A 72,089-nucleotide genomic window follows, 5' to 3' on the forward strand; every position below is an offset into this window, starting at 1 on the left:
ATTTTTAAACCATAGTACAAATAATGCTTGATGCATTTGTCTTTTCTCCAGGAACAGTTATCCCTTGGTTATTGCCCCTGCCCTTCATACCCATAATCATTTACATAGGAATATCTTAGCTAAAAGGAAGCAAGCAGTGGCCTTACCTATAATTCTGAAGTAGTCCTAAGTCTAGACATTTTCTTAATTGTATTTTTGTGAAATAAGTTTGCTGTAAATTGGGTGGCACAATTAGTTTCGGTTCATATACATGCTAAGTGTCAGTTGCAACTCTAATTTTAATGACAACCTAAGCAGAGGTTTCTAAGCATTTTGGGAAGATGCACCCCATCAGCAAAAAGTTTTCAATAAAAATAGCCAAAGACATTAATATTTATTGATTTGTAAGTTACAGATACATAACGGGGTGCTGAGCTGAAGGTCCTCCCAAATGGAGAAAACCCCTACAGCTTTGACGTGGGCAATGAGGGAAGTGGAGCAGGGTCATCGAGAGCTACTTTGCATATATGAAGAACTTGGCCAGAGTTTTAGTAATGTTAAACTCTGTGCCTGGCTCCGAGACAGGGAGGTGGGCATGACTCTGACTTGTGATACATAGCCGGAGGGGCTTTTGGTGCCTGCAACAGCAACTTGGAGACTTGGAGGACGCTTTTGTGTTATAGGGCCATGCTTGCTCGGACTAACAATGGCAGTCAAGAAAGGCGGAATAAACCAGACTATTGGCAGGTGTAACCCAGTGTGGGAGGAGTTGGAAATGGTTACAGAGGAAGATCTGCACCAGGATTTAAATCCAGGCACAGCAGCGATGTGGGGGCTTAGCCTCATGGTTTGGGAGTGAAGAGGGGGCTTTCTTGACCATGTGGCTTAAAAAGCAGGAAAGCAGGATGTAGCAGCCATGTGGAGCTCTCTCTCTTGGCCACACCATTTGAAAGGATGCAGGATTCCCAGGTGCACCATGAGGAAGTGCCACACAGTTCTGGATTAAGAACAGGAGCCGACTTCTATTTTCTTTTACTGAGATACGGTACCCCTGACTGGCCTACTTTGTCAAGGAGAGGCAGCACTGTGTGTGTGCGTGTGTGTTTCTTTATTTCTAAAGTGAGTGAGATTTAACAGCAGAATTCTGCCATTATTCTAAACCTGTGTAACTTTTAACTAAATAGTTCCTTTCCTTTTTACCAAACTCTGGCATTGAGAGCCACAGTTCCTATTGGTGGCAGGCAAAAAGAACCATAAAGTAACAAGACCCCAGAGGTTGGGGTGTTTTTCTGTAACAGATATGGAAGTTTTCTGTTATTTTGAGCATTATAAAATATACATGGAACATAACATGAATCGGATTAGAAAACATGGAAGTAGAAGTTCTAACAGTCATCGTTTGTGTGTTAGTGTATCATTTCATGCAGACTTTGTGATATGTACACTCCACACTTGAGACTCCAAGTTAGTATGAGACCCGAGGGCTTCAGTGAAGTCCTCAGGGAGAGAATGAAGTGTCCCTTTCCTATTTATGACCCCTGTTAAGTGAGGATGTTTTCGTCCCCTGAGTAAAGCTGTGCTAGGTAATGGTAATTTTTGGATATTTATTAATATGTTTCTTTTTAATATGCATTGCTTTGTGATCACAAAGAATGAGTTCTTTCTTCTGGTTGGAGCACAGCTACAAGAAGATGTTTGTCATCATAACAAAGAGGGGATGTAATGAACTTTATCTTAGGGCACATAAACTGAGATCGTGGACCCATGCTCGTGCATAAATCTGCTGTGTTAGGACAGATAGAAACTAGGAATAAGGTTTATTGATTATCTGTCATGTGCCAAGCACAGTTCTAGGTGAGTTAAATATAGATTATGGCCCTAAAGCCTTTATCTGATGTTTGGTATATAGGAAATACTATTATGATTTTACTCATGTAACCATCAAAATTACCCAGACAACTAAGAATCAATCCTTTTATTATATTTGTTAGAAGTAAGTCACCAAGTCTGGCCCACACTCAAGGGGGACAGACGTGTCCTTATGAGAAAAGTTTTGTCAAAGGATTTGTAAGTGTATTTTCAAACCACCACACAATGTATGTGAGAGGATTCTGACTGTAGAATCTTTGACATTTCCTTTTTATCCTCACCCAAGGATGTGCTTGTCGATTTTAGAGAGAGGGGAAGGGAGGGGGAGAGAGAGTAAGGAAACATTGATGTGAGAGAGAAACATTGATTGGCTGCCTCCTTTCAGTATACTGGACCACTGAGCCACAATGGCCCAGGTGAATCTTTGAAGTGTTTTATATAAACCACATCAGAACTGGAAGGGTTTGATATTTTACCCTATTTATAACCTGCCAGAATGGCTGGCCACAGCCTCATGGATGCTGAGAAATGCAGGCGTACTTCAGGTCAGAGAACAAGGTCTCTATGATTTAAGCAATATCAGTAGCAAGAGAGTAAGCAATTTCAGTTCCCTTGCTGCCAAAGATGGGACACAGAGGGGGTCAGGTGCACTCCCACATGCACTACATTGCATTTCAGGAGAGGCACCTGAACTCACAGAGCAGGAGTTAGGCTTTTATAATGGGGAGTAAGTTCCTCTGCTTTGCTGCAAGGGACCCACTGGATGCACTGTTATCCAGGGCTGCACACCCCTGAAATCTCTCTGGAGAGTCCAGAACAAGGCATCAATGCTGCTACTTACCCACAGAGAGCTATCTTCAACAAAAAGTGTTCTCTTTTTTGGAAAAAAAGTTATGGTAAAGGTGGTTGTATTAGGGCTCCGGAAAGACACGAATAGGATGTATGTGGGTATATATACTGTATATTATATATTATTGTATATGTTGCATAATATATGTTGTATACTGTATATATTATATGTCATATATCACATATCATATATTTTAGCCTCCAGGATGAGGAGAAAAAAATGTTGCTGTTCAAGTCCCCTGGTATTTGGTCATAGCAGCCTGAACTAATGCAGTATTTTGTGCATAAAGCTCTCCCTGCATCTATCTCCCATCCTGTATCTGCTATGCTGTTGCTCACACTCCATTAGCTCATCAGACTTCACTTAAAAACACAAGTTCAATGATAACACAATTAAGAATTCAGGACTGTAGAGCAGCAAGCAGGAGCCATCCTGACCACGGTGAAATTACAGGGTCCCCTTGCCCACGTTGCTGCCCTTCCTCTCCATACATCCTGGGAGTGCATGGCGTGATCACACGGCCTTGCTCACTGTTGTGTGTCCCTGCCAAAAAGCGCTCTCGGCACAGGGTAGATTTTCAATAGAGGCCTCATGTCATTCAGTGTGTTCTGATATGTAACCTACCCTTAGTTCTACGTCAAAGAGGTTCCAAAGGTCTCCTGGTTAAGAACACTTTCTTAGGGATTATTTCATAATTTGATATTCACTGAAAAGTAACCAGAGAATCACAGAAATATGAAGCTGGAAGGAATTTCTTGTCTGGTGGTGTTCAAAGATGCTTTTACTAATTTTTATTTTTTTGTAAGTGGTGGAACCAATTTTTCAAGAAAAATTTGGAAGTAGGCCATTTCTTAGGGAGCTGGAGCCTCTCTGAGGGGGTTGGGAGGTGAGGCATGCAACCCGTACCCCTCCACCTCCCTAAAACATTATTTAAAACCCAATATTCTGTTACAGACTCTTCATTTAAAATGTTTATTTATGTGTTGCCCTCTTAAGGGATCTTCAAAAATGGCAGAATTACACATTTTTAAGAAAGTATTAGCCCAGAATTTAAATAAAATGCCAGGATATGTAGTAGTGTTTTCACACAAACTATTCACTTGCCAGGGTCTCCTTAAGAGTCAGGAGCTGAAGGTAAGGAGCAATCAAGGCACTTGGCTCCACATGCTTCTGTGTCGCTCTCTCTCCACCCTTTCATAATTGGGAGACACGTCAGATAATGAAATCTCAGGCAGGCCCAGAAATAGTCCCGGAACTTTTTACCTGCTTTTCATGGCCACGCTCCAGCTTCCTTCCCTTTCTAGACGTTGCTTCACTCCTTTCCCAGTGTTTGTGTTCTCCTCCTCACTTGCCTTCTACAGCGAGAATGAGGTCAGTGTTCTCATGCTGAAGTCACGTAATCGTTGCTATTCTGCTGTTTAGTGCATCATATTATTTTATTACAGTCCCTTGCTTATGTGACTTTATGTGTCCATTTGTCCCACAGTGTGTGAATATTTCCTGGTCCTGTAACAGTCTAGTTGACACGAAGGGAACGTCAGAGGTAAATAAGACATGACCATTACCTTTCGGGCCAATAGGTCTTAGCCAGGGCATCGGAGCTACAAATCCGCAAAAAATAATGTGTATTCCAGTTACGGTTTCCAATGATCATAACATTAAATAAATAAAACTAGTTTTCTTTTAATAGTTCTACTTAAAATGGTGCTTGGTAAATACTATATGCAGGGGTTTAAAAAGTATAATTTTGCAACTTCAAAATGTAGTAAGTTAAACATATGCTTTAAACATATTTCTTTCTATTTCAGCATTTTTAAGAAAAATAATTTGTCTTATAAAACACAATTAAGATAAAATTAAGTGAAAAACATCTTTCAATAATTTTTTTCATTAAGTAGGTTACAAAAAATAAACTAGATTACAATTTGGAGAGTTAATAAGAAGAGAGAAACTAACAGAATATTATAAAGTACATAATCAAGATTTTGAAAACAGCTTAAAAGTCTTATCAGGAGACAAAAATACATATAGTTATGCTTCTTTTACAAAAAATATAATCCCCCCTCCCCACCTCCTTGGTCTTTATTCTCGTTCTTAGAATTTGTGTGCTAAGTTTGCATGGTTCCTCCTTTCAGTATCATTATTTACAGCACTGTCACTGTTTCCATAGTTATGCAGTATTTCTGTTTCCATAGCAACACTCTTGGTTTCCTAAACAAATAATATCAGAGTGTTAATCTTGTTTCAGTGTTATTGTACTATGTTATTAGATACAAAATTCAAAAAATAATTTAGGCAGGGTTTGAAACTAGGTGGGTTGGTTTTATTGCTTGGTGCTTGTGATATTAAATTTCAATTTCATATTAAAACACATATCCATTTGAAAAATAGTGGGAGTTTGCATAGTAAACATGATACCAATTTTATTCACTAGTTATAAAACACTATAATTTAATAAGAGTGTTCCAGTACATAGCAATATACAGGGAGAGGTTTACTGTCTTCAGATTAAAATGACTGTTTTTCAGTTGGCCTGGATGATTTAGCTCCCCCAAATCTCTGAAGTCATTTATAACCTATCCACAGCAGTATTTCCCTTTGCCATTTCTGCATTTTAAGTAATTTCTGCCCGTTTTGCCTTTTATTTTATAGCCCCCACAGGAGCAGCTATGAAGTAGACTTCCAGGGAACTTTACAACTTCTATTTTCTTGAAAATAAAAAATAATTTCTGTCTTTAAATTTGCTTATCATCACCCTGAATTTCTTCTCTTAACAACACATCCTGTGGACTTTCTAAGAAGTGGATCTATGTCTCACCCCTCAGCTTCCAGCACACAGTTCTATGTCATTGATCACATTGACTCCTTCCTACAGGACAGCGTTAGGGCACGTAGGGGGAGAATGTTGCAGTTGTGCTGAGTAGAGGAAGTGAATATTAATTACCCTTGTTTAACAGAAGTGGGAGGAGCCCTACTGACAGTCTCACAGCCCTGCTCTTCCTGTCAGAGGTCTGCAAAAGGCCTACTCAGCTGTGTCAATTTGCACTCTGTCCCATTTACCGATACACTTCAGAAGCCAGCTTTTCCACTTTTCTTTAGTATGCCTTCCCTTAAGAACACGTTTAAATATTCCCTCTCCCAATTTTAGCACAAAAAGAGACTACATGGGGGTGTAATATGATAATTTGTAAAGGTGAAATAGTTTGTTCTGCTTCAGAGAGAGGAGTCAATAATGGACAAAGTTGATGTCAAACTTTGGACTTACCACACTTTAGATCTGAAGCTTGGGAGTGGTTGGACGACTGAGAGAACTGAGGAATTGACTTTGGAACAGGTGTTTCTACCCGTATTACTCCTGTGAAATTCAGTTTCCTCATCTGGAACACTAGGAAAATACCACCTACCTGCAGTGTTGTGGGGAGATTTGAAACATAAACAACCAGCATGGTAACATTTGCTAAGCAGTAGCCACTGGGAAGGTTACTGAATTTTTCTTCTTTTCTTAGGTAATTCTTGGTGGGGTAGGGGGTCAGAAAGAGGCTGATTGATTCTTCTGCAGTCCTGTAAGGATCTGTATCTATACAGAGATCGTTAGCCATAGAGCGTCTCAGTTTCTTCCCCTTCACCCTCCTGTCTACCAGCTGCTTGCACAGGCAGCTTTAGTTTTTCAGTTCAGAGGAAGTAAATGAATATGCAGTCTTCACAAAGTCACCTCACCTGTGTGTGGGCCCTTAATGGGCAGCAGATCGGTAGTATGGGAAGCCCCAGAGAAAAAGGTCCTTTCCCGATCTCTATCCCTTTCCCAAAATTCACCAGAGTTTCTCAGTCTTCCCTGTGCACGGTAGACAATCATTTGGGAACCTGCCGAAATGCAGATTTGGGTTTAACAGGTCTGGGTGGGGACTGAGTTTCTATCTGGCTGTCTAGCTCTCAGGTGATGCCAAAGTTGCCAGTCCAGAGACCGCACCTTGAATGGGAAGGATCTAAAGTCCTCAAATATAAGATTTTCTCAAATTTGTTAGGACCCTAATTGGGGGCCAGTTCCTATTACATTGAGTCCCCAAACTTCTTTTACAGGGGCCCATTTGGGGTTCTTGTTCTAGAACAAGATCCAAACCACCCAGTTTTGCTGAACTTGGCTTTCTTATAAGATGGAGAGATTGGACCCGCTGGAATGACTTGGGTCCTTTTCAACAACAAATCTGGCACACTTCCTTCTTTTAGACAGAGGGCAACTCAGGAAGATGTAACTTTTCACCACTTAAATCATCATTAATCAAATTCTGTTTAGCAGATTTGAATCTCTTACGAGCTTTAGGATCAACATGACTCCATTGTTTTAGGGAAAATGTGTAACAGGATCAGAATTGATTATCAGAATTAGGTTAATACCTCAATTAGTAACTCAGTGGCCCATCTGTGAATGAGTTTAGAAGCTGGTTGAATTTTGAATCATTAAAAATTGCAGTATAATGAATGTTTCAGAATGCTTTAAGAAAGTGTGTTCTCTCTCTGTCTCTTTTTGTTATGTTGACAGTATAACAAATCCAGTTAAGTTTTCTTAGGTAATATTGTGTTTGGTGTCTTGTACCTGTTGGCATTTTAATTGTTGTATCTTAATTGCAACATTTCTTACATGAAAACCTTTTCATAGCAATGTACTCATTTCTAAAAGAGTGAAATATTTAAAAAAAATTATACTTAAAAGGTCTAAAAAAAATCCAGGGCTTTCTAGGGGATTTTGTCAGTCAGGTTTTCCTCATTTATGAAATCATGGTCCAGGATTGTATAAGCGTCTAAGAATCAAAAGATTGTGGTTTCTAATAAATATATACAAACACAGTATTATGTTCATTTTTATTCATGTGCTAAATATATTCAACTGGCATTGACTTCATAATGAATCATGATGAGCCTGTTTGCCCTTCTCAAAAGTAATGATAAAATTGTAACAAAATCAATTCCCTTTGGAAAAGGAGGCAGCCAGTTTCCTACTAGTGGCTTGTTTGCCATGGAAAATACCCCAATTGTCAATGAAAAATGCTCATAAATAAACATAAAAGTGTGGATAAAAATAGGATCATCTTCACATAGGAAAAAGCACAAGCACTCATGAAAATTAAACATTTAGAACAGTAGTTGGAACATACCAGATGTTCAGTAAATATTCTGTATTGCTATTATTCCCGATTCCCATCTCGTTGTATAAAATCTTATCTCAGTATTTGGAACAAGCAAAAATGCAGTAGCATAACCTCTCTCAACTCTGCATGTGTTAATATTACATATGTATATAGGTATATAGGTACAAGTATAATAAGTATATATTTGAATGCACCCTTTCATAAGTGATGACACTTCATAAAGTAGTGTTTTCACAGAACAAAGAAAAGGGGAACCTTAGCAAAGGGTAGGTTTAGAGGAGTCAATCTACCATTCCAAACCACCAAAGCCAAATAGTTTCCCTTGTTGAGATGATGAAACCACTCTTAGGTTCATTCTGTGCAAACATGAGGGGATGCACAAGGAAATTCCCATTATTTTGTGGGGCTTTTACACAGTCTATTCATACAAGGGGAAGCTCATAGTGTTTTTCTTGTATAAAAATACTTTATGATATATATCAGGTTTCCTAAAAATACACAATAGCAGCAGAAAAATAACCTAGGGTGGCTCGTTGTAGGGCAGCAGCTAGAGGCGTGCCAGGGAAGTGATTGAGGACACTGACTCAACTGTCAGATACCCAGGTTCCAATTTAGGCTCAACCCTTTGCAAATTGTTTGACTTTGAGGAGGTTCCCTAACTTCTCTGTGCCTCAGATTATTTACTCATCTTTGTAATTGGAATGTAATAGCACCTAATTAATGTCAAAAGGCTATTGTAAGAATAAAGGAGCATATAATGTAAACAAAGTGATTACAGCAGTGCCTTATACATAATAATCAATGCATGTTAGTGATCATCAGACAATGACTAAAGTTTCCCATAACTGCCATAAGATCATTGGCCATATATTACAGTTTCATGATTTGCTTCCTATTTTGCCAAAGCTGATTATAAATTTGTTACAGCCGATTCTGTAATGTTGAAAACATTTAGCTACCCTCAAGCTTCTAAGTCATGTGAAGATCACAGATTCCAGAGAGAACTTAGTAATCAGTCAGGTACCATCAGTTCAGAAAGGGCTCTGAAGATGAGGAATTTTATGATAAAGACCAGATGGTTTAGATCAAGGGTGTCCTACCTGCAGCCCGTAGGCTGCATGCAGCCCAGGATGGCTGTGAATGTGGCCCAACACAAAAATTTTTTGTGTGATTTTTTTTGTGATTATGTGTCACAATGTATTTAATGTGTGGCCCAAGACAACTCTTCTTCTCATGTGGCCCAGAGACATCAAAAGGTTGGACACCTCTAATTAGATATTAAATAATTCTTAAACTCTGGATTTAACTCTGTCAGCAGAATTTTCACAGTAACAATTTAACGAATTGTTTTAGTTAGCACTGGCCATCATAACAAAATATCACAGACTCATGGCTTGAACAATAGATTTCCTTTCTCACATTTCTGGAGGCTGGAAGTCCAAGATCAAGGTGCTGGCAGATTCAGTGTCTGATGAGGCTCCTGCTTCCTGGCTTGTAGATGGCTGTCTTCTAGCTGTGTCCTCATATGGCCTTTTTTCTTCTGTATATGCTCAGAGAGAATGAGTTAGCTCATCTATTTTCCTCTTATAAGGATACTAACCCTATTTGTTCAGAGCTTCACATGATTTAGATATATAATTACTTCCTGAAAGACCCTGTCTCCAAATACCATCATACTGAAGGGCTGGGGCTTTAACGTTCAGTCCATTGCACCAATGCTTAGTTGTTTTTTTTTTTTTTCCTTTCATCGGCATCCTGTAAATCCAGAATAACACTAACAGCATCTCTGTTCCAATGTCGCTACTCAAGTCCTGCCCTCGGTCACTTTGTGTCCTTAGGGAGAGTCTCTCCAGTCTGGGATCCTACCTTATGACAGATGGAGCCTCTGGATAGACCGTCAGAGACTTGTGTCTGATCTTCTGTCAGATAACTTTTAATGTCAAACATCTATAATTTTATTTGATTTCTTTTGATTTACTATTAAGCCACATTTGGCTTGTGTGAGTCTTTGTGACGATTAAAGTGGAGAGATTCTACTAGCTCAGGTTTGTGTGTTGCTTTCTTTCTTGATTTTGATGACTCCACTCATCCTCTCTTCTCAGAGCCAATGCAAACTCCTAACTGTTCCTGTCTTTACCTGCATTCGTCCTGTCCCCACAAGATGAGAAACAAGATGATACAGTGACTATCTACACTCTGGTTGTCACTCTCCTTCCTCCTACAGCTGGAGCCCATCATGCCCACATTTTCCCTTGTCAAGGTAAACAGTTCTCTTCCATGTTACCTACAGGGGCTGTGCCCCACCCCGCCACGTCCCCGGCCCCACTTCACCTAGCAAATCCCTGCAGGACTGCTCAGGATTCGTAACCCCCTAACTAAGGACAGAGCCTGAACCAGCTCCCCCTCCAGGGGGCTGACTTTAAGTCTTACTCATTTAGCATTAATTTTTCTCTGTAGTGGAAGAAGAATGAGATCTGCTTTTGCTGTGGGGAGAGAAGGAAGACAGAGTGACTCTACTGCCACAGTGGAGGGGAACTGTGCTTCCAGGTTACCTGGGACCCCTGCGCAACCCACAGGAGAACCTGGTCCCTCCTTGTACTAGAAATGGAAGCTCAATTGTTTTCATCCTTTTAAACATCATCTCTGAGGGAAAGCCTTAGACTTTCTTTTTTTTTTCTTTTTTTATAGAAATACTTTTCTTTTTTATATGAAATACTTACTGATCCCCCCAAACCCCCTGAATTTATGTCCATATAATGTGGAACTTGTATTTTTCTAAAATTGTAGTTCCACTTACTTTTCAGAAATTTCAGTGAATTGCTGAGATTCCTTTCTCTTACTGCTTAAGACAGTGACGCCTTGAGCTGCCTGCCCTCAGGAGGGGAGAGTGATCACATCAGTAATTGCCGTGAAACTGAGAAAATTCCAGAAACCAAGAAAAAGGATGGGACCTCTGAGTGGACATGGTTAATGAGAGTTCTTTGCAGATGAGGTAATGTCTTGGTTAGCTGGTCAGTGGAAAGGAACCTGGTGCTCTTAGGTGACTTGCTGGGGAGGTTTGAAAAGGCAGGTTCCTGTCAGCTCAGAGATTACAAGCAGAGACACTGATCTGGTTTTAAAGAAGGAATTTTTAAACTTTCCTAGGGTTTTCTCCTTACACTCAGGGATCACAGAGGAGTTCCCCCATCTCTCTCTCCCTCTGGGTTTTCCCTCTTAGTAATTGTGCACGCACTAAGGTAATGATTTCTGATGTCCTTCTTATAAAATCTCCACTTTCAGATCAGCAGCTGAGGGCATAGATAAATAGGTCAGTTATTACTGACATCACAGTGAACTCCAAGCCACAGATAAACTGGGCACAGTTTAAAATGCAAGAGAGAGAACTGTCTGATTGAAAATGTGAGGTTAACTCATTTTAATGACCAGTTCCAGCAACAGATGAGGAATACGAATAGATCATGAAAGTTGCTCTTAGAGCCGCAGAATTAGGGAATGAAATGACTCTTTTTGGCTAGTTAATGTGTCGAGATTTATTTGAGGTGGGAGGACTCAGCACCCTCTGCTTATTGGCACAGTCTGAGATGTCAGACCTCATTATGGCGTGTTCTCATCTTCAAACCTACCTGGGTAAGCCAGACAGATATAAAACACTTTACATGCTTACTGATAGCCATTACTACCGGCTGATGATCACATTCTCAAAGAGGTCTTCTGTGTTTCCCATTTTATTTTATCTATTGTCTCAAATTTCCAGACATTTCCTCACACTCCTGTAAATTTAAGGCAGATGGGAAAAGTAGTAAAACAAATCCATCTTTCTCATAAAGGACACTTTCTTGGCAAAACCAAGTCCGGCAGGTTAATGTCTGGTGTCAGTTATTACCATAGCAGTTCCGGGGTTGGGTTGGATGAACCTCCAAGGCTTAAGGTTGCCCCAGACACAAATGTGTCTCCCCAAACTCTTCAAAATGTTTCCAGCTCTCTTCCACTATGTTTACGATGCTCCTACCTCACTTACTTATCAAATATGCATGGTGAACACAGGTATCTGCTAGTCACGGAGGAGGCGACCATAAAAATCACCATCCTTGACTTCAGGGTCAATCTCAAGGAACTAACAAAATAAGCACCTTCTTACAGACAGTCAGGTGGCCAGGTTGGGGGCCAGATCCCTGCAGGCAAGGTCATGGATGCCCTGCCTTGCAGGCTCTGTGCTTATCATTGCCCCTGGCACATTGACCTCTGTGAATACGTGACTTAAATCAGTGAAGGAACTGGAGCAACAGGATAAGGAGCTATTTTCCAGGGCATTTATCTCCTGGCATGGGTCCCCTGATAGGAAACCAAAGGTATTAAGATATGCTTCAGTGCACTATGACATCCATAAATCAAGCAGCACAGTGGTTATGAGTTGTGGATGGACAAAGGGATGAATTCTACAAAAATGTGGGTGGGAAAAAAGCATACATACCTTACAATTATATCTTTATGTTATTTTTTAAATTGTAAATATATGTTGGTCACGTGGAATATGAGGTTTCTTTTGACATCAGTAGTAAATATTCAAATTTCATTTTTACTGTTACATATACAGCTGATCTCACAAAAGCTGTTGAAGAAGATCATCAGCACCTTACTAGTGGTCTCAATTAGCTATTTTGAACCAATCAAAATGTATATTTTTTATTGGAAAACAAAAAAATTCCAATAATTCTGCAGTTAAAAAATTTGGAATAACAGCTCCTAATTGGTTGTTAACACCATCTCCAACACACACACACACACACACACACACACACACACACACACCAGTTCTATGTACAATTTTAAATAAAAACAGGTTGATAAATTCAACTTTCTGGCATTTTATTTGCCTCTAAATTCCTCAGTTGTTTCAGAGCTACTGGCTTAAAGAATTAGATTATCATCAAGTAAACAAACTAATGAGAATTTCTTTCCAATAGCAAAGCCATTTTTGTTTCCAGGAGGGTGCTTTTTATTCAAAAGCTGGTGTTTATTATTTTTGTACACATGGTTCTTTTTGTTTGTTATCTAGGATATCATAAAAATATGGCTGTGACAACTATAGTAGGACTAAGTTACACTATTTTTGTTTCACATTTCTCTAGAAGTCTGTTCTGACTGGCAGTGTAATTTTCTGGGCTCAGCTAATCCTGTTGGGATAAGCTTCTACCACCAATACATCTTGTCTCTGGGCCATGGTCATGCCACTCCTTTCATTATCAAGGGGTCTTGGCCAGGGGGGGATGACTTGGTTTCTTCTCCATGAGCACTGGCCTCAGGAATGTTTAGCTCAAGAGGAAAAAAAAGAGAAAAGGTCAGTTTCACATGAGGCCAACATTCTCAGCAGTCACTTCCCACAAATGACCTGTTTGACTTCAGCTTTCGCTTTTCTTATGACTGCCTTCTTTGATAGCATCCACATTCCACATTAGCCAATCAACAATTGTAGTGACTCTTGACATCAGTAAGATATCTACTCAGCTTCTAACCCCTCCACTTTCTGTTTCTTATCTTCTCACTTCAAAGTGTACACACTTGCAAATAGACCCAATGGAATGAGTTTCCTGGGCCCTGTTTTTGTTCTATGTGGTGTTTTAGGGGGAAAGTTATGAGACAACATCTAAAAAGGAATGATTTTATGTGTACATCTAGATTCCCATCTTCTCTTAAAAATATTGGCAATCTGTCAAAATGGGATCCAAATTTTCCTGATGCCCCAATTGGCTAGAGTTGAGGATCTGCTATCTTATTTAGAGGCTACCTGAGCTCTTCACTTTCCTGCAATCTCCAGCACTCCCTACAGTTGTCTCTTGATAAGACAGTGTTTTATTTCCTATTTATAGGAATTTATTTTTTTCCTTTTCCTTGCTTTTACATATTTCTGAAATTTTATTTTCACTTTATTTCTTTTTCACAATCATTTTAAGCATTTCTTATTTATAAGATCAAAAACTTCATTGCTATATTTATTTATCAGATTATCATAATTTACTTCAATGTGATAAGGTACTTCTGAGAAGAGTAAAGATTGTTGGGTGATAAAACTGTTTTTAAATTTCTACAGAAGAAAGAATAGAGAGGAATAGAGGTATTTAGGTGCATAACTCCAAAGAAAAACTGAATGAAAATAAATTTGGGATGTATGTTATATGGGAAGGAACATTCTATGTTAACACCTTATTTACACTGATCTTTGTATACTTACAGATGTTTTATTTTAACTCCTGCTACCATTATTGTTACCAGTATTTTTTAGAGGCAGGAAAATTACTCTCCAGCCTGTCTGGCTTCTATCCTCATTGTATGGTTTACTGTCACATGACAATGGGCAAATTATCCGATAAATCTGTTATTTAATAAATTCTGCTGCTTTTCCTATAAGGTTTTCAACTATTAATGTCCCTCTCCTGCCCTTGCACACTGTTCTTTGACTATCTCAGCCTTATTTATCTGTTAGCACAGTCCTCAGACACCTCAGTGTTGAGTGACTGTCCTGGGGGTGGGACCTTTCTCCGAGGGCCCCACTTCTCCATGACTTGTGCTGTGCTCACTTCTCTAAGCACCTATTTGGACATATTGTTGTCCAATATTGGCTCTCCTGTCACCCTGGCTAGAGTATGACCCTTAGGGAAGAGAGCATGTCCTGTATTTGTTTCCATCTGCCAGAATCTAGTGCCTAATACAGAATGAAAAAAAAAAAGGGGTGAATCAGTTAACAAGTGAATTATGCATTTGCTTTAAACCACCAATAATGCAAATTTGGAAAGAGTTGGAGGCAAGATGCTTCTCAAACTACTTGTATGTCATGTAAATGATTCTTTTCTGATGAATAATGTGGCAGATCTGCCTGATTTGCCATGGGTTTAGAAAAGAATCTGTAAGGGTCTGGTATTTTATTGGAAAGTTTTGTGGCATTTTCTGGCCTTCTTCATCACTAGGCACCAGAATTCAATAATCATTATTTAAATTTTCCTGTGTTTTGTGAAAGGCAGCTTATGCAGAGGTAGATTTTCCATGCAGCTAGAGGAACTTTGGGCCTCTCAATGAGTTCATGTGGCCGTACACTGGGAATATTTTTCAAAAGGGGCATAATCACACTGGTTAAGATGTCTGTCAGTTCTGTGGTGTCAGCTGGTGGTGGGACCTTCCAGGGGAAGTTAAGTTGGGAATATGCCATTTTAATAGCAACGTGGAGAGACATTTTTGAATGTTTCAATAAAGTAAAAAGTTCCAGACTTCTGATTTTGTGAATTTAAAGGGTACCTTTTGTAGTCATCTTTAAACTTTTTTGCAAAAGAACTGGGAAGGAAAATTCAGGTAAAAATCAATACAATGTGAAACAAAAGCAATAAATATAAGCAGAGACATCAACAGTGATTATTCTTATATTAAGAAGCTGGTTGTATAAAAATTTTCATATCATATTGAAACAGTAATTTACTAATTACTGTTAGTACTTTTCTAATAGAAGTATAGAATGATACTTTAGAATTAGTTACTCTACAGAGAAACATAAAGTGCCCTAAAATTTTTACAGTTTAAAGATGAAAGAAGTTGATAGAGTTTTCTCAAATTAGACAGGAAATCTAAAAAATTTACTAATATTATTAACAAGGAGTTGTGAAGCTGAAAGGAACTTTTCTGAGCTATAACTAATAAAAAATAGTTTTGTTGTACCAGAGGGAAGACTGAATTATCTTTCTACTGCCTATAGAAAAGTATGATATGAAATCATTGCCATAAAGAGGCAATCAAAGAATGGGTAAGTAAAAAAATGTGTGAAAGTAGTTAATCAAATATGATAGGCTTTTCTGGAATTTGTAATATTTGTGGTATTTGCTAGATTTATAACATTTGTCATTTATTTTGATTTCTCCTTCCCAATGCATCTTGACTTTTATATTTGAATTTAGTATTCCTGTTCATAAAGTGGAACCCGTAAACTATATAAGCATCAGGCCCCAGAAACTCTATATCTGTCCCTCAGGGAATTATTTTACTTGTATGCCCTGCTGCAGATCTCTCATGTCTGTATTCTCAGTGCGTTGTCTAATACCCACAAGCCTGAGAGACTTCACATCATTACATAGTCTCTGGTTAATTCATTATTAATTTTAATTGGAACCTGTGTGGCAAGTCTTTCATCTCTCTTCCAAGGGAGATTTCCATTTTTATTAATGTTGGCTAAATTTCTTTTAGTTGGTGATGAAGGAAGAAAGAAGCAAATGTAACACAGGGAAATTGGGTTGACATGTATTTAAAACGATGCATCTATTATGGGAACTTGAATATTAACTCAGCTGCACAATCAGTAGCACTAATGAAGAATTCAAGTCATGGGATATGCCATTTGCTCCACCTCTCTGCCTACTTAGCATTCATCTGTTTGGTGTCCTTGAAGCCATGAGCCCAGATTTCAGAAGCCTAGATTTTTTGTAAAGAGCAAATTTCCTCAGCAAGGAATTTAAAGTTAGGTAGAAAAAAAGTGTTAAGATTTGAACGTGTTAAGATTTTGTAGGCAGTCATCTCTTTGGTTAGGGTCAGGGTACAAGTTCATGAATAAGATTGTGGCTCTTGCTGTGTCTGCTAAGTGTTCATTTTGGATGGGAACTGACCAATGATCAACAGTTTCTGTATGATCAACAGTGTTCTAACAGTGAAACTAGTTTGTCTTGAGACCTTCAAACTGTTTTGGGGCATTTTATCAAGTACATTATGGAAAAAGAGGCTTAGTTGTCATTAGGGAATATAGACATTATTTATATCCAAAGAACAAGTAGAGCTAGATTGTTGCACAACATTTTTTTTCCCCATCGCCCTCAAAACCTAGCTGCTATAATAGTGACACAGGCCACCTTTTCTTGCTCTTAAATTGGTGTCTTCACTTATCTTCCAGGACAATCTTTTCACTCCGCCTATACTCTTCACTGTGCCAAATAACCTATAATATTGATAATATCTCATTTTTTGTCACTATCCAAGTCTCCCCTGGACTTCAGAGTTGTGTATCCAGCTACCTACTCAACTTAAGCTTCATATGTCAAAGACAAAATCCTGGTTCATCTCACCCAACTACTTTTCTCAAAGATGTTCCCCCTGATTTACTCACCTTTATTATTCCAGATGCTTAGGTAAGCAACTTGGATTCATCCTTGTTCTGTCACTTTCTTTCTATCCAATATCTACTTCATGAGTAAGCCCAGTTGACTTTACATTCAAACATATCCCTAATGTCATCACTGTCTCTGCTACCACCCTGTTTTAAGCCATAAGTATCATTGCCTGCCTTATCACAATAGCCTCCTACCCTTTCACTTCTATCCATCTTGTCCTGTGTTAGTTATCCATTGCTGTGTAACAAACTGCCCCAAACTTAGGACCACCAAGATTTACTGTGTTGTAGTTTCTACAGGACAGCAATCCAAGTTTGTATTACCTGAAGTCTGTGGTGCAGGGTCTCTCCTGAGTTCACAGTTGGGGGGCATCCACCAGGCTGAAATCTCATTTCACCATTCAACTGGGACAATTTGCTCCCAAGTTGACTCACATGATTGCTGGCAGCATTTAGATGCTCAAAGACTGGTGGACAAGGGCTTGTTTCTTGCTGGCTTTAGTACTATGTCAGCTGTTTTCCCTCAGAGCAAATGAGCAAGAGAATGAGAGAGCCCAGCATGGAAGTCACAGGTTTTGTGTGACCTATTTTCAGGAGTGGCCTTCCAAATCTTCTATTTGTTAAGAGCTGGTCAATAAATCTAGCCCATACTCAAGGAAAGAATATTGCACAAGGACACGAACACCAATAGATGAGGACCATTAATCTCAACAAATGTATTTTGAGATTTTGTTAGAATCTTAACAGTACGTTAGTTGTTGCATTGAGAACCAAAGAAATAGACATCATAGTTTCCTCCCTTAAGAAAGCTAACTGTGGACTCTTTGTTCAAAATAATTAAAAATTATATGAGAAAGCATATATTTTTCTCTTAATGTATTAACCCAGTCAACTTTTAATGCATGTTACAATCAACCTAGATTTCTAAAATGGGACTGTCAGCTCTCATGTGGGCTCTTGGATTTGCAGGCTGACTGCTACACTTGCAGTTTATTTTGCTGCTGGCTGCACTGAATTCAGGCATGCTGCTACCAAGTGGCACCTTGATTGGGACTTTTTGGCTTATTGGCTACTCTTGAATTGGATGGACATGTAAATCTTGAATAAAACAATCATTTGAAATCTAGCATTTTGGAATTAATTTATACCAATATATGCTGGTCTTATTTTCATTATTGTGTTGTTTCTTTGTTTTTAATTTGGGAATATATTAAGATAGTTCTAGGATATGTTGAGAATAGTGGAACCTTATCTCTAGGTTTAAGAATCTGTGTATTATAAGATCATTATTAGCTCAAGTCTATTCAATAAACCACAAGTGCCTTCAGTGGGGTTTCCACACACTTTTCAGCCAGTGTTGGTGAAGGTCAGGGTCTACTAAGAGTCATTAGGCAAGGAAGGAGGGCCAGTCTGAGCCTTTCCTAAAAACCCTCCTTATGGAAAGTCCCTTCTCCGCTTATTTCCCTTGACTACTCTTTGTCTTTTATTTTTCATAGCAAAACAGAAGTAGGAAGAAATATTTAAATGACAACAATGTGTCACTAGTTAACTTCTGAGTATTTAAAAGTTAGGACATGACTTCCTGTCAGTTTACTATAATTAATAACCCTTCACAGTAAATATTTTTCTCCTGGGTTTCTTAGCAATCTGATTCAGCTTTTATTAACAATTCAAGCTTAGCAGAAAATAATTTTTAAAGAACATTGAAGTTAAACAGCGCATGATTCTTGGGCAGAAATAAAGAAATTTTAATTAAGGGAGCAGATGTCAGAGAAGGAAGAAATCACCATGACAGGTGTTTTCTTATAGGGTAGAAGTGGAGGTGTGTCAGGATTCAGGGCAGAGAAATTAGATTTCCAGATAGAAGAGGAAAATTTTTACCCACCAGGTGAAAATGCACATGTATGCAAACTGTGCTGACAGGACAAGCTGCCAGGATTCATGGCTGGCCTGATGATAGGTGTGCCAGGGTTTGTGTTGCTGCTGGGAGCAGCTGAGATTGGTGGGTCACCAAAATGAACCCAGTTCAGAGGGAGTTACACATCCATTTATTAATTCAGTAAATATTTATTAAGTGATGACTGTGTGGCAGCTACTGGGAATGCAGTGGTAAGCAAATCAGATAAATTCCCTGTTGTCATATACAATATTGGAAGCAATAAAAGTTGCTGAAAACACACAAAACAGTAAATCTAAATAGGATACAGAGTGAGGCAGAGTGATCATGCTTAAGTAGGAAGGGCAGGAGGGCTTTTCTGAGGCAGTGGGATGCTCTGTTTGTATTTGAAGGGGCTCAGTGGCTGCTGAGCAATGAAGGGATTGTAGGAGCTTGAACAAAAGCAGGAAATACAGGTAGGGGCTGCTATTGCAGTGGACTAGGTAAGAGATGGTGGAGGCTTGTCCCCATAGTGGCAGAAGGGTGGTGAGAAGTGGTCAGATTCAGGATTCATTTGAAGACAGTTGACAGTTCTTCTAATGAATGGTCAAAAGTGATTTATTGTCTGCTCTGGGCAATTGGGTGAAGGTGTGATATTTGCTGAGATAGGGAAGACTAAAGAAGTAGCATTTGTGTAGATATCAAGACTTCAGTTATGGGCATGTGATATTTTAACTACTACTCGGTATTCAAGCAAAGATGACCTGCAGGCGTTTGGATACAAGTAAATAAAGCATGGTGGGTGATGGGTGAAAATTAGACACATGTGATAAATGGCCCAGAACTTAGATGAAAAACTGAAGTTAGGTTGATATAGTCAGAGTCATAAGATTAAATAAAGTATGGTTAACAAGTGTTTATTAGTTTTCTGCCACACCAGTATATTGTCCTAGGTACAATGGGAGTCAATTAGGCAGCCCTAGCAGACCAGCCTGGGAGAGGTGCGTATGAAAACAAGTCTGATACAGCTCTGATAGCATGATCCATTTTATAACAGTAGGTCAAGTTCTATTAGCATAGGGAAGAGATAGATTTCATGATTGGAAAAGGCCTCCTGAGGATTTGGACAAGCCTTTAGGACTGGGTTGAATTTTTACATGATTTTTAAAGAATAGGCTTTTTCAAATGAACAAATCACTTTGGTAATGGTATAGCTTGGGGACATGCTTTCTGAAGGGCAGCTAGACTAGTGAAAATACAGGATGGTGAAGGATTGCAGTGGTGGAGAAGACAGGACAGGGACATGGGTACAAATCTCTGAGAGTTTTGATGTTAGATGAGGACTTTGGATTTTTCTGCATGTAATGAACTACCTAAAAAAGGTTTATGATTAGGGGAGTCCCATAATCATTTTGTTTCAGAAAATTCAGTAGAAAAGATGAGCCATTGTGTGTAATACATTGGAAATGATGGCTTGATTTTTCTGCATGGATAGTTGTTAGTAAATAACATCCTTCAATACTGAGAGATTCTGTATCTTTACAGAGTTTTTAATAGCCCAGAAGGGAAAAAGGCAGAAGACAATTGATCTGCCATGTGTGGGTGCGGGCTGGGGGTAGGGAGAATCTGATGAGGAGAGAGAACTCCAGTCCTCTAGGGAGGTGGGTCCAATTGAAGATAACTTGGGAATTTAGGTGAATATAAATTGAAGTTGTTATTACTTGTTTCTCCTGTGATGGGCCCGTATCATTAGAAAAAGAAAATTATGATGATATCACAACATGGTTTAAGTCAGAGAATCTCTGACCTAAACCATTCCCCTGAGAATCTTATAGGGAACATAATTTTCTTTTTTTCCCCAATTTTGCTGACAGAACTTTAATACACATGACACTCACCTTTTTAACTACCCTTGTATCCTTTCATTTATCTTTCCTTTATCTTCTTTTCTTTTTCTTCTTTTTTGAGCTTAAGGATTGGATGTACAGTTACTTTTAGACATAAATGTATTCAATTTTGTACTGACAGCTATCCTATTCTCTCTTTAGTTTATTGATCTGTAAAATTAGCAAAGTGGTGATCTTCTTGTAAGGAATGCCATGATCCCATGACCACTTCACTTGAAAATAGAAATTGTTAAGAGCACTTTATAGCCTTAGAGTCTTTCTGCTTTGACCAAAATGGCCATGATAGAATGATTTCCTTTTAAATATTCTTTAATGAATGCAATTCTCTTAGGCAAGAGTAGGAAAAAAAAGAGGGAGAAAAACAAGACCAGGCAACAGGCCTTGGTGATCTCTTTTCTAGTTTATTATTTACAAAAAACCTTTGAAGTAAACACTGCAGAAGTTTAGAGGGAGGAACTGACACTCAGAGGTCAGGAATGTGTCCAAGCACACAGCTCATTAGTGAGAGGAGAGGAGGGCTGAAACCATCTCAGATAACAGTTAAAAAGTCATCTCTGCAGAGATATGCTAGGACCAAGGTAAGCTTACTGTTGACATAGTTCTTTCCCTTGATCATCTTATGGAATGCAGTCTTTGTCTAGGAATCTCTCCCATATTTGAAGAATGATATTACCCTAACATTGAGAGACCTACCAGGATTTCACGCTGGGAGTTCCACAATGATTCATGAACCCAGAGTTGAAGGTAAACATTCTTCCAGGACCAGGCTACCTTTCTCTTTACCTGTCTTAACATTGGTGTCGTTATGGAAAACCATCTTCTCAGGAATGTACAAATCATAACAAATGATGGTGCTCTATCAAAGTCCAAGAGAAGGAAAGAAAGAAAGAAAGAAAGAAAGAAAGAAAGAAAGAAAGAAAGAAAGAAAGAAAGAAAGAAAGAAAGAAAGGAAAGAAAAGGAGGGAAGGAAGGAAGGAAGGAAGGAAGGAAGGAAGGAAGGAAGGAAGGAAGGAAGGAAGGAAGGAAGGAAGGGATGGCCTTATGGGCAGCAAACGGAATTTCAGAGACCAGAAGAGTGCCTTCCAGGTCAAGCCTGGCTTTTATGCAAGAATGCATTCCATTGACAGATGAAGGAGTGAACAGGTGACAGCAAACCAACCAACCATCATTCTGGAAGATGTCCCTTTACAGAGAGAGTGTGGATTCTTTGTTTCTTCACAACTTTTAGTCACCAAAATATGTGTTCACTTTTCACGATTTTCTTTTGGAAATGAATGAATAACAATAGAAGCACCAGTACAGGGGAAAATCTTGTGTCTCCTAAGTGATTCTCTGAGGGCATCTATATAGCAAACATGCAGAGATGCTGTTTCTTGGATATCTGTCTTCTCCAGGCATCCTGTGTGGCTCCTATGTTGGGATATGGTCTCATTGTAAGTTCTTGTTCTGTTCTGTATTTTCCAAACTCTGAGGCTTAAAAAAAAAACCAAACACAAATGTGTTCAAATTCTATGTATAGTTTATGTCAATCAGGGTCTTTGAAGGAAACACAACTTAGGCTAGATGATTCAAATAAAGAGATCTTATTAAGAAACACCAATGGGAAAAACACACCCGGAAAAACAGTCACCACCTCTGGTGGTCTGGGGTCAATAGATTATTCATATTTATTTATTTTAAATATTTTAAATTTTTACAAGTAATTTATAGGACTAGGAATAAAGGCATAGTGAAAAGTAACTATTATAAATCACAAGATGAAGTTTCACAAAGAAAATCTCTGTGTTTTGAAGGAAATTCTAGGACACAAACATTATACAAGAGTAAGGAATTCTGTCCCACATATTTTTTACCAAAATGAGAGAATTCTCATACAGGAACACCATCTTTCCTGTTTGTCCTTGAAAGTTGTTAAGAGGGTAGACCTTGAGTGTTACTACCATAAAAAAAGGGGAGAAGATAATTATGTAAGGGGATGGGGATGTTAACTTTCTTGTGATAGTCACTCTGCAATATATACATGTATCAAGTCATCACATTTACATCTTAAACTTACATGTGTTATACATAAATAATACCTCAAGAAAGCTTCGAAAGAGAGTATATTTGTGGTAGGCAGACTTCTAAACAACCATAAATAACTACCTCCCTGTTGCCAGTATTCCTGCACCTGTGTAATCTCTTGCCTTGCAAGGTGGGCTGACTTTAGTGATGGATTTGTAACCCACAGAACACAGCAAAGGTCTTGGGATCTTGTCTATGTGATTAGATCACAAGTCTTGCTGGCATGCTTTCCTGCCTACTTGCTGATGCTTGGAAGAAGCCAGATACTAGGATGGAGAGGCCCACTTGGCAAGAAGCTGGGGGCGGCCTTCTGCCACAGTCCACGAGGGACTGAATGATACCAAAAACTGCTTGGAGGTGGCCACTTTCCTGGTTGAGCTTCCTGGGCTGCAGTGGTGAAGAGACTCCATGGTGGATGGTCCCGTGAAACTACTTGACCCAAAGAAACTATGAACTTAGAAATGTATGCTGTTCTAAGCACATAAGTTTCAGAATATTTGTTATGCAACAATAGATAACTAATAGTTTCAGTTCTGGGTGGGCATACTTCACATATAAACTCACCAATTGTATAATATTTTAAGGGTGCATATAATATAAACATATGTACAATCAACTTGTACATATATCCACTTTAGGGAGTGATATATTTACATTTATATCATTCCCCTAAACTTTCCTCCTGCCTTTTTCCCCAGCCCCTGGGAATCATCACTCAGTGATTCATGAGTTTAAGAAAATTCATCTAGAATGTCATCTGAAGGTTTATAACCTAAGATTTCACTTATATGTCCATTTTACTATCATTCGTACAGTATAGAGTGTTAACCTCTGTCTCTTTCATCCATCTCCTGTTTAATAGTGCCAGTGGTTCTCCTGTGGCAGTTTTCTTCTTTGCCATTAGGGAAAGAAAGTAAAAAGTTCTAATTCTTAGCCATGGTCAATGGTTGCTAAGCAGGGTCTAAAAGTGCATCTCCAATCTCCCACATCTTCTTGGAGGATTGTGTAATCTTGCAGGCACAGCAGTAGGAAACTGAAGGATGATGACACACCTCACAATTGCCTCATCTTCCATGGCCTCTATCATTCCTCCATTTCTCATTGTTTATACTTTTTTAGCATTTTTGGGAAAAATTGATGAATAAAGATGAATGATGTTGATGTAATCTCTAGGATTATGAAGTAGTTAAGACAAGCATGTTAAGACAGAAGAAAAATAAGATCACTCAGACCCCATAATGAATCCTGAATTTATACCAGAATCCAATGTACCCATATGGTAGTTAAAAGATTAAGTACATTGTTTTCTATTTTCAAAAATAAGTATATTTTATCTTTGGTTTTTGGAAGACCTCCAAGAAAGGATAAAAATCATGAAATAACATTTAGACTATTTTTGAAAACCTACAAAACCAAAACTGAGTCCAATGACTCCTGGTAGTGGTGGGAATGAGGCACATGAAACCACCTCCTCCACCCGCCTAGGGACCTGAAGTGGCCTGGAGCCATTCCACCCCTGACAGAAGGAACAAGGAGTAATCAGTTTATTGAAGGAGCTAGGGAGAAGTGGGACTGTGGAGGAAAGGTCACTGGAATCAACGAACTCTGCAGGAATGCAGCCCTTGCCATGGGCATGTGTCAAAGCAGGGAAGGAACACTCCCATCTCTTTCCTTCCTCTCAGCCATCTCTTGTGACTTCCCTTGGCCAAACTGAATCAGCTGACACCTACCAGGGTTGCCCATGGCAGGATGGCTTAGAGGATGGATCTGGGCAGCAATGTGTGAAAAAGAACCCTCATACACTTCTACTGATTTCTTTTAAATCTAATGTCATCTTGGGCAGTTTTCCATGTTAGCCCATGTGGATTTAACTCACTCTTTTAAATTGCTCTGACAGACTAAGCATAGATGAATTCTATCAGGGAAGTCCCTTAAAGAGGTGGCATTTCATTTGAGCCTTGAGGGATTTTAGCACAGTTTGCTTTGTATAAAGCAGAAATAGCAGTCCAAGGTGTAACAAGCTCAATACAAACGAGAGGGCTAGAAAGCTGGGCTGTGTTGGGGTTTATTTGGGCAAAGAGGGTAACTGGAACCATAGGCCCAGGCTGCAGAAGGCTTGGCACACTTCTTCAAAAATCTTAGGTTTTTATCAGAAAGGCTCATTATCTAAGATCTTCCTTTAGCGACTGGCACAAAACAGGTACTCAATAAATACTTCAATTAAATTAAACAGGTCCTAGAAGGGAGTGTTAATCAACCAAATATGCATGTGGTTTGTTTACTTAGATATTTATTTAGATGTAGATTGATAGTAAAACAACTTGGAGATCTGAAGCAACTATCAAGATAATTTTAAGACAGAGAATCTACTATTTAGAAAGTAGTTCTTTTAGGTCTAAATGTACTGTATTGAGTAATTCAATTAACTAATTGTTCAAGCCCATTTGATTCCTTAGACAAAGGCTAAACTCACGTTATGCCATGTGGCAGATTCTTTTTGTTCAGAATGATAATTAGTTTGTCTTTGAATGATCAGCTTGACTTACAATCAATTGTAGTTCAATGTATCCTCATATAGAAGTGTTAACATGATTTTTTATACTCACAAAAGTGATTTCCACAGCACTAATACAATAATTTTATAATTATGTTTTTTTTAGATAATTCTCCAGTGATTTCTTCTTTCATCTTTGACCTCATCTATAATAAGAGAATTGTTATGGAAGAATTCGACTTGGGGGGAGGGCCTCCACTATGGGAAGAATTTCTTTTGCCTTTTTTTTTTTGTCAAGCACATATAAAACTGTAGCGGAAAAATTATGCTTCAATATACAATTTTCATTATGCATTAGACATTTCTAATATCCCCTATGGAATGCCATAATTCCACATATGCAGCTTGTCACCTGGTGTATGTAAACATGGAATTATCTGGTTATTATTGCATAGTTATATCAAAATTCCCAGCAGAAAAAATAATGACATCCAATATTCACCCAGGGTTCAGACAAGAAGTTTTTGTTTGATGTGAATGCATTAATAATTTGATCACAGCAGAGCAATTTTTCAGCAGTGCTCTCAGATTGCCAGGAAAAGATAATTTTTCCCTTGTGGACATGCCTATTATCACATGCCCTTCTGCTGATGAAATCTTGCATGGGTTGTCCGGACAGGGTTTAGCTTGGGGGGGTGGCGGTGGATAAAGAGGCACCCTCCAGCCATCATGAGCCTACGGTCATTCTAGATCCAAAGCAAGTTGTTTTAAAGCTTAGGCAATTGAAGGTCCTTCTGAGTAGCTGAAAAGCCTATGGACGACCACCAAGCCCATCTACCTGAATGTTTACTCTTCTGGCTTCGTTTTTAAGTCAGACATTACATTTTTCTTGTGGTGTATGGGCTTAAACTTGCACACGTATTCAAAATGAGCTCTTGACTGTGAAGGTCTAATTCTTTGTCTTTGGGGGAATGTTTGTTTCCTAGTTGCTGCCCAATTCTAAAAACCATGTAGCTCACCCCTGTCTTTGCCTGCTTATTCTTGGGGGCGTTAGTCAAAGAGGAACAGCAGAGTGGGCGGAGGGAGCAGATTTGTTAGACCATGTTATAGGTTGTTCGTTTCTCTCGCAGACAGCTATGAGAACCATTTGAAATTTTAAGAGATAAGATAGAGCAAGTCCTTACACATCCCTGTCCCTGACAATGCAGGTGCTCCTCTCCTTGAGCGAGAGGACAAGCATAGGTGGGACCTTTATTACTGTCTCTGTTTTCCTCCTGACTTGCATGCCTTCTGATTAGTTAGCTGAAGATGACAATCTGAATAGAACTTTCAGTGGTGCAATCTCTCCATTCATAGATGTGCCCAGAGATTGTGGGTGTGACTGGTGGAGAGCAGGACACAGGACCTGCTGGGTGGGTTTCTTTTGGCTGGGGTATTCAGTCTTGGCTCCTAAATTCTTCACCATCACTGAGGGAGCCACAAATGCAAAACTGCTACTGGGTGTTTCTCAAGGTGCTCCCAGCTACAGAAGATGCCTGCTCTGACCCCTTCAATCTCCTGCCCCCTGGAAAACCATGTTTTGAGACTATTTTTAATAGGGGGAAGAGGTGGATTCATTCTTTCCCAGTCTCTTCAAGGTCAAACTCATTGCCCCAGGCACAGAGTTCTTAGGAGGATGGGAGAAAAGGAAGCAGCAGATGAACTATGTGCTCCTCATACCCACAGCAACATAACAAACCTCTCCCCTGCTCTGGCCCCTCCTCTCCCACATCAGTAAGGGTGGGGGTCAGAGGGTTGCCGATTTCTCCCACTCTGTGCTTCCTGGACTTTCCTTTGTACTCACAGGGCTTACTTCATTTCAACAGTATAAGACAGGGAAAGCTGCAGATTTGAGGGTTTTGTCTTATTTACCTTTGTGTCTCCAGCCCCAGAACACTGCTTGCCATTGAGTATTTAGAGGACACATATTCTTTGGGGGAAAAATTGGGAGCATGGCAAAATATGGTTTTTATCAATGGAACAAATGCACATGTACTCTGGATGAAATTCAAGCAGCCAGAATCCAAGAAGAGAAAGAATTTATTAGGTGCAAATACTGGAAGAGAGGAGAAGAGACACCCCAGTTTTTCCAGAGAAACTGTCAAAACACAGGCTGAACAATAATGGTCCAAGAGAGCTAGGGCTGAGAGGCTGGAGAAGACCTGCCACTCTTGTTTTGATCATCTGTTTTCCCTCTCTATCTTGCTGAGCAGGAGGAAGCAAGAAGAATATAAAGCAGGAGAGGAGTATAAGGACAGATTTCTTAGAGAGCTCCTGGAAGAAGCTGATAAGGTCTGCACTGGAGACAATAGCCAGCCAATTCCTGAAGAGTAGAGTATGGACTAAATAATAATTCACCATTTACTCCAATTTGTGATTGTTTACATGAGAAGAGAGACTTCCACACAGAACAAATAAAAGAATCATAATTAATCATCAATATATAGGTAGACACTTGGCACTAGTCTCAGAGCTTTAAAAGAATCAACTCAGTTAATCCAGTTCTCATGTGGACTATTATTATTACCCCATTTTACAGATGAATAGCAAGGTAAAATATTTTGCCTAAGGTCACACACCAGTGGATGTTTGTAGGTATTGTATAGGGTTCTGAAATGGGTGTAGGGATAGTTAGAGTAAAGAAGGCAATAAAAACTTGCCACAAATCATTTGATAGAGCTGGGTTTGCATCAACCTGTCAACCTAAGTGTAGCTACTAAATGTATCCACTCAAAGTGACTCATTCCTTACTGGTCAAATTAGTGAAATAGATATTATGTAGCTTCATCATCAAAATATTTCTTTATAGTTCTCCTTGGTAGCAGATTGAAACTTGTCTCTTGCCCAAGATCAAGTATGTATTAGCTCATTTGATCCTGTTTTTAGATTATTTGGTAGCATGTACAATCTTGGCTGGTGTTTCATCTGGAGGAAATGCCTGCATTGGTCCTGGAATTCATAAGAATAAGATAAGGATAGGGGAAGGGTTCTAGAAGTCAGACCAAGGGTCCAGATGCACCAGATATGGCTCTAGTTTAAGTCTCACTTGCCTCATCTTGCAGCCATCCTGGGTTCAATTGTCTTAGCACACGGGCTGCAGGTCCAGGCTGGGAATTCATTCTTTCCTCCTTCCAAGTCTCTGTGTACAGCACTCCCTTCACCTGGCTGCTTGCTCCTTGCCTTTCTCTACTCACCCTGGTGTCGCCTCCTCAAAGGAGCTCTCCCTTATCAACCCACCCTACAAAATTACTTTTGATCCTCAAGTTACCTTCACTGTTTCTTTATTTCCTTCTAACCTCTTAATGCAAGTCGAAGTTGTTACATTCCTTGATTTACTGGTTTATGATCTGTTATCTTCCACGGAAATGTAAGCTCTGTGGAGGCAGAAGCCTCCCTGTCTTGTTTACTGATCAGTTCCCAATCCAAGAATGGTGTCACCTCAACAGATACTTGATGAATTTATGAATCAATGACTGAATAAACTGGGGGAGGTGCTCTTGGTTAAAATAGTAGAGGAAATGGTGTACTGGCCAATCAACTCTCAGAAAAAAGCTCTGATTTGTGGCGTTGGCCAATTTCAAGCTATTAATAGCATAAAAATTAACTTGCACATTTCCCAAAAATCTAACAGCTCTTACAAACTGATCCAGGCAGGGTCTCATGGACCATGATCTGAGTGGAAGGTAAAAGTAGTCACAGAAACAATGTGAAATGTGAGTAAATTCCATTTTAACCAGCCCTGTAGAGACTTTATGCATTATGAGGAAAAAATCTTTATGGGATTTGCACGAGGGCCTAACAACATAGCATTTTTAGCAAAACCAATGTCCAAAAGAAAAAAAAGTGGTGTGCTAACTAGACAGGATTCTGGGACATCCATGCTTGGAAATTAGGACTTTTCTAAGCAGGCAACATAGGGTCACCTGAGCTGTGGGGAATGACCCATAAGCCAATATTCAGTAGCAGAACTCTAGAAGGTGATAACATTTTTTCAGTGGCTGGAGAGAGGTTACAGACAGAAGTGAAGAGTGGGTCTGCATCACCACTTAGGTGCTTTCATGAAGAACTAGTGCAAGACTAGTTTAGGTGTCTATAAACCAGTGGTGTGGATTCTGGCAGAGACAGACATACAGGTATGAGCTAGAGTGACAAAAAGCCCCTCGGCTTGAGATGAATGTCAAGAACCAATAGGTGGTCAGCAGAGGTGGCAGGAGCAAGGCCTGATGGCCCATTTTATGTGGCATACACGTGGGCTGTAGTGTGATAGTGGCCCATAGATATGTGAGGCTGTGCGAGGTGTATATGTGAATCATCCCTGCCAATCATTTGGGAATGTCCAGAGAGATACATCAAAGGGGAAACACTAAAAAGCCAGCTACTTTTCTCTTTGTAGTTGAGGCTATTAATCTAGCAGATTTAGGTAAAGTGATGAAGGGAGCTTGTCCAAGACCAACAAGCTGGAGGAACTTAAGTGATGTCAAAGATACAGACTCTCCAAGAATAAAAACCAGTGTAAGACATTTTTTATCTGTCAGGCTCTGTGGTAAGTACTTTGTGTGAATGTCTCCCAGTGTTCACAAGAACTCCAGGAGTGATATATTGCTATTCAAATTTTTAATATTTTATCATTCTCATTTTACATCATTGCTCTCATTTTAGAGCTGAGATAGTAAGATTAAGAAAGGGCAGGTAACATGTGTGTCTGCATGGCTGGGTAGGAATGAAGCTTGGGTCCCCCGGGAAGCCTGGACACTAGTTCAGTAGATGGAAGCATGTTAATGCCCCCAGATTCATGAACTTGTTATGAAACCTGGATGCCCCAGGGGGCCTCCTTCCCACCCCACCCCCCACCCTCTAGACATCTATGTTAATCTATGTTATTTGTTTCCACATTCTCATTCCATGGTCTATGAAATTCCAAATTATGTACCAGGGTCCTGTCGATCCTGAGGGCTTGCTTTCTCTTGGTCACTTCTGTTTCTGAGTGCCATAGCTGCATGAGATCTCTCTGTTTCATGATAAGTCTATCAGGAGCCAAAGCTTCACTGCCTAATGAGTCCTCCCCATCTCTTCACAGAAAACTTTATGAGTTTCTGGAAGAGCTACAGTTACAGGGATTGTTTCCCCACTTCAGTGCCCCCTCCCTCCACTAGCCTTCCTTCCTCTCTCTTCTGTGTGTTCCAGGGAACATGAACATTGACTTCTCCATGTTTCATTCTTGAAAGGTAACAGCTGGTAGGTATGAAAGTACTGTTTGGGTTTAAATATTGATTTTCTACCTACCAGCTGAGTGACTTTGGGCAAGCTCCTGAGCCTCTTGTCAGCCTCAGTTTCCTCACTGGAAAATGAAGATGAAAAAGTCTTTTCCTTCCAAGAAATGGTAGATGTTATTGTATATAAAGTGAGTAACAGTGTGTGTCACATACTAATTGCTCAATAAATGTAAGCTTTAATTATCATTAGTAAATAAGGAAATATATTTTGTACCTTTAGCATGTTCTTGGGCTCTGATCTTAACTGTATTGTTTCCCTAAAAAAAGTTGCCAAATAAAAATTTTTACCTCTTTGTATTGTATCAACAAACCAAAAATAAGGTGTATTCACTTGCCCTCTAAAGCCCAGAGACAAATACTACTGTTGTATAAATGTCACAATTCAAAAGGATCTGGGTCCATTTGAAAGCTCCTTTAGAAAGCTCTGTTGGATATACTCAGATGTTATGGGATTGTCATTAAACCTGGGTCAAAAGTCTAGAGCAGCAATTTTCAACTTTTTCATTTCATGGCGCATAAAAACTAATTACTAAAATTCTGTGTCAGGCCAAAAATATATATTTTGCCGATCTGACAAAAATAGGTATAATTTTTATTCATTCACATTGGATGGCTATTGTCTCGGGTGTTGTTATTTTTCAGTTTGACAGTCTAAGGGAAAAAAGGTCAGTGCTCCTGACTAAGTAGTTAAGTACTGCATGTTTTAAAAATTCTTGCAGCACACAAGTGTGCAGTGGCATACTGATTGAAAATTCCTGGTCTCTAGAGAATCAGCTTTGAGTGTGGAAAAGTGTCTCTTCTGTCCATTTTCAGTTTAGGACCTTGATGTGCTCTGCAGATTTGATACTTTCCACAATCCAAATGCAAATCGCTATTATTTTTTAAAATATATATTTTATTGATTATGCTATTACAGTTGTCCCGTTCCCCCCCATACTCATATTCTTTAGTTTCTACATTTCCCATCTATTCTTACCCTCCCCCAGTCTATTTTCTACCTACCATTTATGCTGCTTATTCTCTGTACCTTCCCCCCTCTCTCTTCCTCCCACTCCCTTGTTGCTAATTCTCCATGAGATCTCCATTTCTGAGGTTCTCTTCCTATTCTAGTTGTTTGCATAGTTTGTTTGTTTTTGTTTTTGTTTTAGGTGTGGTTGTTAATAATTGTGAGTTTGCTGTCATTTTACTGTACATTTTTTATCTTCTTTTTCTTAGATAAGTCCCTTTAACATTTCATATAATAAGGGCTTGGCGATGATGAAGTTAAAGCAGTTCACCATCACTAAATCGCTATTATTAATACCTCCAGTAAGGAAGGAAATGCTCAGTGAGGTGAAAGAATTTGCTGAAGATCTCGAGGCTACATAACAATGAAAGAACTGGGACTTGATGCTACTTGCAGTGGGTGCTGGAGCCCAGACTCCTCATGCAGCGCCCCCTGTTGCCTAAATTTTGTAGACGGTGAGAAGGATGAACGTGTATGAATGTTAGATCTCTAAGTTCCATGAGCAAATCCCAGAAAGTTGCATTATTCTTTAGTGACACTTTGTTAAGAAGAAATATTGCTTCCTTTTTGTTACTTGACAGGTTTTAAATACCCAAAATAACTTCAACTGCAAAAAGATACTTTCAAGAATTTGAGGGAACCCTCTCTTCTATTTTCTTAAATTACTGTCTTTGGGAAAGGACCAATTCTGTGCGTAGCTGCAAGTCTCCAGCAAAAATGCAGGGGGTTGGTTTGGAAGCTGTAAAGACCACTTAGACTTCCTTGCATTGGAGTGCATACCTATGTTATTAGCAATTTCGGGGAGTTTACAAATGTGTAACCCCAGTCATGACCGTTTGGTTGCCCCTCTGGAATATCATCATTTTCCTCAACCCCCACACATTAGGTTTCATCTTCAATAAGAGAAAATCCTGGAAATCCGGCATTGTTTGGCTCTTTTCTCACTAACCTATCCAGGCTTTTCAGAAATCTCTCTAGCATTGGAAACAGGAAGTTTCAGCAGGCAGTTGTACAAATGGCATTGTATTATGTGGGATGTCACCTATTGTTATGGGAACAAAGACATCCTGAAATAAGGACAAAGGCTTCAAATCTGCCAGAGTCCCAGACCCTTCAATAGCCTTGCTTTGTATCTGGGGAGTGATTGAGTGAATGGGGTCACTCCAAGAATACACCTAAGCTTCTGAAACTCTGCTATTTATTATTCGGCTGCCAGAATGGAGCTACACACAGCCTATGCAAATGGCATTTGTAGTCTGTTCTATCTGCTCTGCATAAATGTAAAAGAGGGACTTTCTAAATAGATGTGGCCCCCTACATCTGTATAAATAGATGAGAAAAAACATTTGGGGAATGACCCATAACTCAGTCCCTCTGCTATTAATGTGTTAGGGAAAAGTGAAATATTTATTCACTTAAAGTGCTATTAAAGTTTCTCCTTTGAAATGCTATGCATAAATCATGCAGTTCTCAAACTTTTGAGACCCACATCTACTAGTGAATCCATTTTGCATTCAGTTTAAAAGAAATGCTATGTTGTCATAGACTAGCTGGAGTGGCCACAAGATGGGAAGCTGGTTGACAGCTCCCATTTAGCTGTAAGCAACTTTCATGGATGACTTCTCATCTCAAAGAAGGTCCAGTGAGGGACTAGGGATAATGAACTGTGGTTCTAAGCAAAGCTTATTCCCACTGAAACAGGATTGCATGTAGCAGTGTTTCTTTATCTTAATAACAAAATCACTAAACCATTTTCAAAAATGTCATCTGAGACTGGATACAACAAAATTAATGAGATCATTACACATCCTCTTCCTTTTTTTCTTTTTGTATTGAATAGTCCACTGTATGCATCAGTTATATTTTACACATAAACACATTCTCCCCGGTAATCCACCTTTCCCTCCTTAGCATCTGTGTCATAGCTGTAGTGATATGTATGAAATTATCTGTTGGCATTACTGTACCTAGATGGACAGAATGTTCAAGCACATTCATAGAGAAAATCAACCTGTAATATTTTTTAGTTCTATTTTTAACTAATACTATCAAATGTTTCTTGCCTCCACCTTCCCCTCTTATCTAGATAATATCTTTCTTTTCTCTGCTAACATAATACTCTGCTTTTGTGCCCACACATTCCCATCTCTTCAGCTGCCTTGTGAGAGCTCTTCTGTCTTTGTCTACAACCCCCTCCCACCAGATCCATTTTTCCTGGCAGCCTCCAGATTGATATCATTTCTGTACAGCTCAACACAAGGAAACGCTGGGGCTAAGTAAAAAGTTCCCTGTGCTCTGTGGTACAAACTTGCTCATCTCTGTGTGGGGATGAAGCACCATTTCAACTAGATACCTCAAGTTTCAGAATTCGAGTACAAATGGATAGATGCCAGCTATGATTAAGAGTCACTACGTTAGCTTCATCCTAGAAATGCAAGGATCTCACCTGCTGTTTTAGCTTTTAAAAAAGCAGACTGCCCAGATTATCAGTCAGATTAAAAAATCAATGCTGTAGTAGTGCCCACTGACACCCTGACAAATCAATGTGCTTCTGGTATTTCAATTAAATTGCATAATGATTTAATTAGAAGATCCCTACAAGCACTCACAATTATTCCAAAAATAGAGTATTAATTTTCTGCATTGTGAATTTAACACTTGCTAAATGGAGAGTAGGCATTTTGCATGATTGATATTGACCCTTTGTGAAAATATCCTACAGATTTTGTTTTTATGTGATTTCTACAACATATTGCTTGAAAAAAATCACAGGGCACCAATCAGGAATCTTGAAGTTACAAGTGAGAGATAGCTCAGACTGGCTAAAACAAAAGGGAAACAGGGGCGCATGTGACTTGGGCTTCAGAGTGACTCATCCTTAAGTACAGCCAAATCCCGGAGATCGATAATATTACTGGAACTCTGTTTCCCTGTTTTTATCTTGTAATTCTGCTTCACATAATGCTGGATTTGCTTTAGACATGTTTTCTACATCTGGTGGAAAGAACGATCTCCTTAGTGTTCCAAGATCTCAGAGAGAGAGAAATTTCCTGATTTCTTACCAACCCCATCTGTCTTAGGGCTTATATTGGCTTGGTGAGGGTTGCTTGCTGACTTTGGGACTGAAACATGTTTCTTGAATGGCCACCCTGGATCACAGGCTTCTTCTTATGGTTGAGAGAAGCTGTCATTGCTTAAATTGTCATAAACAGGAGTGAAGCCACATCATGCACAGTGATAATTGCTTGAGGGATGAGAAAATGCAGGACAAAGAGCAGATATGATCAGTGGTGGGACCAGGTGCTTGGTGTTGAACCGCACTTCCTGGTACTTTGGAGATCACCTTAGTGTTAATCTTAGTTCTGCTGCTTGTTTATCAGAGAGTTTTGGAAATGGTGTTCTAAAACATGTCTGTGTAGTCTCAGTGAGTACAGACCCTGGTCTCAACATTACAGCATTCTGATCGTTTATTAAAGGTTTTACAGTGAGTGCCACCATGTTAAGATGTTTTAGTCTTATCTAAAGTAGAAAAAGAGAAGCTGAGAAAATTGGCCAGAATCCAGAATGACTGAATTCTTGATCACCCACTGTAGGTTCTTCTCTTTTACAATTTTTTTTACAATTTTACAATTTTTTTACAATTTTTATGTACTGGCCTTAGACAAAGAAAAGGACAGGAGAGAGAGAGGGAGATTGACTTTGTTGTTCTATCCATTCATGTGCTCATTTGTTGATTCCTGTATGTGTCTGACTGGGGACTGAATCCAAAACCCTGGTGTATCAGGACCACACTCTCACCAGCTGAGCTATCTGGCTGTGGCTGCTGTATGTTCTTGAGCAGAGAAGAGAGGATCTTTCAGAAATGGTTTCTTTTTATTTCTGCTTAGACTCTTGCACTCTGACCCAGTGTATTGTCTTGATGAGCTGTGTTGGGACTTGGGTAAATGTGCAAAATCTCCTTGGCACCTCTTCCTACACTCACATTCTTTTCTTGGTCTGTAGGTATAATAACCTAACTTTGAAAGGTTACCACAGGAAGAGAAAAAAAGAACATTTGCCCAGTAGAGGCATATTAGTGCCCTCTGGCCAAAGGTTCAATCTCTACTATCATTCAATCTCTAATTATTGCAACCCTTTCTTAATCTTCCAATGTGATTGTTTCTTTTCCTCATGAGCAGAAAATACAGAGAGAAGACTAAGTTCTGCCTAGAGTTTGGATGGTTGCACTAACAGACCCAGAGTCAGGCACAGCAAAGAATGAAGGGACTAATTTGAGGAGCAGTGATAGCAGAAAACATGTGTTTCTCAAGCATGAGAGAGCTATGTTGGCTGTTTGCAAAAAACATGTCTCAAAATGGAGGTGTAGGTAAACATGACTTGCCTCCTGACACACTCACAGCAAAAAATACAACTAAACTACAAAACTACTATCAAGCAGAACCATCAGAAAATCAAGTTGTATGGAAGTCCAACCACCAAGGAATTAAAGAAGTCACATTCATCCAGATGAGTAGGAAGGGTGAAGATGCACAGAGAAATAGAATGGGTAGTCCTACGCCCACATGTGGTAGGTAAAAATCAGAAGGGATACCTTAAAAGCAAGAAATCCCAACCCCACTCTAGACCACTCAGCCCAGGATTCCAGTGCCAGGAAGATAAGTCCCCATAACTTCTGGCTGTAAAAACCAGTGGTGATTGGGACAGTGGAAGAAACTGTAGGGTTCTCAGGCATTTCCTTGTAAGGGCCCACAAAGGACTTAGAACTTATATAGATTCACTCCCTTTTTGGTTCCATCACTGGGATAGCAGCTGGAAGGGCATCAGTGGCATACAGGGAGAAACTGAAGTGTCTGGCATCAGTGTGAATGCTGGGGAATAGCTCCCTCCAAAACAAAAAACTCCAGAGGCCAGGCAGCAGCACTGTCCCCTTTCTGAGCCCTCCCCCACCCCAGAGCCACAGAGTGGTGACACTATATCTGAGACTCCGTCAACCTGGATGACATGAGTTACTCATCCCTGGCAATTACTTAAGGCTCTTCCCCATCCAATTGGCCAGTGTGCTTTTCTACAATAGGCCATGCTACTAAAACATGGAGTCAAAACAGCTCTACCTAATACATAGAAACAAATACAGGGAGGCTGCAAAAACGAGGAGACAAAGAAATATGACCCAAATAAAATATAGAACGTAACTCCAGAAAAAGAACTAAACAAAATGGAGATAAGCAATCCATCAGATGCAGAGTTCAAAACACTGGTTATTAGAATGCTCAAGGAACACATTGGGTACTTTGACAACATAAAAAGCCCCAGGCAAAAATGAAGGTTACACTAAGTGAAATAAAGAAAAATCCATATGGAACCAACAATGAACTGGATGAAGCTGAGAATCAAATCAATGATTTGGAACATAAGGAAGAAAAAAATTTCAATCAGAATGGCAAGAAGAAAAAAGAATCCAGAAAAACGAGGATAGTATAAGCAGACTCTGGGAAAACCTCAAATGTTTCAACATTAACATCATAGGGGTGCCAGAGAAGAAAAAGAGCAATAAATTAGAAACTTATTTGAAAAAATAATGAAAGAAAACTTCCCTAATTTTGTCAAGGAAACAAACTTACAGGTCCAGGAAGCACAGAGGGTCCCAAACAAGATGGACAGAAAGAAGACCACACCAAGATACATCATAACTAAAATGCCAAATATTAAAGATTAAAAAAATTGTAAAAGCAAGAGAAAACAAGAGAGTTACCTATGAAAGAATTCCTATAAGACTCTCAGCTGATTTCTCAAAAGAATCTTTGCAGGCCAGAAGGGACAGACAAGAAGTATTCAAAGTGATGAAAAGCAAGAACCTACAACCTAGATTACTCTATCCCGCAAAGCTATCATTTAGAATTGAAGGGTAGATAAGTGCTTCCCAGACAAAGTAAAGCTAAAGGAGTTCATCATCACCAAGCCACTATTATATAAAATGTTAAAGGGACTTACTAAGAAAAAGAAGATCAGAACTATGAACATTAAAATGGCAATAAATTCACAACTATCAACAATTGAATCTAAAATACAAACTAAGCAGAACAGAAACAGGATCATAGATATGGAGATCATTTGGAGAGTTATCATTTGGGAGGGGGAAGTGGGAGAATGGGGGAAAAAGTGCAGGGGTTAAGAAGCATAACTGGTAGGTACAGAATAGACAGGATGATATTAAGAACAGTATAGGACATGGAGCAGCTGAAGGACTTATATGCATGACCCACAGACATGAACCAAGGGGAGAGTACTGGAGTAAATGGGGGGTACCAGGAAGAGAGGTAAAGGAAGAAAAATTGTGACAACTGTAATAGCATAATCAATAAAACATATTTAACAAAAGCTGTGTCTCAGCCCCTGTGGATGGCCAATAAAGTTATCCAGTAACCTGCCTTTGGGGGTCACACTGTCCCTTCTTACTCATGGTTCAGAGTAAAAGGAATTATGTAGGATGAGTTACCAATGTACAGATCAGTTATACACTGAAGGTTAATTTGTAAATATATTTCTGTTTCTTGGGAAGAAAGCCTACCAGATTCTAGTCATAAATGGTATGTAGGTCCCTAGGTCACTGTTTATGACAGAATCATAATACTGTACATTTATAATATTGAATATTAGACAAAGAATATACAGTATCTCTTCTGGGGAATAAATTAAATACTAAGTACAAGGATGCTATGTGTTTCCTTTGAAGTCACATTAGATGGATAGTCTCATCTTTGTGGCTCTGTCCCCTGTGGGATTATCCTGTACAGACCTGCTCCAGTGATGGTGTTCTCTGGTGTGATCACCTTCAGCGCTCATCTGTGTTGCACATGCAAATGGCCAACAGCTTCAGAATCTGGCAGAAAGGTCTGTGCAGCCCGTTTCAAGGGCCCAACAAAATCAGGTCACAGAGAGCAATGGAGCAGAAAAATGTAAGTATCTTGATGTAGAGCTGAGACAGAGAAACAGGAAGAGACTTCATCTTCTAGAAGGTGGGATCCAAGGGAGCCACAGGCTTGCAGATTCTGAAAAAAGGAAATGTACCATTAGCAAACCTAAACTGATTAAAACTTATTAAGATTGAAAATATCAAGACATTGCCATAATCATTTCAAACATCATATTATTTTTTCAAAGAACTAATATCAAGACAGCTAAGCTCCCAACCATCACTCCCTTCTTCTGTTGTTCTGTCCTAAGTTATTCCCACACAGGGGCCTTCATTTTGAGAAAAGATGTGATATGATACGTTTTGGGGATTGGATGCAAAAGAAAACACTCAGAGTGTTCGGTGCTGGGAGCACAGATAAGGGCCCAGGAGGCAGCTGTTTCTCAACAAGATTAATTCCTCATTAAAACCTTGAAATTATGTCAAAAGCCTCTTTTTGCCTCTTTGAGTATCTCCCAGTCATTCCCTGTTAAAATGATTGTGGGAGAAGAAGGCTTAGCTGGGAAGGCTGCCCATGCTACTGAGGGTGGTTGGCAGAGGCGTCTGCACTGGCGGTGCACTTGGCCCCTGTTTTCCTTCCCACGTCTATAAGGTGGTTGTGTGAGGAATGACAGCAGAGGTGATTATAAGCTTCACTGCATTTAGCACACAAACTGTAAAATTACTGGGTAATAAAGGTACCAGAGACCTATTAAAGTGATTTTTCCCTCCAGGAGGGTTCTTGTAATCACTGGTCTCCAACCAGTCACACACATGGAACCCCTCCATGTGATCACAGCCAGCACGTCAGGCCATCCACCTCCAGATCAAAGCATGATACAGGAAGTGTGTTCACGGGACAGAATGTCTTCAAGTTCATGGAAATAGCAGTGATGCCAACCTAGAAAGCGTAAGCAAGGTATGAAATATTGGTTTAAACTTTTAGACATATAGAGAATGTGCTAGATCAACAATATTCAGCCTTTTTCATCACATGGCACACATAAACTAATTACTAAAATTTTGTGGCACACCAAAAAATATATTTTTTGCCAATCTGACAAAAAAAGTAGGCACTATTTTGATGCATTCATATCATATGGCTATTGTTGTGTTGACTGTTATTTTTCAGGTGATATTCTAAGGGAAAAGAGGTTAGTCCCCTGATTAAATAGCCAGGTACTGTGTGTTTTCAAATGCTTGCCACCTATCAGTGCGCCTTTTGCGGTACATTGGTTGAAAATCACTATGCTAGATCAAAGTAAACTGTACATCAGTGTATTCACCTACTGACCAAAGTCTAAAATCATACTAAAATTTAGTTGTTTTAAAATAACTTGATTTTATTTTTTAATATAGAGACATATAATGAAAAACATGTCACCAAGATAACTTCTGTTGACATTTTTAACAATGAGAAATAAATGACCTTCACAGGGGACATTAAAAAAGAGTGGACACCTAAAATAAATTCTTCTCTTTATTCAATTTTCTCCACCCAAAATAAGTAATAACCATTTGCTTTTTTAAAAAGTATTTATATTTATTTAGAGAGAGGAAGAGAGAAAGAAAGGAAGAGAAACATCAATGTGAGAGAGCAACATCCACTGGTTGGTTGACTCTTACATGCTCCCCAAAAGGGGCACCTGGCCTGCAGCCCATGCATGTGCCCTGACCAGGAATTGAACTGGCAACCTTTAGCTTTGTGGGATGATGCTCAACCAACTAAGCCACAGGTGCTATTTACTCTTTATGATGATTATCTTTCCAGAGAAATAAATGCGCATATCAGTGTGTCTGCACACACACTCAATGTATTTTAAATCAGCAATGCTTGATTATAACTGCCCATCTGAGGACAGCTTGCTCATCACCCAGCCCTTCCATGTTCTGCCCAGGGATCATTAATTATGGGCCCAATACCTCACAAGGTGCACTGTGGTCTTGGGTTCCTATTATCCACATATTTCAATTTAACAGAATTTTAACTTTATCCCTCATACATTTGTATATTTAATGAGTATACAATCAGACTCTCAATAAAAATAGAAATCTACAGATAAACACACAAAACTCTTTATCAAGCTGAGACTAAAGCAGTTATTATGTATGAAAACATGTCTAAGATAAACCCAAAATAAGCAACAAGAAAAGAAAGGATTGCTAAATACATATTTATATCTTTTAATATTTAAATTATTTCCATGATAAACTGTCAACTTGACTATAACTGGATTCTGTACACAGCATATATATTGTTTACATATTGAAAATATCTATCACAGAGACATTGAAAATCTATGAATGCAATTTATCCATTTAGTGACTTACAGTCACTCTACTTGGGATAATGCAAAGATAAGACATCTGAGTTTTCAGGGATGTTAGAAGAAGTGAAAGAATACCAACAGGAAAATAGTAACCATACATTATAAATATGACAAATGCCTAGATAGCCATCAAACTAAAGGGTTTTTTTGCAGGCCTTAAGTTTCTAAATAAATTTAAAAACACTGCTTCCTTCAAAATGACTTTGTAAGACAGAACTACAGATGGTATATAAAGCTTCTGGGAGGAAGGATGCTGTGAGGAGGAGAAAGGGAGTCAGAGAACAAGTAGAAGGTGTATTTTAAAAAAACTTAGTGTGGATATATTTTCTCTTATGGGAGGTTGTCCTTAGACCTCAGAATCCTGGTGACAACTGTACCTGCTAGATGCAAAAGTGAGGCTCTAATGTCATTGATCCATGTAGGAAGAAATATATTCACTCTGATTATAATTTAATTAATCCATGTTGAAAGAGTTTTATAAACATACTTCCTCCTTAGAGCAAGAGAGATGCACACATTTAGTCCTGGAGAGAAAGAGCTTTTGCCATGGATGAGTGCTCATGGGATCTACAATCGGGGGGAAGGAAAAGACAGCTATAACAGTCAAGGAAAGACATCAAAACTTAAGGCAGCTGACAATGAGACTGAGGCACAAATAAGGGCCCCTGGGTACTGCATGAGGTATGGTGTGTTAGGTGGTGAAGCAGGTGAGGAGACTAGGTTCAGTTCTGGATGCCCTTCAGTGCCCACTGAGAAAATTCTGTTATACCACCAAGCTTATTCATTCCTCTCTGTTCCATATTCTGTTGGCTCTCAGTAAGAGGGAGGATGGGCTGGCCTTGTGCCCACAGCATCCCCACTCTAGCTTTGACAGGGAGCTGCCTGGACTTTGTTTTTGCAGAAGAATTGGGTGCACAGAAAACGTGATGTGGAGTCAGGCTCCATAGATTGGGAAACCAAGCTGTGGTCTCCCAGAAACTCTGGTGCTTCCAAGCCTGCCGATAGTCCAGATCCTGGTGGTGATTGTGGGGGCAACATTGTAGTTCTCCCAGAAATTGCATGGGGAGTGGACTTCAATCAGACACGAACAGCTTTCTAACACTGTGATTCTGACCTTCTGAGCTCCATTTTCTCACCTGAACAATAGGGATAATAGTAATACTACCTCATAAGGCTGTTGTTTTCCCAATTTATGTTTCATATGTATACAGCAAGTGTTCATTATGATTTCGCAGACAATTACAGGTTTGGGTGTGAGTCTTGTATCAGCTGTGCTTGGTGAGTTACTCCTCTTGTTTAAAATTAAATTTATTTGATTGACATTGGTTAATAACATTTAAGTTTCAGGTGTATAATTCAGGTCTATAATGCATCAGTACCCAATGTCTAGTCTCCTTGTGTCACATGTACTTGACCCTCTTTGCCCTCTTTGTCCTTCCCCATCCCCCTTCCTCTCTAGTAATCTGTAGGCTACTTCTTGCTATGATTGGAGATTTCTGATCTTTTAAAGAGAAACAATGCCCTTGTAGGCTATTGGGAAGATTCATGTGTTTATATGAAGTGGCTGGCAAGGGAACTCATGACAGTTACATGGTAGGTACTCTAGAAGAGCTAGATTTGACCATTTTGCCAACAAATGAGACCCGAGGTATTCTAAATTCACTAGAATGGCCCTTTGGAAATGGGGTCATCCCAGTTCATGCCTCTTCCCTCTCCTATATTTTGTGATGTGAAAATGGGGGTCATCACCTTTGAGTCACTTCAGTAGCCTTGCCTGACCCTTCCTGCTCACTGTTCTCACCGTTGGCTTGCTGTGAGGTCCCAGAGGGCCTTGTGGCTAAGATGACATGACTTGTACATTCATCTCTGCTACTTCTGCCCACAGGGCGCATGTGCAGTCAGAGAAAGTGAGGCTGACTTGTTGTGAGGTCTCAGTATTAAATCAAATGTGTGTGATAAACTGAAAATTATTCTTAAGACAGATACGAATAAAGCATCTGTTTCCTAGTGTTGCCTTCACATGTGTGAGTCACACATTCCATGACCTTTGAAAATACCCAACTTTGCAAATTCAACTGTAACGTATAATTTTCCCCTGAAATGCAATAAAGCATAAATTAAAATGTAACTGACCTCTTCACGTCATTAAAGCTTTTATAAAAAAAGAATAAAGTAATTTATAAGGCCATTAAAATATGATCCAGCCAGAGTGCTTGCAGAAACCACCCACAAATCCGTCACTTGTTTCTGTGTGTACATGAGGTGAAGCTGCCCCAGCCAGACATTAGAACCACTGCCAAACTGTATAACCTACTATTTAACTTCTCATAAAGCTCTGTATTCTCTCAGCCAGCATATTATTTTAATTTTATAGTGTAAGAATGTAATTATTTTATAATAAAGTCAATCCTCAAATACATTCAGTGGCTTCAATGTCCCCATACTGCACCAGGGAGTAAGGATTTAGAGCCCAGCAGGCTTGGTGTGTTCTGTACTGGTTGGGCTGTGCACACCTTTAGGAGGCACTGCTCTTTTAGACTTCCAGGGAACAGCGCCCTCTGGAGTTGTGCTGTGTTCCTGTACTCCTCAGCATTTACATTCTGGGGGACTGACATAGGCATTCTGCTATGGATTGAATGTTAGTGTATCCCCTTACCCCCTGACAAATTCATATGTTGGTGATATGGTGATAGTATTAGAAGGTGTGGGCCATTAGGAGGTGTTGATATCATGGGGAGGGAATCCTCATGAATGGGACCAGTATCCTTATAAAAGAGACTCAAGAGAGCTTTCTCGCTGTTCCCAAATGTGAGGGACAGCAAGAAGGCATGGTCTATAAACTAGGAAAGGGGTCTCACCAGATATTGAATCTGTCAGCAACTTGATCATGGACTTCTAGCCTCCAGAACTGTGAGAAATACATGGCTGCTGTTGATAAAGCTCCCAGTGTGTGGTATTTGTTATAGCAGCCCCAAGATGATTGAGACAGAAATGAACACAAGTGAACAGCAGAATTCAGGCAGGTGCTGCAGAGAAAATATATAGAGAGTTTGGAAGGGTGGAGAGGCTCCTTTAGTTTGAAAAATCAAGATTTATCCAAAGACATCATCCATGTCAACTGGAAATCAAGAAGAGGCAGGCAATGGAAGGTGAGCAGGGAGGAAAGAAATAAGGATGATGATGTAGGATCACACCCATTCTGTGGGGAATGAGTTACGGGAGGTGAGAGAGAAGCAGAGAACTCAGTAAGAGCTCCTAAGTATGGTGCAAGCAAGGCTTGACTGTGGCTCTGAAGAAGAAGGGAATAGTGCATGACAGAATGAGGATAAATTTGGAGATGGATCTCCTGAATCTGATGGATGGATGAGCTAGGGAATCCAACCCAATTGCCTCCTGGCACTGGCTTCAGGGATAACTTCCTATATATAATCTCTTTTGAATAGTCTGGAAGCAGATAAGGATGATTTCATTTTATAGCCAAGGTGCTCAATGAAGGCTTGGGTGGTTAAGTAACTTGCCACATGCCACAAGTTTTGCAAATACAATGGTAGCAATGGAATCTAGTTTCTGAATGTGAAACTTAAACTCTTTCTCCTAGGCCACTACTTTTCATTGTCATTTTGGCTTCAAGACTGGAGAGTGGCACTTAGCTTTCTCCTTCATTTCCCAAGATACACGATGCAATGTTGAAGAAACATTAAGAAAAGAACTTCAATGTCCCTTGGGGACATGGATACCAAGCTGGGTTCATTCTCGGTCAAAGTGAGTGTTTTTTATACTTCAATTTCAATACAGAGAATATACAGTTATACAAGAGCAAAGTGGAAGCTACTGTGTGCTGACACCTGGTGTGGAAAGTGACCTCCTGAAACCCCACATGCTATGATCTTGACCTTCAGCCCTAATCTGTCTGTTTTGCAGATGAAAGGGCAGATATCTCATTTGGCTATAAGATTTTGTTAAATTTTATTTCATTACTTTTTCTAGGTTGGATAAAAAGTATTGTGTTTTTTCTTCATTTATAAATTGTATAGTAAAATACGGATTATTTTTACAAGCTATACTCCACTCTTACAATTAATTCCTTGGAGTTTCTATCACTAATCATCTAACTGCCTGTTAACTTCCCCAAACCTGAGGTCTGTAGGTAGTTACTTCTTCAGTTGCTGGTATCCAAAGGTTTAGATTATTAGCTGAGGAACTTATTGTTCTAGAAATCATCAGTTCTTTCTGTTTGTGGTCTGCAAACAGTCCCTCTTCATTTGGCAAAGGCCAAATTGGGACTATGCACATTTCAAAACAACTCATGCATTCCTTACATATTTTGAATATTAACCCCTACCAACAAGCAACAAGTGATGGCAAGAATGTGGAGCAAAGGGAACCCTTGTGCACTGTTGGTGGGAATATAAATTGGTGCAGCCATTGTGAAAAACAGTACAGAGTTTCCTCAAAAAATTAAAAAGTAGGATCTAGCAATTCCACTTATGGGTATTTATTCAAAGAAATCTGCCTGGCCAAGATGGAGGTGTAGGTAGATGCACTGTGCCTCCTTGAACAACCAAAAGAAGGACAACAACAAATTTAAGAATAAAAAACAACCAGAACTTATAGAAAATTGAACTGTTTGGAAGTCTGACAACTAAGGAGTTAAAGAAGAAAAACTCATCCAGACTAGTAGGAGAGGTGGAGAAGCGCACCCGGGCAGAGAGGACTCTAGGCAAGGTGGCAGCTGGAGGACTGGGGCGGGCAAGGGATCTGCTGGAGGAGCAGGTGGTCCCACATTTTCGTGCAGACAAACTGGAACAACTGGGGAGTGAGACAGACCATGCAACCCAGGGTTCCAGCAGGGGAAAATAAAGCCTCAAAACCTCTGACTGAAAAATCCTGTGGGTGTGTGGCAGCAGAAGAAAATCCCAGCCTCACAGGAGAGTTCATAGGAGAGACCTACAGTGTCCTAGAATATACACAAAACCACCCACCTGGAAATCAGCACCAGAAGGGCCTAATTTGCTTACAAGTAGTGGGAGAAGTGACTGAAAGCCAGCAGAGAGCTGAACAAGCAGCATTGTTCCTTCTCGGACCCCCCCAACCCCACCCTCACCCCACATACAGTGCCACAACGCAGTAATGTGGGTTGCCCTGCCCTGGTGAATACCTAAGACTCTGCCTATTACCTATGTAATAGGGACACAGAGACCAAAAAAACAAAATGACCCAAGGGAAAGAACAGATCAAAGCTCCATAAAAAATATAACTAAGCAACAAAGAGATAGCCAACCTATCAGATGCACAGTTCAAAACACTGATAATCAGGATGCTCACAGAATTGGTTGAGTATGGTTGCAAAATAGAGGAAAAAGTGAAGGTTATGCAAAGCGAAATAAAGGAAGATGTACAGGGAACCAACAGTGGTGGGAAGGAAACTGGGACTCAAATCAATGGTTTGGAGCAGAAGGAAGAAATAAACATTTAACCAGAACACAATGAAGAAAGAAGAATGAAAAAAAAAAAGTGAACAGAGGCTTAGGAACCTCCAGGATAACTTTAAATCTTCCAACATTTGAATCACAGGGTTGCCAGAAAGAGAAGAGGAAGAGCTAGAAATCAAAATCTTCTTTGAACAATTAATAAAGGAGAACTTCCCCAATCTGACAAAAGAAATAGACTTCTAAGAAGTCCAGAAAGCTCAGAGAGTCCCAAAGAAGTTGGACCTAAGGAAGCACACACCAGGGGACATCATATTTACATTACATGAGATTAAAGATAAGGAGAGAGTCTTAAAAGCAGGAACAGAAAAGGAGACAGTTACTTACAAAGAAGTTCCCATAAGACTATGAGATGATTTCTCCAAAGAAACCTTGCAGGCAAGAAGGGGCTGGAAAGAAGTATTTGAAGTCATGAAAGGCAAGGACCTACATCCAAGATTACTCTATCCAGCAAAGCTTTCATTTAGAAAGGAAGGGCAGATTAAGTGCTTTTCAGATAAGGTCAAGTAAAAGGAGTTCATCATCACTAAGCCCTTATTATATGAAATATTAAAGGGACTTATCTAAGAAAAAGAAGAAGATGAAAACAATGAAAAGTAAAATGACAACAAACTCACAACTATCGACAAACGAATCTAAAAGAAAACAAAAACAAAAACGAACTAAGCAAACAGGGAGAATAGGAACAGAATCACAGAAATGGAGATCACATGGAGGGTTATCAGGAATGGTAAAAGGAGAATGAGGGAAAAGGTACAAGGAATAAGTATCATAAATGGTAGATAGAAAATAGACAGGGGGAGATTGAGTATAGTATAGGAAATGGAGAAGCCACAGAACTTATTATATGTATGACACATAGGAACTAAGGGAGGGGGATGTGGGTGGGAGGGGGTATATAGTGAGTAGGGGAATAAAGGGGGGGAATGGGACAACTGTAACAGCATAATCAATAAAGTATATTTAAAAAAAGAGATCCAAAATACTACCTTGAAAATATATATGTACCCCTGTGTTCCCTGCAGTATTATTTACATTAGCCAACATATGGAAGCAACATAAGTGTTCATTATTACATGAATGGATAAAGAATAAGTTGTACATATAGACAATAGAATATTATTCAGCCATAAAAAAGAATGAAATCTTGCCATTTGTGAAAACACGGATGAACATAGAAGATTTTACGCTAGGCGAAATAAGTCAAACAGAGAAAGACAAACACCATCTGATTTCACTTGTATGTGGAATCTAAAAAAACAAACAAAATAGAAACAAATTTAGAGATACAAAGAACAAATCGATGGTTGCCAGATGTGGGGAAGGTTGGGAAAATCGACAAAAAAAATGTGAAAGGGATTAAGAAGTACAAAGTGCCTGTAATGAAATCAGTCACAAGTAGAAAAAGTGCAGCATAATGAACATAGTGAATTATATTGTAATAACTGTGTATGGTGCCAGATGGGTACTAGACATATTGGGGTGATCACTTTATAATTTATATAAATGTCTAATCACTATTGAACACTGGAAACTGACATAGTACTGTTTGTTAACTGTAATTAAAAAAATAAATTAATAAAGACAACTCATGCATTTACACTGATTGGTACAAATTTCTTTTTGCTTCCAATCATTTCCTCAGTCTTAAAACAAAGCCAAAAACAAAAGACCTCTTTCTTTGTCTACAGACATAGATACTCACCAATACCATAGCATCCATCCCATGCCGATTGTTCATTTACTCAACAGGTGTGTACTGACGCTCTGGTATCAGGACTCTGCTAGGAACTGGGAATACAGAAATAAAATGCATTGCAGTTCTTAAAGAATTAACTTAGAGAACAAGTTAGATTAAGCTAAGTGTGCACTTTTAAAGAACATAAAAATAATTGTAAATTCTGAGAAAATACTTAGGGGTTCACCATGTAGTTTCTGTGAGGTCCATCAAACTGTTTTTGTTTTGTCTCTAACCTTTGGGACTCTAGATCTAATGCCTTCATATCAAAAGTCCTCTCAATTGGGTGACTCTGTGTGTTTATTTATGCATTTATTCATAGTCCTCAATGACGAAGGTGAGCTCTCTATGGTGTAAAAACTTGTTTACAAATCATGTGAGGAGTGGAAGTCCTAACTGCCATGTCATTGCTATGGGAACAATCTAGATAACAGGGCAAACAAATGATTGCATTGACTTTCTCTGAAGTGGAGAAAATAGGGAATGTCTGCCCTAGAAGACAGAGAGGTGGAACTTGGAGAGGCTGTTAATTTGATGGTTCTAGGGAGCAAAATAGCTTTGAGATGTGTCTCAGGAGATATTTTAGCTTGAATTACCATGTGGGATTGAACTATACCAACTATAAGGGTCAGGTAAAATCACTAGGTGGCAAACTCTTTCACTACCAAAGATAGAATTCTATGTGTTTACAGTCTGCCTAAAAGAAACACTATTTTTTTTTTCTACCAAGAACAACCATAATGGATTTTCCTGCGTCTGATCTGGGCAGCAATGCAGCTAAAAACCCATCTGAGAGGCACATGTACTAAAAGCAAACCTGTGGAAACAATTCCTTCCACAAAGGAACACCGGAAAGAGCACTTGTTACAGAGGGGGCCGTGTTGTGACAGACAGGGACGTGGCTTGGCATTGTCTTCTCTGTTCCGTATTCTTTCCTCTCTGACTTATTTTTACTTTCTGTTTGAGTTGGCTTGGCTTTATTTTGCCTTAAACACTCACTTTACTCACCCACTGATAGGGTTGCAAGAGTGAAAGTCCATTCTGCCCACACTCCACAGAACTCAAAGCGGACTATTGTCAAGAGTTGCTTGACGTAAAGGTTGACTTTTCAATTTACCAGAAAGGCTTTCTTTGGAGAGAGGTCTAGACCATCACATTCTCGTTTTAGAGAGCTGGTGCTGGCTGCTGGAATTCAAAGCCTACAGGATGCATTTCTAAACTCTGAATACACCACAGAGACGGGCAAGGAGACCTTAGGTACTGACATTTGTTTTTGTTGTCGTTAATCAACACATTTAATGTATCATTCATATCTTCTTTTCTTCATATCTTCCCCTCCTTTTTTTAACAGTCCACTGCTTTTAGAGAACTCTTAAAAATCATTGGTTTCTTTTTTTGGTTGAGCATCATAAATCTAATTCTCTTGTGTGCGAGGATGAGCTGTGACTTCGATTTTAATAGAATAGAAAAATTTGTTTTTTGAAAGTCTGTGTTTGGCTTGTTTACATATTTAATCTGGAGTCCGCAGGAACCTCTAAATATGCCTCCAGAATCTGCATAACTGTCTGGTAACACTTCTCTCGCAGTTCCTCCTCACTGACACAAAGTGACTTTTGAAACACTTCCCTTTTCCCTTTCTATTTAATGTACTCCAGCCCACTTTTTTTTTCCCTCCAGTTTTTACAGCCCGTCATGGAGTATTTGTTTACCAAATGTTACTTTTCTTGGATGGAATCTATTTTTGAGGAGTGCAAAAGCAAACAACTGTGTGAAGCTGTCAGGCTTCATTTTATTTATGCATGAATAACACAAATAACTGGAAAATGACCTAGCCTGTTTTTCTCAGATTCAGATAGAAAAACTGCTTCCGGGCAATGTTTATGCCAAACTGTTCACGCTAAGTTTCCAGTTTCGGTGCCAGCTGGTTTTTGCAGCCAAGTTGTAAACCTTTGGTAAACATGGTTTATAATGAAAGTGTGGACACGACCTGGATCAGGGCACAAGTGGGACTGATGTACATTTACTCTAGAATAAAATTCTAACAGGAACAGGAGGGGAAAGAGGCTGGCTGTAAAGTGTTCCCACCATAATGTGGAAAATATACAAATGATGATATTTGATTACTAAAATCCCATAAGACCCATTTAGGCTTTTTATGTATTTCCTTTGCCCTCACTGCCGAGTAGCTCCATGTTCAATTTGAAGTGACTGCTTATTGTTATACGGTGGCTCTTCCAGAGCTCCCAACCCCTTCTTTCCTGGCAACTCAGTGGGGGATGGCTGGGGGGAAATTTCAAGATACAGGTGGCTGTATTCACCATGCATCCATCAAGATACATAGGAAAGAATCAAACATTTTATTTCAAAATCAGTTCAGCAATATCCATTCAAGTCAATACTCTTGTTTCTATTTTTTTAAATCCTTACTTGAGGATATACATATTGATTTTAGAATGAGAAAGGGAGAGAGACAGTGAGAGAGGGAGTGAGACAGAGACATCAGTGTGAAAGAGAGAGAGTCATTGATGTCAGTGAGAAACATTGATTGGCTGCCTTCCGTATGTGCCGCAACTGGGGATTGAACCAGGGCACAAGGTGTGTGTGCCCTGGCTGGGAATTGAACCTACAACCTTTTGGTGTATGCTCCAACCAACTATGTCACCTGGCCAGGGCAATACTTTTTTCTAGCTTGCTTCCAGGGTGTTCTTTGTAAAACCTGAAAGAGGTCACATCTCCCTCTGTTTATAACCATCCCATAGTTTCTCATTTCCTTGGAGTGTCACTCACATTTCTACTGGGACCTTCGGGATCCAGAAGGCACTGCATCTTCTGCGTATAAACTCATTGCCTTCCTCTATTCCCTGCTGTAGAACAAATACCGTGTTCCCCAATGTATATATTGACACAACTTCTAGGGTGATGGTGTTATAAGGTGTTGTCTCTGGAAAGTGATGAAGGTGGAGCCACATACACGGGATCAGTGTCCTTATACAAGAGACCCCAGAGAGTCCTCTCACCCCTTTCATGTGAGGACACAGCAAGAAGACACCCTCTATGAAGCAGAATATACATCCACATCAGACACTGAATCTGCCAGCACCTTGATCTTGGATTTCCAGGGTCCAGAGCTCTAAGGAATAAATGTTGTTTATAAGCCACCTGGTCTTTGTCACTTTGTTATATCAGCCCAAGCTGCCTAGGGGACCTTTGTTCAGTCTCTCAAGCTCATAAGACCAACACCTTCGTGTTCCTGGAGCATCATGAGCTGATTCTTTCACCAGTACTTTTGGTTGTCCCCTCTGCTGGGAGAGGATCCCCGTGTACCTGGTTCCTTCTTGCTGCTCAGGTTTCAGATCAAATAGTCTGCCAAAACCAAAGCTGAATTCAGGTCTCACCTATACCCTCATCTCCAGTTCTTATATATATTTCTCTATAATGTATCTGAGATCACTGGTTTGCTTAGTTGTTACCAAATCAGAGAACAAATTTGATTAGAATGTAAACTTTGTAAGAGCCTGGGCAGTTTCTATGGTTTCCGAGTTGCATTCCTGGGACCAGGCACATATTTGTTGAGTGAAGTATATGTTTATTAAATCAACATCTCCTGTTTATAGGCAAATGCCCAGTGTTGGGGGTACAGTAATGAAGAAAAACAGCGTTGGCTCACAGAAGAGCCTGGCAGAGGGCCTCCTAGGAAATCTGGTCACTGAAGATCAGAGGGATCAGGCTGTTCCCAGAAAGCCCAGAGCCCAGAGTGCCGAGGAGCGGACTTCTAGGGGACATCTCCGCAGGTGGGGAGAGATGAGTGAGTGTCCAGCAGAGGACAGAGGACGAGGGAGCCCCATTCCATGCTTATGGTGTTTGTGGCAATTGCTGTCATGGTTATGACACACGTGAGAACTGTGTTCCCGGGCAGACCTCATGGTATGGCCAAGGTGAGAACCAGGCACTGGGGCAGTGTGGTGTTGTGTTGAGGTTGCTCTTACTTTTGAGAAGGGGTCCAGGAGTCTCCTTTTGCATTGAAAGTGAGACTGTTTAGGCTTCTGGGGAACTTGGAAAAAAATCATTTGCTCTGAGGCACTTAATTTCCAGGAAGAAAACTGAAAAAAATCCTTTATTCTTATGAGTAGGATGAAGTCCACTGTTGATTTCTGTGGATGGTCCTGCTTAACTCAGAACCCAGGGGTGCAGAGGTCTCCAAATAATGGAAGAACCACAGCACTTGCAGTTAAGGCCATGGGATGGTGAATGACAGGGGTTTACATGAGATGAGTGTGGATCAATAATCAATAAATAGAATCATAACTATAAACATACCTCCTCAGAGCACACCTGAGTCCAATTCCCACCTCTCTCAAAGTCATTACTTGCCTGCTCTTCATCTAGACCACTGCTTACCTGTTCTCATGTATACCTGCTCTGGAACCAGTCTTTTCTATATTTGGTCACTTGTCACTGGGCCTGCTCTTGCCCCAGCCCCACCTTCACCAGGAAAAGCTCCAGGGCACCTGACCCTGACTTTCATAGCCGCAAATGACTAGGACATCTGGAGCATGCGTCAAGGCTGTTTTCTGACTTTGGAATGAGCAAAACAAGCAAGCAAGCCAACAAATGCACAAAAAACCCCAAATACCTCAACTTTTATTTAGGATTATTATTACCATTCAAGGTCAACCAGTGAATATCCTCAAGGAGTTGTGCCTTCCCAGTAAATTCCTTTATTTTTTTTTCTTTTTATCACGCTCAGGTACACGTATCTGTCTATAATTTCTTGACATGCGTGTAACAATTATGTATTGAACACCTCCTGTGTCCCCATTTAATGGACCACCATCCTGTGAAGTGCCTTTGTTGCTAACCCAACTTTGCAAGTGAGGGGCCTGAGGCTTCAGGGAGCGAGGCTCCCCAGGGGCACGGTGTTCCAGCGGCAGAGGCGGGATATAAGCCTAGGCAGCCAGGCTCAGTGCTTTGGCTACTCTTCTCTCTCCATTTTTCAACAGTATTTGGTCAAAGGGGAAAACATAACAAGTCAGTTGTAAAACACACTTACAAAAACAGTACACACTCCCATAAACTCCAGTTCTGAGGACTGCAGCCTCATTCCTTCCTGCTGGGGCTCTGCATGGCCTCATCTGAGCTGGACAAAGAGCTCCCCACGCCACCCTCTCTGATGCCTCCTGCGTCCGGGTCCTGTGTCAGGCTGCTCTTGTGTCACCCCTGGCTTCCTACTTGCCTTGTCCTGCTGTCTCTTCCAGCAGCTGGACAGCAGCGTGGGCACCTCTGTTGCCACCACCCCCCTCAAGGATGTGCCCTATTGTACTTGCTTCTGGAGAGCAGCCAGTGTCCCTACCGCCCTGTGGCAGCACTCACTGCATCTCCAGAAGCCTCCAGGTTTGTTGCCTTCAACAGATCAAGGAGAAAACACGTCCCCACAATTTGTCTCTTTTCCTTCAGAAGGAAGGTTTGCTGTTTGGTTTTAGGCTTGATTGATTCAGTCATCTCTTTGACTAGAGGACATTCTGTCCTATGAGACACTAGTCCTGTTCAGTTGCAGTGAACCTTCTGGTGGGGGGCAGAGCCCTGCCCACCGCCTCTGGGAGATGTGCCGCTGAAACTGGACCCTTTGTGTGCCTGTGGTGGCAGGGGTCTCCATTGCCAATTAAAGTAAAAAAAAGGAAATAAACAAAGTAAAGTAAAATAAAATAAAATAAAACAGTGAAGGATGGATGGACTGAGCATAATTTGCCCTGGTTTGACTCTAACTGCTGTTAAAATCAGAGCTGACTCTAAGGAGCCTGAGAGAGGAAAAACTCCCTTTAACCACTGCCAGATCTGTGTCCCCTGTGATGTGTTTGAAGGTTTGGGGTTTGTGAATCATGGTGACAGATTCTGGAAGACATTGCCTGGGACCCGAGCTGGGCATTGGACAGAGTGGCCACATGAACAGGAAGAAGGGTGCCCAGACCCAGGGCTGTCTTTCATTACAGGAGGGTCTGTGTGGTGAGGGAATCTGTCAGGTGACTTCACCATTACTCTGGCTCTAGACTTCCATAAAGTTAATCAGGAAAGTATCTTAATTTAGGAAGCATTCCACCGGGATCTGAAGACTGATCCACAACATAGGTGTCAGTGTGCACAAAACAGTGTCACTCATGGCAATCTCCATGTGAAATCCAGTGTCTCCATCACTGTCCTCCAACCTTTCAACCCAAACACAAAAGCAATTCCATGTTTAAAATATGAAACCGTCAGAAATATTAGAACACACTAACACGAAAGGGTAAGATTTCCTTTTTTTATGGCCAAGTTTTACACTTATTCTCTCTTGCTTTTCTTGCTGACATCATAAAAACAAAAGTCTTGCAAGCACAGTGGAAGTTAGGTGGTGCTGACAAGAAGAATGAATGTGAAGATAGAATAAGTCTTCAGAAGCACAGCTAACAGACACTATTACTCTACAAAGAAGATTTTGTTGTCCATGCTTTAACCAGGAGTGATTTCTCTGTTTCTCTGAGGATGATTCTGCTCCATTGGTCCTGCTAGGGCAGACACTGGGAGAGCTTTGATGTGCTCCTCCAGTAACAAGATGACATCAAAAGGAGCCATTATTCTGGCGGCAGCAACACAGACGCTGTTTCACATGCCCTTTCCTAGGAGTCTCGGAGTTTGAAGTCTCCGGGGCCAATTTAAAAGCAAGTTCCCGAGGAAAGAAGCAGGAAGGTTCCCTGAAAAACAGTAGTGGAAGCTAATCACTAATAAAACAAAATGTTACCATTCATCTGGAAAGATCCCATACATCAAATGCAAGTTCCATAAAAAAGACAATTTGGTTAACTGATTTCTTTTTATATTGACTTTGAAAAGAGTTCACAGCAATAAAAAGGCCAAGGGCTGACTTGAAAGCTTTAGGCCCTAAAGATAGAATTAACAATTCATTGACAAGGGGGCTGTATGTAACAGGCGTGTTTGTATAAACAGTCAGTGAGAGCCAATGAATTTTAAATACCAATTGAAGAAAAAAGAACATAACAGAGAAAGTGATAAATCCAAGGCCCACATCCCAACATTCTGTAAAATGCACTGTTTTTGACGTACATGGTGTGGGCTGTTTGAACACAATTGAAAGCCATCTTTACTTCTTTGGTTTCTAGAGCTGTTCTTGGCACACCCGCTCTACACGCTTCACCTGAGACCCAGAGAACCCCAATGGCCCTCTTCCATAGCAGGGTACTTTCAACTACCATGAATCCTTGCTCTTGTAGCCCCCAAATGCAGGCATGCCGAAAGTGGTGCCTCACATAAAAATCTGGAGATAGGTAACCCATACCCAGGGCAGCTCAGTTCCACGAAGTCTTGGACATACAGACTCTGTCACCATGGTCCAAAAAGGTGTCTAGAACACCAGTGATCGTGTCTATGTCCAAACCGCACAATAAGGGGAGACACAAAATGAAAGTAGAAAAGACATATTTTAAGAAACGCTCCTGGAAGCTGCCACATGACACTTTTGGCAGACCTATTCCAGGCAGTCATTTGTCAGGACAAAGTTCAGGGTTCTGTGTCTATGGACAATTAAGAGAAAGGATATTTAAGGACAATTGTCAGCTTCTAAAGGGAAAAAACAATTGATGTGGAGAAAGTGCTAAGCTTATGGACAAAAATAATGAAAAAATAATGGAAAAAAATTTGTTTGAGTTGGTATATTCCTGACAGAACAGAATACCATGGACAGGCCCAGGACCTATGAGGTTGACTTTTTGGAAATTGTGTTTTGAGTTGCAGAATGGAAGTTATTAAAGCTTCAGAGGCCCAGGCATCCAATAGAAATGGTCCAAGAAAAAGTGAATGTAGGAGGAAGCTTTTCTCATATTTCCTATAGGTTCCTAGAGTTGTAAAAATTATGGATTCATTTTTATTTTGACCTCCAGCTAAAAACTCTGAAGAAACGTGGATCACTCATTCAATCATCTCCTCAGCAGACATCTATTGAGTGGTAAGTACCCTGTCAGTCCCCAGAAATAGGAGCTAATAGGAAGCCTTCCCCCTTGACCTGTTAACAGACACGCATGATTCCAAACTGCTCTCTGGTCAAAGCTGCTGGTTAAGTCATTGCCATAACAACAGATTTTGAGTCAAGCATTTGGTTGATTTCTCTAAATATCCCAAGGAAAATAGTAAATAAGTGTGTCTAGGCTTGCACGTATGAAGTATCACTTTTGTTAATTAACTGAGTCACTTGGACATCCCCATCTCTTCATAGTACAGAGTTGACTGGAGGTTTCCACAAGTTTCTGAGTCACAGAACTGAATGGATGGATATGTGCTTTCCATCTGACAATTGATTTGTGTGGTGTTTAATTCACTGCAGGACTTTAAAAAAATACTGAATTTTGGGGGTGACGGTTGACAAAATTATATAGGTTTCAGGTGTACAATTCTATAATACATCATCTGTGAGTTATATTGCACATTTATACTGCAGGTCAAGTCTCCTTCCATCCATTTATCCCCTTCTTACCCTCTTCTACCTTCCCCACCCCTTTCCCTCTGGTAATCACCAAACTATTGTCTGTATCTATGAGGTTTCTTGGTTTTGTTTTTTTCTTAATCCCTTCACCTTTTTCAGCCAGTCCCATAACCCTCCTCCCTTTTGACAGCTGTCAGTCTGTTCTCTATGAGTCTGTTTCTATTTTGTTTGTTAGCTTATTTTGTTCATTAGATTCTACATTTAAGTGAAATCATATGGTACTTGTCTTTTTCTGACTGGCTTATTTCACTTAGCATAATGCTCTCCAGGTCCATCCATGCTGTTACAAAGGATAAGATTTCCTTCTTTTTTTACAGCCAAGTTTTAAACAGTGTGTAATTAAGGATATAGTTTCTGAACAGCTCTTGACTGCAGAAGGGCTTCTTCTCACTGAGCAGATGCCTGTGACCATGTGTTCTGCTCTGCATTCTTGAATAATGCTGAACTTCGGGAAAACTTGGGAAAACCTTTCTTTCATGTTTACTTACAAGATGTATGCTAAGCCTTTACAGTCATTGTAGCTCCTTTCTCTGGGCACAAAAAGGCACATAAAACAAGTTACTATAGATTGGAAATGCAACCAGTTAAAATCAGGCTGCTTGATTTCTACAGTGGTTGTAAACCAAGTAGACTGGATGTTTTGTTTTGTTTTGTTTTATCTGGGCTGGTTCTACTTAGAAAACACCAATGTCAGCATCTTGCAACTTTTTAAAAGGCACACCATGCTGATAAATTAATTTAGTGGGTTGCAAAATAGAGTTTTAAATTTACAGTAGAATATAATGGATTAAAGTATCAAAGAATATAATCTAACTGAATAGGATGAAGTAAAATGGAAAATATCACAGAATATGACTTCAATAAGGGCAATAAAGGTTTTTAAATAATATGTGGGCAGTTTCTGCTTTTAATAGTTGAGGAGCAGGGTGTGGGGGCTGAAAGGAACAATGATATATTCTGTTATATATGGTCACTTGGAGATTGTCCTTCCCACCTCTTCCCTCTCCCCTCCCCCCTTCCTTTCATTCATTCTCAATTTATTTTCCCCACTCTTATTGCATATCACAGTCAAAGAGGGATTAAAACCTTCCAGTGTGGACCAGACCTCAGATATGAGATGTAGATAGAACAGGAAGATAGATATTCCATGTAGAATCATATATACCTTCCAATTCTTAAAAAGTTATGTAGTAATCTTTTAGAGATAGGGAAATATAGTGTTCAGTAATTTTTTTACTCCACAATTAGGAAAAATGTATTTATACACTTTAAAATTTTCTGATTTCTCAGCCTTTGGTTCTACCACCTTTAAAGAGATCTAAGCTTTTTTAAAACATCACTTTACAGCTATATTCTCCCTCCTAAAAATAAAATAAAATTCATTTGCATACCTAACAATACTGTTTAAATGAAATTTACTCACTTGCAAAGTGATCTGGATTAAGGATTGAATTTGGAATGTAAAGAGAACTCCTTATCAATCCACTTATTTTTTTTAAAGAATGTGAGATGACTTTATTTATTTGTTTGTTTATTTATTTTTTAAATATTTTATTTATTTATTTTTAGAGAGGGAAGGGAGGGAGAAGGAGAGAGAGAGAGAAACATCAATGTGTGGTTGCTGGGGGCCGTGGCCTGCAACCCAGGAATGTGCCCTGACTGGGAATCGAACCTGCGATGCTCTGGTTCACAGCCTGAGCTCAATCCACTGAGCTACGCCAGCCAGGGCCCCAATCCACTTATTAACAAATAAGTGAACCACTTAGTGATCCACTTAAGTGAACCACTAAGTGATCCACTTAGTAAACAACTGTGTGCCAGCCAGGGGAGAAGTCAATTAGAGCAAGAGTAGGTGAAATTCCAGTCCTGACAGAGTTTACCATCTGGAATGGGAAAAGACATCAATCTAAGAATTATAAAGGCACATGTACTGATGTTCCACGTTGGTAGTGAGGGAGGCTCTGTGTGTGGGGACCAAAAATATCAGGGAAATTTCTGTTCTTTCTGCTCAATTTTGCTATGAACCTAAAACTGGTCTAAAAATTAAAGTCTTAAACAAACAAACAAACAAACAAACAAGTGAAACCAATGTAAAACTATAATCATGAAAATACCAGAGTGGAACCTAATGCCACAAGACGGTATTTTTTGGTGATCTATTTTTTTTTCTGTGGAAGATATGATGTAAGTAAAGAACTGGTATTGATCAGGCAAACAAATCAATGTCCAGCCAGAGTGGGGAGCAAGCAGAGTGCGGTGTGTGTGCGGATGATGCAGCCCCAGTGTGGATGCGCCACAGAGGGGAGGAGGTGGGACATGAGTCAAGGCAGGAGGCACCACCAGGTTAGACTGTAGATACTTGAAAAGGATTTTTGTTTTTAGTGTAGTGGGAAATTATTTAGGGTTTTTAAAGCATGGAAACAACATAATAACATTGGTTTCTTTCATTTTCCCCCATTGTGTTTTGTTTACCTAGGCAGAACTTTGCTGTGATATGCACAAATCAGTGAATGTTTATCTGTCTAACTGTAACTTCACCACCCAAATCAGAATAGGAACTTCCATCACCCAGGGACTGCCTGTCCCCTCCCAGTCAGTGATACTCCAGCCCTTGGCAGCCAAATACCTTCTGACGTCCAGTGCCATAGATGCATTTGTGTGTAGAACCACCCAGTCAGGTCTGCAGCCTGATGAACTTCAAAGACAATGTGCCAAGCAGGAGAAACCAGACAAAGGACAAACACTATGATTCTTGAAAGAGATTTTGGCTTCATTATGAAATGCAGAGTTCAGAGGTAGAAGGTTTGGACATAAGTGGGAGGAAAGGAAAGACGTTGGTGATCATGAAGGAGGAAATAGAGTGGGCGGTGGTGCATGTGGGCTGTGTGTGTGCCCCTTGCAGCAGACCCCTGAGTGGGCACCCACATCCTGCCATAGTCCAAGTGCCATCTGAGCATGATGAACCCTTGTTAGGGCCTGGGAGATTTACAGATGATACCTTCAACACTGAGTGCTTACCATGAGCACATGCTACGATGCAAGTCCCCACTGTTATAAAAAAGAAATACACTTGGGATGTAAACATGTAGTGAATTTTGCCATAAAGATTTCAGGAAATTGCATTTTGAGTAAGAAATATACATTAGAGTATGTCCTAAATGCTGAAAGTCACTTTTGCAGTTTATGGAACAGTTCAATGAACTTAATCTGTATTTTGAATTTCTGTAGAACAAATTGGTTAATAATTTAAAAAAAATCTAGTGGTGGTCACTTTTAGAATTGCTGGTGCTGCTGCCTGGAGTACAAAATTAAATACCTTTTCACAGAAAAAAACTCCAGGTGATTTGTCTCTCAAATAATACGGGTGATTTTTACAAGACCTTAGACACACAAATGCTATCTCTTTTTAAGTCTTTAGGAAGGGGTCTTCAAAAAGAATGAACCAAGCACAAAATAAAAGAAGCTTTTTTCTTTTTTTTTCTTAACATATAAGCAAACTGTACATATATGGACTCTGCCAGGCTGGTGAGATTTCTTTCTGATTAGATGGCTGGCTCCTATTTCCAGATTCCCCCTTTCCCTCTATCCATTTCTATTTCTTACAATAGAAAAAGGGCTAGCTGCCTGCTAGGGCATTGCATCTGGTTTGCACAGAGACGTCTGAAATCCAGGCCTGGGAGGACAGGATTATTTCATCCCCCTACCAGTTCCCCCTGGGAAGCATTTGGCTACCTCTGCCGCTCCTCCTGAAGCTAGCTCCTCAGAGTGTAGTCCCGCCTGGTGGCACGGAGCCCCATTGGGCTCCGAGAGCTCGTTAACTTCGAACACTGCTTTCTGCGCTTAACCTTGAGTGTGCCCCCACACAAGCCTTTCTGCCTTTGCTTTTGAACTCTTACGGAAGTGTAAGGTGAAGCTTTCACAAATCCCAGAGGCACCGGCGATGGGGTCTGGAACAAGCCCAAGAAATTCAGGTAGCAAAAAAGATGAATGAGTTAGGAAAGGAAAAAGGCTCACACTACTCTGATAGACTTTGAAAGTAACTGCGTGTTTGTATTTGGAAGGTATAGAACAAAAGAGCGAGTATAGACTTTTACAAAAGGAAGGGGTGGAAAATGCAACTTTATTACGATACCCAGGGGTTGAACTCCCCATTATCCGCCTGGGTGTAACCTCGTATAACAGTTTGCGGAACAGGAAGGGACGCACTTCACCAGAAAGTAGCTAACCAGTGCACTGGAGCATCTACAGCGGGTGCAGAAGCCCTCACTGCTGGAGGTGTCTGCCTGTCCTCACACAGCATTTGTGAGGCGTGGGGCCAGCAGGGGCTCCCAGCCCCTGACCCTGCCCCTGTCGCTGCCCAGATACTGATCACTCTTTCAGCCTGCAAGCCCAGCCTTGGCAGGCTGTCCTCCCCTTGACGGCTCCTTTTCTTTTCAGCTCCTAGAGTCGCTCTCTCTGTATCTTATCTCTCCCTCCTGGTCGAGTCTCCACCCATTGTGGCTAGGTTTGCAAGCTCCGTGCTGGGTAGCTCTACTGCAGAAATTGAGTCTGAGGAGGGAAGACATTTTATAGGGTGGAGCTGGTATCCTAGCTCCTGTAACTCATTTTCCTTAAAATTTTGTCCCTGCTCTGTATCAGTTCCAAGTTTTATTGCAAATGTGCCCCCAACATAAGCATTTTTTAATAAAAAGTTAGCCGGGCTTAAGTGTGTGCCAAGCCTCAAGAAAGGAAGTGACGCTGCACCTCTGCAGAGAAGGATGGTGAGGGGCGGAGGTGGAGGCGGAGGTGGAGGTGGTGAGAACTCCTTCCACCACAATAAAGAGCGCGACTATTTAGTTCTGGGGTGGCCTACCCTGATGCTCAGCGTCTGGGTTATTATCCTAGCTCATATCTTTTTCACTTTGAATTAATTAAAATACTCCTATGCTACACGCTCAGGATGCTAATCTTGAGTAAATTCGATCCTGATATACCTTACATTTCAATGGGATAGAAACACATGCAAACAAGGATTTGTAACAAAAGGGGGCAGATGTTGTTAAAAATTATTTATAAAATGATATGATTACAAACCTGGACTTAGATGCCTCTTTGTTTTTCATATTACAAGGGGTTATAAAGCATAAGACTAATTTTATTATTAGCTTTGGCTAATAATACCAGGTAGAATTAATTCTCCCCCTGCCCAAACACCTTGTATTCTTAAATTGAATATTCTTACCTTTGAGAGTGTTTAGTTTGGAATTCTGGCTCAACCATCTACTGGTTTTAAGTTACTTGCTTGACTAAGTAAATATTCAGTGCCTCAGTTTACTTCTCTGCAAAATGCAAAATGTAGATGTTAAAAAAATACTTAATTCATAGGTTGTTCTGAGAATGAAATCAGTTAATATGTGAGAAGAGCTTAGATTAGTGCCTGTTCTGCAATAAGAACTTAGTCAACTTTTGCTTTGTTACTGTATGTTGTGGTTGTTCTTATTATCATTGCTGGTGTTGATGAATTACCCCATTATCACTCTTTCTAGTGTAAAAATGCTTGAATCAAGTTGCATGTACAGAAGACTTAAAGCCAACTAGTAATTCGGATGATGAACTGTGATTCCTTTACATGGCAGCTTGGAAGTCTGACGCTAGACTGAATCCCCTACTTACTATAGTATAGGAGCCAATTAGACCTACTGGCAGCAATAAAGCCGTTGGTCCAAGGAGTTCGAATACCATTTTTATTATCATTTATTATTTATTTTTTGAAAGAGGGGTAGGAAAGGGAGAGATAAATACTGATGTCAGAGAGAAACATCAATCTGTTGCCGCCTATTCATTCCTCGACTGAGGATTGAACTCACAACCTAAGCATGTGCCCCGACTGGGACTTGAGCTGGTGACTATCAGTGAATGGAAAGATGCTCCAACCAACTGAGCCACACGAGCCAAGGCTACAAGAACCATTCTTGTAAAAAATACTTACCTAGCCCTGGTTGGTGAGGCTCAGTGGTTGACTGCTGGACTGTGAATCAAAAGGTCACCAGTTTGATTCCCAGTCTAGGGCACACACCTGGGTTTCGGGCCAGGCTTCCAGTAGGGGGCACATGAGAGGCAAGCACACATTGATGTTTCTGTCTCTCCTCTTCCCCTCTCTAAAAAACAAATAAGTAAAATCTTCTAAAGAATAAAAGTTCTTATATCGAAAGGATGACTTTTAGTAATAAAAAAAGCCAAAGTTCTCAGAACATGAACTAAACACACACAAATGGGATCAACCACTGGGTCAGATTATTGCAGTTGGAATGGATCTGAATATTTCCAGACTCAAGGCCTGTCCTTTCTCTAGGGCTAATACACTGATCCCATTACTGTACTATTTATCCTACTTAGGTTATGAAGACTAGGTGCTCATCATATTATTTTTTTTTCATCTGGAGAGGCTAGGAAGAAAAAATCATTTATTTACAAACCTAAATAATCTTGGATTATTTGTAGTTAAGACTATTCTTCAGCATAGTTATTTCAATTTGCATGTTGTCACAGGCAGCAAAAAAATTACCATTGGATGCTTTAATATTTGGTTTGGGATTTTGCTTAATTAGCTGATGAGTTTGTTAGGTACATGTTAAGGACTGAATTGTGCCTCCCCCATCTATATGTTGAATCCTGACCATGCCCCCACCCCCACCATGTGACTGTATTTGGAGATGGGGATTTTCAGGAGTTAAGATTAGATGAGGTCATTAAGAGTAGGACCTTAATCCAGTTTGACTGATGTTCTTATAAAAAAAGGAAGAGACACCAAAGACCTCTCTGTCTGCTATGTGAAGACACGGCTAGAAGGTGGCTGTCTGCAAACCAGAAAGAGAGGTGTCACCAGGAACCAACCTGCTGGGCTTTGATCTTGAACTTCCAGCTCCAGAGCTGTGAAAAAGTAAATGTCAGTTGTTTAAGCCTCCTCTGTTGTGTTCTCCGAGCGAGCGGACTAGTACAACACATTTTCCAGTTTCACATGGTCTTAGACAACAGAGGACTTGCTGGACTTTTTGCTCTATCATAACCAGAGTCCTTTTCTTCAAAGCTTTTGTAACATCTTGCCCCTTTTTCTTCAAGCTGTCACAGACAGCAGCCTCAAGGCCTTGGGCTTCCACCAACCCCAACTCAAGGCCCTTTATTATTTCTCATGTTGAGGCTATTCAGGATTTTGCTAAAACTCTTCTCAAGGCCATTGTAGCTTCTACCTGCCACTACCCTAAAGCCAATGCCCAAGGCATTTATTATGGTAGCATCCTATTCCTAGATACCCACATTTGTGCTGGTTAGGCCAGAACAAGTTTGGATAGGTTGCATTACGAATCACCTCAAAACTGAATGGCTTAAAACAAGAACAACAATGCATTTTGTTCCTAATCTGCAGTTTGTGAGGCCCTGGCCTAGCTGAACAGGCTTGTCTGCTCCACAGAATGTGGTCTAGGGTGGTGACCCATGAGGACCCACTTCTAAGATGGTACACCAACATGACCTGCAAGTTGGTGCAGGGTGTTGGCTGAGAGCTCAGCTGTGGCTGAGGGCTGAGCGCTGTGGTTCCTTTCCTTGTGGATCTCTCCTGAAGCTACCTGGACCAAGAACCTAGATGTGCCCCTTCCACACTATTCTGTTGGTCAGGCAGCTGCAGAGCCCAGATTCACAGGGACTACACATCCACCCCAATTCTTGATGGGAGTTTTGTTAGGAATTCTAGGCTATGTTTTAAAGCCAACGTCATCTTTTAAAAAATACAAAATTTAAAGAAACTATGTTAAATTTGAGAGCATGCTATGCTCAAGAATAGGAAAATTGTTAAGTGTTTTATAAATAAAAGTCACTTTAAATCATATTGTATTATTCCTTTCAAAGTAGAATACATACAAAAAACTTGAACATTAAATCAACTCACTCTTACATTTCTGATTCTGTGACAATGATCCACTTAAAGACATGCAGATTTAAAAGATTTTACCCCTGTCAGGCCAACTCCATGACCTTGTTTCTTTATTTTTAAAGTGAAAATAGAGTAGATCCTACAACATGACCTTTTGACATGGTGACTATAACTAACCCGTATTCTTTCAAAGGTTTTATGTTCCATTGCTCAACCCACTGATAAGGCAGGGGTCCCCAATATCCGGGCTGCACACCAGTTCCACGTGGGCCAGTTAGGAGCCAGGCCACACAGCAGGAGGTGAGCTTGAAGGTAATGCTCTTCAATCATGCTGAAATCATCTCCCCTACCTCGGTCTGCAGAAAAATTCTCTTCTTTAAAAACAGTCCCTAGTGTCAAAAATACTGGGGACTGCTGTTTTAAAGGATGTAACCAATTATTTACAAGCTTTGAAGAAACTTATATACTCTCAAAATGAATGTGTCTTCTTGGTTCAGATACTCAAAGGAGGCTTTTAGGAGAGCCTGACATAAAGAGATTAAATTTAATTTTAAATTTACATTTAATTTGCTCTTCTGTTTGAAACCATTTATTCTCAGGCAATGCCCTTTTTCTGTAGTCTTCAACCCTCAGATGCAGTGCTCCATAAAGATGCCAGTGGAATCCTTTACCTTTCTATGGGGTCTTTAAGTGATTTTAGCAGCATGTTTTACTTCTGACTTTATGAATGCAGAAATGGATAAAGATGCCTCCATCAACTGCTCAAGGATACAGAAAGGAGAGCCTTTCTCTGTCTGAGGGCCCTCTCTTAATTGCCAAGTACAGCCACTTAGTGCATGCTTTGCTTTTAGAGAGTACCACTTATTGGTGCCTGAATTGGTATAGACTGAATAATAACCTCATAATATGGGAAATGTATTTTTTCAAAAATGTAGTGTCATATTTTTCTCCAAGTTAAGGGTATTCTAGACAATGAATATTGCTTTCTTTTTTGTTTAAAGTGTTTTTTATTGATTATGCTATTATAGTTTTCCCAATTTTCCCCCTGTATCCCCCCTCTACCCTGCCCCCACAACCCCCCAGCTTTTCCCCCACTTAGTTCATGTCCATGGGTCGTACATATAAGTTCTTTGAGTTCTCTGTTTCCTATACCATTTTTATCTCTCCCCATTTATTTATGCCTACTAAACATTATGCTTCTTCCCTGTACCTTTTCCCTTCTATTCCTCCCTTCCCCTTTCCCACTGAAATCCCTCCATGTGATGTCTATTTCTCTGATTCTGTTCCTGTTCTAGTTGTTTGCTTAGTTTTTGTTTGCATTGTTTTTCTTTTCTTTTAGGTTCATTTATTGATAGTTGTGAGTTTGTTGTCATTTTATTGTTCATATTTTTGGTCTTCTTGTTCTTAGATAAGTCCCTTTAACATTTCATATAGTAATGGCTTGGTGATGATGAACTCCTTTAACTTGACCTTGTCTGAGAAGCACTTTATCTGCCTTTCTGGATAGAGTAATCTTGGATGTAAGTCCTTGCCTTTCATAATTTCAAATACTTCTTTCCAGCCCCTTTTTGCCTGCATGGTTTCTTTTGAAAAATCAGCTGATAGCCTTATGGGCATTACTTTGTAGATAACTCTCTCCTTTCCTCTTGCTTCTTTTAGGACTTTCTCTTTATATTTAATCTTGGGTAACTTAATGATGATGTGCCTTGGTGTGCTCCTCTTCATGTCCAACTTCTTTGGGACTCTGAGATTCCTGGAGTTCCTGGAAGTCTATTTTCTTTGACAGATTGGGGAAGTTTTCCTTCATCATTTATTCAAATAAGTTCAATTTCTTGCTGTTGTTCTTCTCCTTCTGGCACCCCTATAATTTTGGATATTGGAACATTTCAGGGTGTCCCAGAGGTTTATAAGACTCTCTTTACTTTTTTGAATTCTTTTCTCTTTATTCTGTTCCAGTTGGGTGTTTATTTCTTTCCTTTTGTTCCAAATTGTTGCTTTGAATCCTGGTTTCCTTCGTGTTACTGTTGGTTCCCTGAATATATTTTTTATTTCACTTTGGGTATCTTTCACTTGTTTTTTCATTTTTCTACCAGCTCAAATAGTTCTAAGAGCATTTTGATTACCAGGGCTTTAAATTTTCCATAAGATAGGTTGGCTATCTCCTCCTTGCTTAGTTCTCTTTCTGAGGTTTTGCTGCGTTCTTTCATTTGGGCCATATTTCTTTGTCTTGGTGCACCTGGCAAGCTGTAAGAGGGCAGAGCCTTAGGTATTCACCTGTGCAGGGCAACCCTCCTTGCTGCATGTGCAGGGACGCTGTCTGTGGCTGAGGGGCCAGAGAGGGAACAATGCAGCTTGCCTGCTCAACTGCTTGTCTCTAGCACATTTTCCAATGGACTCTCATTTGAGACTGGGAGCTTCTCCCACTGTGGCAACCAATGATGTAGTCCACAGTCAGTTCTGAGTCTCAGTTTCACCTTCAGCCAGCCCTGTCCGCACAGTCTGCCACCTTGCCTCGGTTTTTCTGAGTCGCCCCTCCCTGTCTGCCACCTTACCGGTTTGGTAGTTCTGGCTGATTTTTTCTTCAATTGTTGGTTGTTGAAGTTCCATGCAGTTTGATTTTATGGCACTTTTGGTTGCTTCTTGATTTTAGATTGATTGTTATCCTCCTTTTGGCTGTGCAAGGAAGCAAAGAGTTTCTACCTATGCCTCCATCTTGGCCAGAACTCTTGAATACTACTTTCTTGAATGTTGATGTCCAAAATGAGTAGCTTCATCTTACCTTAGAAATTACAAGATCTATAACACAGGTTTAATGATTCCTCTTTTATGAAATACATTGTATAGCATTATCGGTCCTTAGGAACTCAGTACAGCAACTTTGTTGACACTTATTTATTTTTTCATTCTTTTATTTTTAAGGGCTTTATTTTTTTATGCTTACAGCAAAATTGAGAAGAAGATACACATACCCATATACTCTTGAGCACCACACACACAGGACCTCCCACACTATCAGTGTCACTCACCAGAACAGAACATTTTTTACTAAGGAGGAACTTGCCTTGACACATCATCAACAGCCAAAGCCCATAGTTGACATTAGGGTTCACTCTTGGTGGTGCACATCCTATGGTTTTGGAAAAATGCATACTGACGTATGCATTATGTTCCCAGACAGAATAGTTTCGATGTCTTAAAAATCCTGTTTTCCTTCCACCTGTTCATCTCTCCCTCCCCTTAATCCTTGGCAACTACAGATCTTTTACTGTCTCCACAGTTTTGCCTTTTCTAGAATGCCATAGAGTTGGAACCACACAGTATTTAGCATTTTCAGACTGGCTTTTTTACTTAGTAATATGCATTTAAGGTTTCTCCATGTCTTCTCATGACTTGACAACTCATTCCTTTATATCACTGAATAATATTCCAACATCTGAATGGACCATAGTTTTTATTTTTATCTATTTACCTACTGAAGAGCATTTTGATTGCTTCCAAAATTTGGCAATCATGAATAAAGTTGCTATAAACATCTGTGTGCAGGTTTCAGTGTGAACCTAGTTTTCAACTCTTTTTGTATAAATATCAAGGGGCATGTAATTCATTTTTATGGTAAAAAAGTACCTAGTTTTTTGTGATAGAATTTAGCCTGGAAAACACAATTCTGTGTTATTAAAAATTTGATAGAAATATGCTTCTCCTCCTAGAGTTGTATAATATTCTGGGTCTGTGTGTACTGTGTAAATCATTGGAATAATAAATGCACACACACTCTTCCATATAGATAGTTTTTATCTAACAAAAGTGGGCCAAAATTCTCTGCTGCTTTTAGAGCTGTAGAAAGTATCTCTTTATCTTATACTCTGGGATATACAATTATTATTTAGCTAATTTAATCACACTATTGTTTCCTTCATAAAAATAAAAACAATGGAGAACAATTGGTTAGCAGTGTTGTGCTCAAGTGTAACATTTCTCAAATAAATATTACTTTACTATTCCATTCATGTTGTCAGAATTTCTCTACCTGTCTATGTTTTAACTACATGGTTAAGAGTTTTTTCCTCAGAAGTCATTTTGATTTAATCTAAATGCCTTTTTAAAAATATTTTTTCTCCATTGGAGACTCAAAACTTACTAGACTTGTCATTTGACAACAAAATGACATTGGTTATTCTTTAACATAATGTACTAATATCTAAGTTAGGACTATTGAATACATACTTTCATTAAACATGATTTAAGAGAATATTCAAGTACTATAAAAGTTGTGAGTTGTACTATTAAAAAGTAATAAAATCTTAGAAATATGAAAATTTGGTTTGTAGGAGGCAAGTGTTTTCATGGAATTTTAATAACTTACTGAAGGTATTGTAGCCAATCTTTCTTTGTGGCATACTTAATATCAAAAGCCATGACAAAAATTGTAGGTGTTCTTAGCTTAGAGACTCTAAAAGAGGGTCTGCCTTTGCCCCTTTGAACTCATGAGTAATAAACAACATCTTAACAGTTATCAAGCCTAACAGACTTGGTGTCTTGTTTTACCCATGGAACAGCCCTCTGTGATGGGAGCTGTTATTAACAAACAGAAGTGGTTCATGAATGAGAAAGCCCTGGAGTTCTCCGGTCTGATTTCAGGAGTTGGACAGAGCCCCAATGGAGAAAAATATCCAATCACCCTAAAAAGAGTTTATCCTCCCTTTCAGTTTCCTGCTACAAGAAAGTGGAGGGAATCATAAACTTCTCCTCACACAAAGTAATCAGAAGTATGGATCAATATTTATTTACTAAATCAAATTTCAGTTCTGTGTACACCATTTCTGCTTACAATTCACACAATTTACAAGCCTGAGAAGCCTTAGGACTTCTCTGATTTATTCTGGCTTTAGAGTTCTAAAATCAGAGATAAAGGAACATCTGCTTGGTGGTCAGTGGCCTGGGAACAGTGTCCCTTCCCCTTGTTAAACTGCCTGCCCAGGCGGGAGGCTTCTGTTCAGGAGATTAGTTCTGTCTCATTTGCTAAAAATCTGTTGCCGTGTGTTGCTGCAGGTAAAGGTCTAGATAAATGTGAGCCGTGCTCTCAGAGTGAAGGAAGGTGAACAGATGTTAGAAAAGGATTCCAGGTGGAATCTTCATGCTTCTACCATCTTCAGGGAACAAAGAAGGGAGCAGTAGGGTGGGGTGAGCAGAGGACCCCTCTCCACCTTTTACAGGAGGGGCCTGGGGACAGCCGCCTGAGCAATCAGGCACATATATGTTATCGTTATTTCTATCTTACACAACATGAGTGTCAGAAGTGTCCATTGGGACATGCATAATCCTCATGTGTTTCCTTCTGCTTTGCTTAAAATCTACATGTAGCCATTCGGCACTTTCATGCAAACCAGTAAACTTCTCAGCATAACATCTCAATTGGTTTCTGAACTTTTAATAGTAAATGGTGCACTACAATGCTAGCCTGGCTCAAAACTTGGATTTCAAATGAATCCTGATCTCTTGCCCTGTGATAGGCCCCTGTCACTGAGGCACTTCATAAGAACAATGACTTTGAATTTGACTTTTAATTTTTTTTGCTTTATTCCAGCTTTATTGGGGAAGAGTCGACAAACAGAAATTGTTTATATTCAGGGTGTACAACTTGATGTTTTAATATGTATGCACATTATACAATGGTATACTATTGAGCCTTAATAAATGCTGCCATTTGTGACAACATGGATATGTTGTGTGTGAAATATGCTGGCCACTGAAGAATAATGGTTGTGGGGTCTCCTTGGTGTGAAGAATGTAACTTGGTCTTTAGTTCAGACATTTACCCAGCTCGCTCTCTGTTTCTGTATTAGGTGGGCTGGGGAAGGAGTTTTTTAACTTCAAAAGGGGTGAGTTTAGTCAAAGCTTATAAAGTATGAGTTGTACTTACAAAGCAATCCCATTTGAATTTCCTGTAGCTATACTTTATTTCTGGACCAAATAGCCATCAGGATATTAGAACTAGTGTATCCTAGTTCAAAGAAAAAGTTATACCAAAGCAAAAAATAATAGATTCCCCATTCAAAATTTTATGAATGTGCCTTTTATTTATAGGCAATGCTAGATGTGCAAAATGACTTATAACCAGAAAATGGGAACGTGAGATCATTCCCTTGGGAGCCTCAGATGTATGATAAATACTGATTTACTCTTTGCTTCTATAGATTTCACATATAGGTTAGGTTAAGTAATTTTTTTCTCCTTGTCCAGTTTTTTCCTGGACATTACTTAAGTGTAATGTCCTCCAGGTTTATGCATGTTATAGCAACTGTCAGGGTTTCCTCCTTTTTTATGGCTGAGTAATATTCATGTGTGTGTGTGTGTGTGGATGGATGTATATATCTCACATCTTCTTTATCCATTTGTCTATCAATGGACACTTAGGTTGTTTCTACATCCTGGTTGTTGTAAATAATGCTGCAGTGAACATGGGGTTGCAGATACCTCTTTGAGGTCCTAATTTCAGTTCTGTTGAGTATATATTTGAAGTGGGATTTCTGGATCACATAGGATTGTGCAGGTGGGGGAAATTGGGAGCTATTGGTCAAAGTGCACAAAATTCCTGATGAATAAGTCCAGAGATGTGCAGTATAGCATGATGGCTATAATTATAAATGCCATACTGAATACTGCAAATTTTCTGAGGCTAGACTTTAGGTGCTGTCATCACACGCACACACACAAAATGTTAACCATGTGACATGATGTGCTAATTAGCTTGACTGTAAATAATCATTTAATATGTATATGTGTATCAAGTCATCACGTTGTACACCTCAAATAGAACATTTTTATTAAATAAATAAATAAACAAACAAATAACCAAACACATGAGAACTGAAAAGTACAGGTTGAGCCACTATCCTTAGGGGGACAGATCACATTACTTGACCTTTTCTCTCTGACACAATTTAAGTCATACATGCCATGGCTGTCCCTTCAAGAAGTGAACTCTTGACTTATAGTGTACTAGATTTACCTTCCAGGGAAACCTCTGATAGTGTCACTTTCTAAACAAACATCACAAGAGGAAGGGCATTCAATTCTGAAACTATTTTGTACTTCAGAAGCCAATTCTGCATCAAGGACTGAGTACAGAACAGACCCAGTGGGGAGAAGTGTGTGCTTTTCTGGAGATCTGAATGTAGGGGCAGAACTGAGGAATCAAACCTCACCCTGGCAGAGCCTCCCTGACACAAATATATGTTCGCTTTTCTAAGCAATAAATATGCTGCTTGATGGACATGAGGCTGTTTTTCTCAAATTCAAGGGTCACAACATTTTATTATAACATGTACTCTCCAGGGAGACAGTTTAAGAAAACAGATACTGAGGCATATTTTTGTGTGGGGTTGAGCTGTATGTATTTTGTTAATAGGCCACTTATGCAAAAAACTTGTAGTATATAATTAAGTTATAGGGAAGAAACAAAAACAGCAAGATAATATTTGTATTTCTTAAATACAGTTTAATTTTGGAA

At 39.8% G+C, this 72,089-nt stretch overlaps 1 long non-coding RNA gene across 1 annotated transcript; it reads right to left on the reverse strand.

Annotated features, from left to right (window-relative positions):
• Positions 1 to 38,079: 38,079 nt before the first annotated feature.
• LOC123806885 lies at positions 38,080 to 48,408 on the reverse strand. Its single transcript, XR_006783542.1, has 3 exons — positions 48,334 to 48,408; positions 48,114 to 48,199; positions 38,080 to 38,686 (listed from the first exon to the last, which is right to left on the reverse strand). It is a non-coding gene; the product is annotated as an uncharacterized LOC123806885 (long non-coding RNA).
• Positions 48,409 to 72,089: the final 23,681 nt, after the last annotated feature.

The sequence above is a fragment of the Phyllostomus hastatus genome, unplaced genomic scaffold (assembly GCF_019186645.2).
Source record: "Phyllostomus hastatus isolate PE091 unplaced genomic scaffold, TTU_PhHast_1.1 phas_scaffold_39, whole genome shotgun sequence".
Taxonomy (NCBI): Eukaryota; Metazoa; Chordata; class Mammalia; order Chiroptera; family Phyllostomidae; genus Phyllostomus; species Phyllostomus hastatus.